The 60,948-nt window shown below is 33.9% G+C and overlaps 2 protein-coding genes across 4 annotated transcripts; both read left to right on the top strand.

Annotated features, from left to right (window-relative positions):
• The first annotated feature begins 19,301 nt into the window (after positions 1-19,301).
• On the top strand, positions 19,302-22,855 carry LOC110824459 (CURVATURE THYLAKOID protein). Of its 2 annotated transcripts, none has more exons than XM_088218113.1 (7): positions 19,302-19,420; positions 19,563-19,656; positions 20,438-20,532; positions 20,844-20,930; positions 22,132-22,194; positions 22,422-22,459; positions 22,630-22,855. In XM_088218113.1, exons 2-7 carry the CDS (start codon positions 19,569-19,571, stop codon positions 22,682-22,684), a joined length of 426 nt encoding a protein of 141 aa, XP_088074239.1. In that variant the 5' UTR covers positions 19,302-19,420; positions 19,563-19,568; the 3' UTR covers positions 22,685-22,855. The 2 variants fall into 2 exon arrangements, with proteins under 2 accessions (XP_088074239.1, XP_088074240.1); XM_088218114.1 differs by having other exon boundaries at positions 19,358-19,416.
• A 4,605-nt stretch (positions 22,856-27,460) lies between these two features.
• On the top strand, positions 27,461-60,213 carry GC5 (golgin Putative 5). Of its 2 annotated transcripts, XM_088218116.1 has the most exons (21): positions 27,461-27,675; positions 27,911-27,977; positions 28,116-28,340; positions 28,744-29,690; positions 39,860-39,931; positions 40,333-40,407; positions 42,912-43,026; positions 47,901-47,962; positions 48,069-48,116; positions 51,991-52,275; positions 52,367-52,426; positions 52,530-52,613; positions 52,740-52,805; positions 52,892-52,990; positions 53,075-53,293; positions 53,817-53,931; positions 54,024-54,250; positions 54,378-54,437; positions 58,650-58,763; positions 59,675-59,749; positions 59,849-60,213. In XM_088218116.1, the coding sequence occupies exons 3-21, from the start codon at positions 28,184-28,186 to the stop codon at positions 59,882-59,884; spliced, it is 2,916 nt and encodes a 971-aa protein (XP_088074242.1). In that variant the 5' UTR covers positions 27,461-27,675; positions 27,911-27,977; positions 28,116-28,183; the 3' UTR covers positions 59,885-60,213. The 2 variants fall into 2 exon arrangements, with proteins under 2 accessions (XP_088074242.1, XP_088074241.1); XM_088218115.1 differs by lacking the exon at positions 27,911-27,977.
• Positions 60,214-60,948: the final 735 nt, after the last annotated feature.

The raw sequence follows: 60,948 nt of genomic DNA on the forward strand, positions 1-60,948 counted from the left end.
TTAATAACCTAAAAGGTATTACTAATCATTCATACAATCCGTACTTAGTGTTAAAACCAGTTTTCCATTCATCTCCAGGTTTTATCCTAATCTGGTGGTATCCACTCTTAAGATTTATCTTTGTGAAAATAGCATATTCACTCAATTCATCAGACATATCATCTAACCTAGGGATAAGGTGTCTACACTTTATCGTAATCTTGTTAATGGCTCAGCAATCCACATACATCCTCTAAGAGCCATCGGTCTTAGGCACAAGTAACACTATAATAGGATAAGAGCTCAAACTTTCTCTTACACGTCTCTTACCTAATAACTCCTCTACTTGTTGCTGAAGTTCCTTTGTCTCCTCAAAATTACTTTGATAGGCTAAGCGGTGAGAATTAAAGCTCTAGGGATAACGTTATTCTGATTTTCGATCCCTTGTAGTGGTGGTAGACCATCCAAAATCTCTTTCGGGAACACATCTTTATATTTTTGAAAAAAAAAAGAAAACAAAACTAAGTAAAGAAGTGTCAAGGTCAAGAAAATTTAGATAGGCTCATGTCGCTCTCCATCACTTCTCTTTCCCTCACATATAAGCACTCTTTTTTTTTTCTCTCTCACTTTCTCTCCTTGGACCTTCTTTATTTTTCTTTTAGGCTTCTTTTACACTAAATGAGCTTTCTTTATTATTTTTTCAATCTCTTTTTCTCTTAGTGGGCAATTCTTTTTCTTTTCAACCTCTTTTTTTTCTTTTTTTTTTCTTTTTCTTTTTCTAAATATTCTTTAAAATATTTCTTGATTTTGATTTGATTAGCATAGACATCTTTTGGGGATAGAGGTGTCACAATGTGTTTTAAACCATCTAGACGTAAAGAGTATTAATTTTTAAACCCATTGTGATATACTTGTCTATCATATTACCATAGTCGTCCAGCAGGATATGATTGGCATGCATGGGAACAACATCACAACATACTTTATCTTAGTACTTGCCTATGGATAAGGGAATTTTGACTTACTTGTGCACCCTGACTTCTCCACACTCATTGAGTCAATATAGTCTATAAGGGTTAAAGCGTTTAGTACAAGATAACCCTAACTTATCAGATAGTAAATTACAAGCGACATTAGCACAATTGCCTTCGTTTATAGTCAGACTATATACCTTATCATTCACATGACATCTGGTGTGGAAGACATTATTTCTTTTATTGTTGTTTATCTTTTTAGATTTTGTATTTAGGGCTCTTTGGACAACCAATATCTCACCTTGCACTAGGGCTACTAAATTTTCTTCACAATCCTCTAATGATTTTATACTCTCATCATCGCTACTATGCTCACTAACAGTCTCAATCCCGTCATCATCTTGTAATAACATGATCTTTTTATTGGGGCATTGTGACACAATATGTCCAACTTTAAGGCACCTAAAACATTTAATAGAACTTGGTCTTTGGCAGTAGATGGTTTAGGGTTACCTTTAGATTCAGTAGAGTTGAGCTTGTCCCTCATTTCTTTAAATCTTTCTTTCTTCCTTTTTAGGCCATTTGGAGCTAAATAGGGTAGACTGAGAATTACTTCTAGAGGAACCTCTATTCTTCATATGTTTCTCAATCTTCATAGCAATGTGTACCATCTTAGACCACTTAGAAATCTTCCACGGCGTTAACAATCTCCCTATTTAGACCACTTAGAAATCTAGTCATGGTAGTTTCTTGACTCTCATAAACTCTAGCCCTTATCATTGCCATCTCCATCTCCTTGTGGTAATCTTCCGCTGAGAGGGATCCCTAGGTTAATTTTTGGAGCTTCTGGTGTAATTCCATGTCATAATAAGATGGGATAAACCTCTTTCTCATAATAGACTTCATCTTTCTCTAGGTGGATATAGGTTGGTCTCCATCTCTTCTCTTGAGGGCAGTCACTTGATCCCAACAAAGAAGTGGATAATCTGTGAACTTGACTGCTGCTAGTTATACTTTCTTAGCTTCATTGTATTTATGGTAGTCAAAGATCAACTTTCATTTTGTTCCCACTCGAGGTAGGTCTCTGCATCATTTTTTTTCCTTTAAAAGGTGGTATCTACATCTTGCTAGATCTGATGTCATCATCTTCCCTCTGAACTTCTCTACTATCAACTTCCTTATTATCACCATAGGAGTAGAAAAAGACAACTCTGGAATTAAAGCATCAAGGATCCGATTAATCCCTATGGATATAACCGACATGTTATACCTAATTATTCTATGCTAATAACGGTTGCGTTCTATAACTCACTTGACCCGCACACAACAGAAGAGTGAAAACCAAGGTAACTGGGAAAGAAATAAAGAACTAAAATTAAAAAAGATGCCACGAGACTTATCTCAATAAGTGATCCTAATTCGCACAACAAGTCGGTCGAAGACTCACTCACTCACTTTTACAAGCTTGGAAGCTTAAAATAAGAATACTTAAATTTTATTAATAAACTAAAAATTCGAAATCAATTACAACCTTAAATTGAAGATCTATTTATAGTGTAGGCCATGTGAATAACAAAAATAATAATCTCTTAATTAATGGTAGAAATTACATAGGAAATTAAATCTATACTAGAATAGAAAATGAGCAAAAATTAAGAAAATTACAACTAAAATATGATATATATAATTGCTCTATAAGGATACCTTTTGAATTGGGAATATTTTAATTAATTATAGTTGATTTAGGAGAAGAAATTCTACCAAGATAATTTCCTCTTTCTCAAGCGTTTTCATTTTTCTACAGGATTTGGTATTTAAGGAGTTTTCTTCTTTATTAAAGTAGCTTGCAATTTAAGAGCAATTCCTCCCTTGGTTGATCTTTAATTTTGAAGATTTTTCATATGATCAGGAAATAAAATCCCATGGAAATTTTTTTTTCATATCTTGTAGAATTTTCCCTTTTTTTGCTTATTTGCCTTTTGTACTTGGGGTGAATGGTATATGTTATTATACCCTTGGGTTAATGGTCTTGTTGTCTTCTTTCCTTGGGCTTCTTTAATGGGTCCAAACCCATCTTCCTCATTGATCCATGCTTGAAAAAAGAGTTGAAAGACTTGTTTTAATCTTTTAGCTCTCCCCTTATAATGAGCCCACTTGGCATTAAGATATCTTTTCTGCCAACTTGATCCATATCTATGCTCACATCAGATACTCTTCTTCCCTTTTGGACCTAATTTTCCATATTTGTGGGAAGATTCATGAATATAGGTGGCATAACCCCAAGGTTTTAGACAACTTAGGTTTCGTTTTCTATTAGTCCATAACTCATGGTGTGGTGGTAATTGATTTTGAGGGTACACAGTTAAGAATATATATGTCACATAATAATGTATCACCACAAAAGGTAATTGGCAAATCAGTTTGTGCCATCATAGATCTAAACATTTCAAGTAAAGTTTTATTTCTTCTTTTGCAACACCATAATATTGTGGTGTTGCTTGAATAGTTAACTGATGTTTTATTTTCATTCCATCACAAAATTTTTTAAATTTATCAAATAAATATTTTCATCCTCTATCAGTTTTTAAAGCTTTTATTCTATATTCTAATTGATTCTCAACAAAATTCTTATATTTTTGAAAGCAACTAAAAGCTTCATATTTGTGAGATACCAAATAGACATAACTGAATTGAGTATAATCATCTATAAATGTGATAAAATAAATAGCATCATGTTTCGTTCTCACATTCACTGGACCATATATGTCAAAATGAATTAATCGCAATGGAGCATTTTATCTTACGACTTTTTCAAATGGTTTTCTTATTGTTTTTCTAATTAAGTAATGCTCGCAAATAGACAATTTTAATTTTTCTATATTTCCTCATAAGCCCTCTTTGGCTAATCTATTTATTCATTGTTGACCGATGTGGCCAAGTCTAACATGCCAAATATTGACATCAATTCCAACACTATTAGAAGATGTAAATAAGGAAATAATGGAGTATTTTATCTTACGACTTTTTCAAATGGTTTTCTTATTGTTTTTCCAACTAAGTAATGCTCGCAAATAGACAATTTTAATTTTTCTATATTTCCTCATAAGCCCTCTTTGGCTAATCTATTTATTCATTGTTGACCGATGTGGCCAAGTCTAACATGCCAAATATTGACATCAATTCCAACACTATTAGAAGATGTAAATAAGGAAATAACGAATATGTAAATAAGGAAATAATAACATTATAAGTATTATAGTCAACATCTAAAGTAATAAAACCATCTAGAAAATAACTATATCTATAATAGTTTATTCCTAAATACAAACTTACACCACTATGTTTAAAGTTCAAACTAAAACTGACACAGAAATTAAATTTTGACAAATTTCTGGAGTAAACAGCACATCATGTAGGAACAATGTTCGTTCTTTATGCATCACCAACTTGCATGTACCAATACCATTTACCTCCACTTTAAAATTTTTCCTATATATATCCATCGTGCTCTATGTGGAATGCGTCGAAATTCCATGAAGACATTTCTGTTCTTTATTATATGGTTTGTGATTGCTATGTTTACAGTCTACAAAGGATGAGATTCAGTTAGAAAAATAGAACTATAAATAAAAATTGCACTTACAAATATAAACAAGTATTTTACCTTTTTAGGCTCACTACAATCGCGAGTAAAATATCCCTTATTGCGATAGTTATAACATTTCACTTTTGTTATATCTTTCTTCTTGAAAGGATGTTTTTTCCCTTATTGGTGAAACTTTCATTTCTTATTGGCTTTAGAACCTTCTTTTCCCTTTCGTTAGGATCCACTATGGAACTTAGGGTTATGTCCCCCAGTATCTTGTGAACTGGAACCGATCATATACACATGAGTACTTGACTTATTAGCCTATATTCGATCCTCTTCTAGCTCCAAGTGTCTTATGGCATCTTCAAGAGATCTAATGCCCTCATTATGGATTAGGTGTATCTTCATATGTTCCTAACTTTTGGTCAAGGAACGAATCACAATTTGGACCTTATATTGTTCATCAGTAAGAACATGACCAGCATTTTTCAGCTCACTTAATCATGTTTGACATTCCCTTAGATGTTTTTTCATTATATGATCAGGGCATTCTTATAAGTGTCAAGCTTGATAGTAAGTGATTGAAGTCTGGTCAATAACATACAACAAAAATTTTGAGCTAATGCAGACCACATGTCCTTAGCTAGGTCATACTTACTGAACTCTCTAATGATGTCATTTTCCATGTTGCTCAGAAACATAATGCAAGTGAGAAAGTTTTTTTCCCTCCAAGTCTCAAAAGCTGTATGGTCCCTCTGATGTTAGGCTGTGCTCCCTTCCTCAAGTTCATTCATGGATTCATTCAAAGCTTCCAGAGCGTCTTACTCTTCAAGCACATATTAGATTTTCATATTCCATATTTCATAATTGTCGTCATTCAATTGTCCTCCTTGTTGAGTTCAGGGACAATGTTTTTTTATACATATGTCATTTCTCTATACATATAGATATTATACACGCTACTCAATGCCTAACAACATACATATACGTCCTTAACATATATTAATTATGTTAACAATAATTTCATATTAGACAAAGAATTAAAATGACATTATGTTTCCAATCATATCTAAAATTCTAATATTTGATTATTATTAGTGTAATTAATCATGTAAGGTGCTACTTTTAGTTACTAAAACTCTTAGTTTTATGGAAATTCATACATGTCAAATAAAAGAAAAAACATGCTATCATATATAGATATATATATATATATATACATACACAAATAAATACGAATAACATTTTATTAACAAGAATAAATTACACAATTTATAAGCAGTTTAAAAAAAAAACTAACAATATAAAATAGTCATCTTATTCTAACACTATATTTAGAAAAACATTCCCTAAGCTTATTTTCAAGTTCATCTTTAAGAAAAATTTGTGCTTGTTTTATATAAAGGGACACCGATAATTTTATGATGTCGTCTTCGTGTGGACACTCTTATTGAAGCATCAATTGTCTTTCTAGCATCCCAAATAACATATTTCTCGATAAATTTGTTAATTGTGGGTTTATAGGTTTATTCTTTATCCCAACAAAGCTCGAGCAAGCCTCAATGACTAGGGATATGTAAACTTTCCTGGAGAGCATCATACTTCATCCTTTAAAAGACCTCTTTTCCATACAATTTTTTGAATCTTTATATTAACTTTAATAATATGATTCACTAAAAGTTCAACTTCAGTTTATTTGCCAATCTCCTTTATATGAGTATTTTTTAAGTCTTGTATCATACGATTAATTTTCTCTCTCTGTTGATGAGTTCTAATTGCTACAGGAGTTCTTATCATTATCATCATTGATTTTTTGTAACACATATAAAAAATAAAGAATATATTAATAAACTATCTTTATAAGTTAATTAACTATAATATTCAAATAAAGCAGCTATTATAATAAATTAATCAAGTAATAATTAATTTATTTAAATATGACACAATTAATTAACTAATAATTAATGCATCAAAAGTGACTATTATAATAAATAATTAAGTAAGAATTAATTTAGTCATGCATGATAAATTAATTAATTAATAATTAATTTATGTAACAAGACATGCTTTATTATACTGTCTAAAGGATAAAATAGTTATATTTTGTACATTGTCTTATATAAAGTGGGCATGTCGGAGTGGTGGCTATGACTAGAAATCATGTTGGCTCTGCCCGCACAGGTTTGAATCTTTCCACCCATGACAATTTTACTATGGTTTATTATTTATTGTATTTTAATTCCAATTGAGGTTTGATATCATAAGTTTATCTAGTTCAGTCGATAGAGTGCAAGGCTCTTCACCTTGTAGCTGTAGCTTTGAGCCCCATGGTGGGTTTTGGTCTTTGTGAGCCCTTGCGTTAAAAAAAAAAAAAAGAACAAAGTAGAGAAAGAGACTAAAATGTCCTCATCTTCAACCTTTGTATCGGATGAAAGAAAAAATACGTAAAATCATGACATAATCTTTTTCTCTAAATAGGATTGACTTTAAAAAATGAATAACTCTATCTTTTTGTCCAAAAACTACAAATAATATACCAAATTAAAGTTATTGATCTCTACTTTTATTTAAGACCAATATTCACATATTTATGTAATAAAACACAAAATTGTTTTACCACAAAATTAAAAACCAAATTTTACACAAAAAATTCAACAAAGTGCAGACTGGAACAAAATTAAACATGCAATTAGCTAAAATATTATGATACCAATATTAGGAATGCATAAAATTAATATATAATTCACAAACACATAATTTCTAAGATCAATATGCATAATAATACATACAATCATATTAAAAAATAATGAACTGTATAAAAATATTCACAACATAAATATCTCTAGTAGAAACTCAAGATTTTTGAAGAAACAAATCAACAAAAGCAAAATCCTCCTTGTTTTTTTTTCTTCTCTAGATTTTAGTAAGTGGCAACTTTCCTTTATTTTAATTGTGGTAACTACCCACCAAATTTCAAATTTTGAAGTGGTAACTCAAAATTGGGTCAATCCCATCATGGTTGACCCACCTGATTAAATTCAACAATTTGTTGACAAATAAAAAATCCTACATTACTTAGATGTATTTCTAGTTCATAAAAGTAGCTCATTAAACCCAAATCAATCATATCAAAATTTTTAATAATAATTTTTTTTAAAATCAGCTAACAATGAAGGACTATTCCTAGTGTAGATTAAATCATCAACTTAAAGGCAAACAGTAAGTATCTCATCAACTCATCTTGCTTTCACATACAAGGTAGGTTCACTAGCACTTCTTTAAAAACCACTGTTGTTGAAATGTCCATCAATCCTTATATATCAGGCCATTGGAGCTTGCTTAAGGTCATACAAAACCTTTCTCAATTTACACACCTTTGTCTCTTGCCCTTTTACTTCATAACTTGACAGCTACTCCACATAAACATCTTTATCTAAGAAACAATTTGATGCAGAACCTGAGATCAACAACGGAATCCAAAATTGTGCATATACATCAGCAATCAGAAACTCAAAATCCTAAGCAAACTCTTCCTACTTGACTCGTACTCAACAGAGGAAAAACCAAGGTAACTGGAAAAGAAATAAAAAACTAGGATTAAAAAAATGCCATGAGACTTACCTCGATAAGTGGTCTCAATTCCTAGTATAACAAGTCGGTCAAAGACCCACTCACTTATTCTTACAAGCTTGGAAATTTAAAATAAGAATATTTGAATTTTATTAATAAGCTAAAAATTTTGAATTGAATTACAACTCTGAACTAAAAGCTTATTTATAGTGTACGCCATGCGAATAATAAGAGAAAAAATAATCTCCTAATTAAAGGTATAAATTATTTAGGAAATTAAATCTAAACTAGAATAAAAAATTAGCAAAAATTGAGAAAATTACAAATAAAATATGATAGATATAATTTTCCTATGGAAAAAACTTTTTAAATAGGGAATATCTTAATTAATTGTGGTTGATTTAGGGAAAGAGATTCTGCCAAGATGTTTTTCTCTTTCTCAAGTATTTTTCTTTTCTGCGAGATTTGGTATTTAAGGAGTTTTTGTCTTTTTCAAGATAGCTTGCAATTTAAGAGTAATTTCCTCTATTGGTTGATCTTTAATTTTAAAGATTTTTCACATGATTAGGAAATAAAATTACACGGGAATTTTCCTTTTCTATGTTTTGCATAATTTTTTCCATTTTCTTACTTATTTCCCTTATATTTGGAGTGAATAGTATATACTATTATATCCTTTGGTTAATTAGCCATGTTGTCTTCTTTTCTTTGACTTTTTTAATGGGTCTAAACTCATCTTCCTCATTGATCCATGCTTGGATATAAAGTTAAAAGACTAGTTGTAATCTTTTAGCTCTCCCCCTTGTAGTGAGCCCACTTGGCATTAAGATATCCTTTTCACAACTTCATTTATGTCTATGCTCACATCACCATTTAAAAAGGTTGATTTGACGTCAAATTGATAAACACTCTACTTATAGTGTGCAACTATAGCTAGAATAGCTTATACGGTGTCAAATCTTGTCACCGGTGTAAATGTCTTTTCATAGTCAATACCTTTACGTTGCATGTAACCAAGAGCAACTAATCGTGCTTTATACTTTTGAATTAAACCATCAAGTTTGTACTTCAACTTGTAAATCCATTTCAATCCAACTACTTTTTTATCTTTAGGCAATTCAACAAGTCGTCATGTTTTGTTTTGTTTCAAGGCCTTCATTTCTTCATCCATAGCATCATAATATTCTTTTGAGTTTGCAACATCTTTGAAGCAGTTAGGTTTTTGAATTTGTGCAATTTGGCAACATTCAATTCTTTGATAAATCTCCTTCAAAGATCCCCACTTCCTCGAAGGTATATCACTTGAGCTTGAACTTGAAGGTGTAGTTATTGACAGGTTGGTTTTGCTATATGGATTGAAAGAGTCTAAATCATCAACATTACCATTCGTCAGAGCTATTGGAGTATTAAAAACGTCATCACCAACTTCAGTCAATTTTAAACAACCTTTTTTCTTATCCCAATTCCACTAACTTTTCTCATTAAAGACAACATCATGACTAATAATCAATTTTTTAGTGATAGGATCATAAAAACGATGCCCTTTTATTTCATCATTATAGCCCACAAATATGCATTTAACACTATTTTCATCAAACTTGTGTTTGTTTAGAAGGAATATGAACATAATAAATATAGGTAAAGACTTTGAAGTGAAGTACCTTTGGCTTCCACGTATTCTAAGCTTTAAGAGGTGTTTGATTTTGTAAGGCTAATGTAAGGTTCTGATTAAGAAGATAATTAGGTATGTGAACAGCTTCAGCACAAAAACATCTTGGAATATATGCATTTTGTCATCTCTATTAGACATTTTATTTTTTCGCTCATCCACATTATTTTGCTAGGGTGTGTAACTAGTTGTCAGTTATCTTTTAATGTCACAATCTTCATAAAAATCATTAAACTCAGCATAAACAAATTTACCTCCACGATCAATTCTAAGAATCTTCAAAGTATTCCAACTTTACTTCTTAACATAATTTTTAAACTTCTTAAAAATATGCAAGGTGACAAACTTTTCTTTCACAAAATAGACCAAAGTCATTCTGTTGTAATCATCAATAAGCACAATAAAATATAAGTTTTTATTTAGTGAACAAATTCTTATAGGCCCACATAAATCAACATAAACTAACTCAATGGGACTTGACACTCTTCTTGCCAATACTTTTGGAAGTTCATCTTGATATTGTTTTCCAAATATACAGCTTTCACATATGTTATTCACATATTAAATCAAAGGCAAACCATCCACTAAAGGTTGATTAGACAAAGATTTTAAGCTATTAAAGTTTAAATGTGTAACACCTCGAATCTTTGTACTTTAATGTATGGTTAAACTCCATTTTAAATCGAAATTTATTTCTGAAATTTTAGTTTTTAGCTTTTCTTATTTTAAGTTTTATTATATTTTAAAAGTTTTGATTTATTCAAATTTAATTTATTCTAATATTTTTCAAAAATAGAGAAAAAGGAAAAAGGAAAAAAAAAAGAGGAAAAGGGGAAATTTCCCTAAAATAAAATCCTGCAGCCTCCCACGAACAAGAGCCATGTTCGTACACTACGCACTCACTGTGTACGACTGTGTGCATACTACGCGCAACAAGGCAGCCTGTGTGCTCCCAATGCATGGCAAGGCTGCCTACACGCGCACACCGCGTTGCCAGCCACACACCGACGAGACAACGGTTGTCTTTTCTCGTCAGACATGCTTGGCCATATCGTGTGGGCCCCACTTGGCCACCCACTTTGCCACATGTTTTTGTGGATGCCCACCACTTGTCGCGTATCTGTAAGCCATATGGAATCTATTTAGACTTCCTCTTCTCCTCTTTTACACACACACTCAAATTCTTTTCTCTTTTCCATCATTTTATTCTCACCATTATAGATTATTTTTAAGGAAGAAATGAGAGAAAGTTAGAGAGAGAAAAAATCAAGAGGAAGAAAAGAAAGTTGGGGTTTTAAGAGCTTCATCAAGAGTTTCCAGACGTTCTTCTCTTTCTCTAAAGACTTAATTGACTTCGGTATTAGTAAGGGATTCTCTCAGTATTAAACATGATGATTTTAGATGTATAAACCTTGCGTTGATTGGTTATTGTTCTTTTAAAGATAAAACTATGAATGATGAGCATGATGCATGAAAAATACGGTGATTAGAAGTGCATGCAGGTTGACCCTTCACCTTACCATTTGGCATAGTGGAGAGGGTTATTCTAGGAGAGTCAACTCTAAAGAATATCTCGACAGTCAAGTTCAGATAATATGGGCTTTGTACTGAATATGTTAGTGGACCCCCACCAGGTTCCAAATATGTGATCATGAATGCAAGCCTTAAGCCGGATATGTCATTGAACCCTACCGGGTTTGAAATGTATGGTTGATATGATACTTAATAAACAAGTGATAAAAATGAAAATTTGTTTGATTGTTATCTTTGAGGGATTTTTATCTCTCTCTACTCTATGATTTGAAATGATTGGTGAATCACTCCCTATGAATGATGGTGTTCCCTCTAACGAGAGTGGATTCACGATCTGTACGTGTAGGAGCCACAGTGGCGATGCACTACTGCAGTAAGTAGATTATGTCTGAAGTGGATATGGAAATGGAATTGGTGTTCCCTCTGGTGAGAGTGGATTGCGATGGTATATACAGCCACAGTGGCGACGTACAACCGTAGTCCTTAATTTATACTGATATGGAATGGAAATTATTTTGTCATTCATAGTGGTAGTCGGGGATCGTTCTACCCTCAGTAGATATATGTTTTGAATGGCTTCGCGTGAAGGTCAGTAAAAGACTTCAATAAAACATGATCATAATACTTACAAGGTATTCTAGGATAATTTATTATGATCGTTATTTTGTTTATTCTGATATTATAGAATTCTCCATTTGATGTTTTGTTATCTTTGATGTGACTTAATACACCTACCTATGAAATTTATTATTTGTCTTCTCTACTTGGTCTGAAATTTGTTCACTGAATTTTCTTAAGAAAGACAATAAGGTTTTCTAAATACTTAAATACGTTCATCGTGCAACAGTCCTCTGAGGTAAGAGATTTATATAGAAATATTATTAAAGTTAATTATCTTTAAATACTATTTCCCTTACTGAGTTTACATAAAACTCACCCCTAATTCATGCCCTCCCCCAGATGACGTGGAAGTTGATGAGTTATTCCCTGGATTGCCTCGGAGGCTTGTTTGGATCCATTCATAGATCCTTAATAAATTTCTACCATATAATTCGAGTATAATAGATAAATTCGCACTAGGATATAGTTATTTTGTAAGAACTTTATTTTGTATTTTGATATCTAGAATTGTCAATCTATAGCCTCTAATGTAAATATTAACCCTAGACTATTTTGTAAGGGATTTCTATCTTCCACTGAAATGAAAATTTGTTATTAACATTCGTAAATACTTGGTAATTTGCTCCCTTTTACTTTTTAAGTATCTAAGATATTACAAAATGCCCATACCTATGGTGCCATAACCAACCATTATCATCTAAAGAGACTACAAGTGTTTGATCTTTGCACTCCAAAGATAGAAGAAACATTGTTATCAACCATATGCATCTTGAACAACATGTTCTTCATAATTTTATTAGAAAAAACAACACATGGCATATCCTCAAAAACAAGTGCATACCCTTCTCTTATAAATTTCCCCATATCCATATCAGGTACATAAATAACATCTTTAATGCAACTAAAATGATTAAAATTTACCTTGACAGTCCCTTTTCCATATGTTTTATAAACCATACTATCTCTCATCTTTACCCGCTTTTTGATTGTCATATATAAGCTTATGAAAACGTTCAAATCTACTATTAAATAATTACTGTAGTCGTTTTCCATATACCAAATATTTTATAGGTATATATTTCCAATAACATAAGCCATAAACAAGCTTTCAGTCTCATTTTTTTTTTCTTCTCTTATGTCAATTTTGTTTGTTCAACTTTGAGTCGAAAAAATCTTGCAATATGACCAATCTTCTTACAACGAAAACATTATGGCTTCTAATTTTGAGCTTCATCATTGTTCCTGATATCTTAGTTGTGATTATAGTTTCTATATCCACCACCTCAACTGCCTTTACCTATATTAGTAAATGGCCTGTATAGCTTCCATGACCTTACTTGTTACTTGACTCATTATGATTTATTTTAGAAAAATGCATCTTCGTGTGAAATGCATTTTCAGCACCACACTCTTCACGTCTGTTCAGCCTGTCTTCATGAGATTACAATGAGCTAAACAATTCATGAGTTGTTAGTTGACTCAAGTCTTTATATTCTTCTATAGTAGCCACTACGTAATCATATTAGTTTGGAAGACTTCACAACATTTTCTTAACAACCTTTTGTTTTGATAGTTGCTCACCATGTTTACATATCTATTTAATAACCTCTAATATTTTACAAAAATAGGCCTCCATAGTCACACTGTCACTTATGGAGAACTCTTCAAATTATCTCCTAAGTTTTTGCAATTTGACAGATTAAACTTTAGCAGTCCTTCTATAGGTCATTTGTAGTGCATTACATGTGTCTCATGACTTAGTTGCAATTGCTATTCGTGAAAACATGTTTTCATCGACAACTTGTTGAATAAAAAAGAGAGCTTTAATATACTTCTTCTTGGATTCTTTTAGAACTTTTGCTGAAACACCTATTTTATTGTAGTCATTCTTAAGCAGCTCCCACAAATCCTGAGAAATAAAGAGATTCTTCATTTTTCTGCTCCATACCTCATAATCATTTTCTTTAAATAATGGTAGTGAGGGAAGAGTTGAACGCATACCCATGAAGTTGTTTATCATCTCCTGTATAATCTTGTTCTCATACCAAATGTTAATTTTAAACTAGTTATGAATTAAAAAGGAACTTCTCTGCTTGACTGCAAAATAAAGAGAGGCAGAGCAATAAATCAGAAAATTCACTCAAGGCTTTTATTAAATAAGTTATAGGTAGAAAATAAAAATGCTAGAGAACTGATACTTTTTTATTATTCCCAGCCAATAAATTTATACATTGTTAAGAGCAGTTATGGAAGTAGTCAAGAAGAGTTATCCCATATCCCTTATTTCCTGCCATAATGTGTTATCCCACTACTCCATTATCCCATTTTCTTTTAGTTTCTTAGAAGTATGAATTGATTAGTTGAAATTTTGTATTTAAAGTGCAGCAAGTTTAATGAATGGGGAAGTCGAATTAGCATTTTAAATTTGTGGTTTCCTTTGCACCCATAGTAGAAAACTTTAATTATATTTTCCATATTGCTCTGACTGGGACCTATCAATTGACATCAGAGCAGATTCACCATAGAACATAATAGAGAGAGGATTGAAATTTTGGAAGACGGGTATGGCAAACAAACTCCACTAGATCAAAGAGACCCTCAAGTGGTTGACGAAAACTTTGGTGCTGAATCGAGAAGGCTCCAGCAGTAGTACAACAAGTTGAACTAGCCAAGAGCAATCAAACAAAGATGAGAAGGGAGGGAAAAAGAAGGATGAGATCTTAGAAATGGAAAGGAGCAACCTCACTAAAGAACTTGAGCAGCCCATTTTGGGTAGCTCATACGACTCTTCTGGCAACAACAAAAAAGTTAAGAGGAACAAACGTTGATGCTCAACTTGAAATTAAGGAAAAATTAACTATTAGGAATGTAGTATAACTAGAACTAGCTTATTGAGAATTAGTAAGACTTATCTTTGCGTCAATGATCAACCTAACATATTGAAATAAATATTATTTCTTTGACTAGAAACTTATTCATAATTGATTCTTATTTTCTTATTTTACTGAATCATTTTTTGTCAATCTCATTTAATTAATTTTTATTTGCTATTCAATTTCAACTCAAAGCGGACCCCTCCTCCCCCCATTTCACTTTTATTTAATTGATGGTCGTAAAAGAATATTAGGACTTAATTCCATATGGATTCAACCCTATTCACCATTGTTACAATTTATTGTTTGAATAGGAATTTATTTTTAGTAGATTCAACACTCATCATGCAAATAGAATTAAAAGTGATCAGAGACTTAATCGCCAACTGAGTTCCCCTATAAATAGAAAAAGTACATGAAGCTAAATTTGATAATCGAAAATGCCTCCATTACAGAAGGTTGCCTGTGAGATGCATGAACAGAACATCTAACTGAAAAGATGAGGAGTTGAATAATGGGAGCTTCATTTTAGACCCATGCGCTCGTTACTTGCCAAAGGGAGATATATATGCTTGCCATATACCATATCATTTGGAATATAGCTTGCATATTTCCCAATTTTTAAATGGGTTTATCTCTAATAGAAATGAAGATGGAGTTCTGAGACCATACTTGACTTGTATTGTTCCTTATGAATTTTCTCTTCTTATATATATAAATATATATATTGCATTAATACAAAAATTATCAACCCAAAAAGGTTATGTTCAAATTGCAACGAGCGATTTAGACTAATCATCGGTGTTGTAAGCCCCAAATGCTTCTACTAGGAGGCAACGAAGACGAAGAAGAATAAGAATCTAAACCCAAGAAGCCTGGAAAAAAAAGTTACATGGAAAAATACCAAAAATTGCATGAACATCGAGGACAAGATTCTTAAAAAGGGGAAGGCAATGTTAAAAGCAGTTGTGGAAGTAGTCAACAAGAGTTATTCCATATCCCTTATTTCTCATCATCATCTATTATCCCACTACTCCATTATCTCATTTTCTTTTAATTACTTAGAAGTAGGAATTGATCAGTTAAAGTTTTATATTTAAAGGGTAGCAAGTTTAACAAATGGGGAAGTCGAATTAGCATTTTACATATGTGGTCTCTTTTGCACCCAATGTAATACCCGGACCTGAAATTTGGCTCGGGATTAATTTTAACATTCTAAAATATATAAAAAATCTATTTTTGAAATTAATAAATTTTAATTTAATGTGAAATTATGAAAAAATAGGTTATGGATTAAATTAAAAATAATTTTGGAAAAAAATTGTGAAAATTTGTGTTCGAATGGTGTTTTTGAAAGAAAAATCAGAAACTGGGAGTCATAATACAAATAAGAAAATTTTGGCCACGTAGGACCACCAAGCCAGTAGTTTTGATGAATCGGAGCGCACCGTGTGACAAGGCACGCTGACTTGGTGCCACGTGGGAGGCTGTGCTGGCGATCCGCGTGTCCTGTGATCGGACGACCCAAAAGTGATCCCGTGCATGTGGATGGTCCGGATCCGTTTCTCCCTTATGTACGATCGGACGGTCGAGATCAAACGCGATGAACGATCCAAGTTAACGCAAGATGGGTCTAAATATTTCGCACCACACTGAATCCAAACTTTAATCTCCAGCCATCGGAGAAGGGAGCCGATCGCCGATCGCCTCCATACCGAAGCCACCTATGACTGCCAAAAAAGGTAAAAATTCTCTTACTCGCTTAGAATTCGATTCCGAGCACCCTTGTAGATATATTAGAGCAAAACAAATGGTGGGTGAGCCGAAAACTACGGGCAAAGCCTAGCAGAGCTGCCGCAGGCAAAACCCGCAACCTCCTCCAATCAGCCCCTTTTTGTTTTTTGTTTTGTGTAATTTTTTCACTTGTGTTCACCGTTCTATTTTTTACAAGTTGACCGAAAAAAAAATTTCAGCTGCAAAGGTGAGTCGGCAAAGTCGCTACACCTAGAAAACTCCACCACCAATAGGTTTTCATTTTCTGATATTTTCGGTCCAATTGAGGCCCCTAACGTATTTTTTCGTATGGATATGTATAAAGACAGCCAAAACTGGCCGAAAACGGCCAAGCTGAGTCAAACTGCCGCTGCGGGCGGTGGTGTCATCGCCGGAGCACGGCGGTGGTGTCATCGCCGGAGCACGGCGGTGCCGCCGTGCTAGAATCCTAAAATTGGCCGTAAAGGATTTTTAACATCAATTTTATATTTTTGGGATATTTTTAGGTATGTGAATCGTGTTTTAATCTCCACAGAAAAATTCAAAAAATTCGAGGACCACTAGTAGGCACAGTAGAAAGTTCGATGTTGACACCGATTCAGGTAAGAATCTCTCACCTTATTCCCTGTTATAGAATTGAAGCTTAATAATCAATAATATGGTATTTTATGAAATTTAGAAAACTTTAAGAATAATTACAGGTCATTAATGGAGGCGGAACTGGTTGATTATTTAATTTTACAGTTTTAATATATGATAATATATTAGAATGATTAAATAATTTAGTTGTGCTTCTTTGATGCATATATCGTTTATCTTGCATGATTTATGATTAATTTGTAAAATTTGAAATTAATATGCAAATGAAAAATTATTTGGTTATGTGAACTAATGAATGATTGTCTTACTAGATATCTTGGGAGATGGTGGACGGATCAGATATATAAGAAACCATGCTATGAACGTTATCTCATACCGGACGAGGTATCAAGGGATGGTATTTTTGACGCCTCAAACCTAACAATGTATAGGGACGACCCAATTCACCCTCATATAGGATGGGGTATCGAGTGATGTTATTTTTGGCACCCATATCGGATGGAGTATGGGAACGGCTAGTTAGTTGATAAGTTTAGATATTAGGTTTACGTGTAATGGGATACCCCTATAGACCCTCAGGGATACTAGTAAGCAAAATAAAAAAGGAAAAGTTGTTACTCTTACTCATTTAAATATAGGATCATAATGTTATTTGAGTCATTGTCTCTACAAGTCGATTTTGAAAATCTCGCAACAGTAAGTATGCAATAAATGGTTTTTCTTATGATAAATAAATTTACTTAAATTAAGAAGTCCATTGGTTGTTTTTATAATTTTTATTAACCTTCAGTTCCTGTATCGGTGAGTAGTGTGATATTTTTATAAGGTTAGTACAGCTCACTCCCTCCCTTATTAACTATTTCAAATCAAGAAGACTAACATTCAGATCTTGATCAGAAGGAGAGCTGTGAGTGTCCCCCCGGATCCTATCAAGAGCTACCGGAGGCTAACCTCCCTATAACATTTATTTACTATTTTCATATATTATTACATTTTTTGTTTTATGAACTGCTGTGAAAGGAATATTTTTGTAATCCTACTAGGGATGATAATTTATGTGTAAAGAATGTAAACTCTAACATTATTATATGCTTCTGCATTTAAATTATGATTTTATTTTATCAAAGATTCCTGATCTTTACACCCAAAGTAGAGAACTTTAATTCAAATATTATTAAAAATATTTATTATATTAAATATCACATTAGAGAATACGTAATATTTAACATGAAAAGTTAACTATTAAAATGTTAATACGTATCTAAGCTAATGACACGTGGCATGATCATTACACGTGTTAGTGGTTACTGATTAAAAAAAAATTAATTTGAATATTTTTTAAAAATACATTAACTAATTTAATATAAAATCAAAATAAATGCTAAATCGTACGAAACAATAGTATAAAGATGAAAAAATATATTTAAGCCAAATAAGTTGTACATATGGAAATAATAAACAATTGCATAACAATTAACTATTGTATTTAAGAAATGTTAAATATTTTAAATTTTAATGATTCTAATAATTTTCTTTATTTTTCAAAACAGATATTAATTTCAATCATCATTATCTAATTTTGAATCAAAATTAACTTTTATGTGTATTAATAGTAAACTGCCAATACGTTTTCTTTAATATATATTAAATTAATAAATAATAAAATATAAAATTAATAAATGCACTTATTAAACATATAATCCACTCTTATAGCAGAATTTTTTATTTGAGATCTGTGTAGACTTCTGCTTTTTCGTAATAAAAACAGAAGTCAAAGTCTGATAGCAAAGGCGACTGAGTGATGTAAAATATGGTGTTTTTTATTCATTTTTGCCTTTACTTTATCTTGATAATATTTGGATAACTTATGGTTGCAATAAATAATGTACTTTTTGTCTTACCCCTCCACATAATAGTCAAATTTTATTTATTTTCATTAATTTTTTAATTAAAACAATTTTTTTTTTTTTTTCTAAAAAAGCGTCTATTTACTACTTGAAAGTTGGGTCGTTTCCAAATCAAAGAAAATCATAAACATTTTATTGCTTACAAAAAAGAAGAAAAGACAAAAAAAAAAAAAAAAAGGTTCCCAAAAATGTATATTTTTGTGGTGCTATTAAAAACATTGTTTTTGTGGCGCTTAAATCCTGAAGCTTCATATTTTTTCATACTCCCTAGAAATAAAACAACTTTAAGCTTCTCTTTTTTATCTACCGGTGTGTCAGCAAAAAGATCGTAGGTAACACCCCGTCCTCTTTGTTCAAATCAAAATATTTTCTTTACTAAATTCTTTGATATAATTGACCCCTAAGTTACGAACCCACTTCCCAAACTTCGATTTTTTCCTTTGCATATATTTTATATATCGATTTTGATTCCAGGTAGATATGGCTTCTATTACTGCAAGCTTGCCTCCACCATTATTGATGCCTGGAAGAAAAACCCTTCAAAAGGTCGCGCCTTCACCGATTAGAGGTAAGCTTGGCCCTCTCCATTGCACTTTATTGGTAATTTGACTCTACTTATTAACTTGAGTAGCCCTTTCCTGATTGATCCTGTTTTACCTTTTGTCGTTGCAGGGTAATTTTTTCTTTTCTTACACCAACTTGATGTGATGCGTTTGTATATATGTTCATTGAAACTGCGTTGGGAGATACTTAGGTGAACTTTTTTAGTAGGATAGAGATTTTGGTTCTGCTACTTGAGGCCATAGCAGAAAGGATACATCTCTAAGAGTGTTTCAATTAGAAGCAATGGACGCAAAATTTTGAATTTCAGACACTATTTCTGTTATCCATCTTTTACTTGAATGTCCGATGAAGATTTCAAAATCAATGGAAGTTTTGCACGAGTTGTTTGATGAAAAATGTTAAGTTTGATAGGAAGTCTTGATAGTTACCTTGGTTTGGCTGGGAAAAAGAAAGAGACTGATGTAAAATATTTGTGAAAGTAAAATATTTGTGCCCCTGTGCTCTTTGAAATTTTACTGACTGTGGATCTGAAACTTCTACTTTTCAAAAGTGTATAAGGGGTTGATGACTATGTATTGGTTTCTAAAAGCAATAACGGTCTTATAATGAGTAATGAATTAAATCAATTAAGCATAATTCTTTGGTGAACCATGTAGCAAAATATTCGTAAAACTTTGTAGTAGTAATGCACTTTGAGTCCTTTTGGTCCGTCTTTGTGTTGCATTTGACACTGTATTTAGTTTACTTCTCAGCTCATTGGTTTATGATTTTTCTCACACTTGCAGGAAAACAAAGATTCACTGCCCTTGTTGTGAAGGCTAGTGGAGAAAGTTCTGAGTCTCCAACCTCCCTTAATATTGTGAAATCTGTTCAGAATGTAGTAAGTTCCTGTTCCTTCTCTCTCTTCATTTGTCTTTTCCATTCTTTCCCTTGTAGCTCTCCATTTCTTACACTGTTGATATCTTCTTTGTTTTATGGACTATTACGGCAAGCAAGGATGCTCGTTGAAGTTCATTTAATGCTTTGATACTGATCTAGTTTTGACTAGCAGGAAGCTACACACTTTTTGGTCTCATATTCTGCTGTTTGTTTATCTTCTTTGCATTAAGCACCCATTTCTTATAGACGAATTTTCTTCTTATTAATCTATGGAATCCTGTTTCTAATCGAGCTTTACTTTCTTCATAACAGTGGAGTGACCCTGAAGATCGTCTGGGTCTCATTGGCTTAGGTTTTGCAGCTATAGCGGCGTTTTGGGCATCAGCAAACCTAATTACAGTAATATGAATTTTAATTCATCTCTTTTGATTGAAAGGATTGCAGGCTTTATTGGCATCCATCTTTATCCATGCTCATTTAGAGAAATATGCTTCGAATGTTTTCTTCTCAAATGTCCAAACAATAACCTGACATCTCTTCCACTTCGTTTTTTCCTCAATTTCATCTCCAACAATTCTATAAATCCCAAAGCTTCTTTGTCCATCAATGCACTCATTCGGAGTTCATTTTCTGTTGAAACATGGTGATATTCTTTTAGGTTGTTCATCATTTGGTTTGTTAGGTAAGTTATCATTTTCAAATCAATTGTTGGTTGAATTTTGAAAAATGTTTTGTTATTTTGCGTTGTTGGTGCTGATGGTAATCAGAAATTTTGAGACTTGGATATGGGATTGGTGTATTATTTTCATCTAAATCTTTTCCACTCTGTTTGGGACAAATGAATCTCCGCAGAAAGTATGTAGTTCTTCTGCTCATCCACATTTTACCTTATATTAAATGTCGATTTACGAATCAAATCCCTATTCTTTTGGAATTAATTTGCTTCAATATATGGAAAAATTTTATTAATCAATGAACGTGGATGCTAATAAGTTTTGTGTTTCCATGTAAAAATTGATTTCCTCCTGAGTTAATTTTCAATCTCTCTCCAAGTTGTTCAACACCCCATCAAAGACAGGTGTAAACACCTTATTTAGATCCATGGACAATTTCCTTATGTAACTCTTTGCACTTCTAAGCCTTTATGGTTTAACAAATTAGAAGGCTTCTAGTTTTTCTTCACAGTCCATCTATTCACCTGACCAAAAAGAAAAAAGAGAAGTAAAAGCATGCTATCCTTTGTTCAAGTGAACAGAATAAAGAGGAGGAAGTATTTTATTTCTTCTTGTATGAAGGATAGTTTTGTTATTTTTTAATAAATGAGAATCTACAAGTCGATCAACAAGTTTGAAAAATGTGATTACTACCTTATTCCTTCACCTAGTTTAAAAAGTTTAATTTTTCATGTCCACTTTGGCGTAATTTCCATTCAATTCTTACCTTAATCCTTCATCTAATCTTTGGATTAATCATGAATTCAGAGTGAAAATAGGGATTGAAAATCCATGCCTGAGGTGGATTACCTTGTAATTTATTGGCTTTAAGCATAAATGTGATTCTTATTACTTCACTTTTCCCGTTCTTGTTATTATCTAAATAGGCCATTGACAAGATACCGCTCATTCCAAATGCAATGGAATTCATTGGCATACTGTTCTCTTCGGTAAGCAATGTGAAAAATTCCTTTATTTGCGACCATTCTGGTGCTGTTTAATTTTCTTTTTCCTTTTTGAGCTTCATTTACAGCTTGAAATTGTTTGCTTTTTTCCCTTCCTTTATCTACTTGGTATCCTAATGACATTATTTGCCTCCAATATTTACACAAATATATATCCACGCTTCCATTTCTCCCATTCAAATGCTAACCCAGAGTTCTGCTGCTAATTTCAGTGGTTTATATATCGCTATCTCCTGTTCAGACCTGACCGGTAAGTAAAATTTCAGTGACATTTTTGAGTTAATTTCTAGTGAAACTAATGATGGTTAGTTCCGTAACATTTAATGTAGCAGAGCTTATCCATATTTACATGTACCAAAGTAGCAGATAATCTGTAAGTTCTAACCTGAAACAACCATATATTTTCTTCTACTATTGCAGGGAAGAACTCATCCAGATAATTAAGAACTCCTTATCGAGTGTATTTGGTCAGTGAAGTGCGAGTAAATGGCAGCCGGAATTTGAGGGTGTATTTTGGGAACACTGAAGTTCAATTTTCTCCCTATTGGGGGACATAGATGACTAAACATGACCCTCATTGGCTTATGAGGTCTCAACCTTTTGTAATGGCAAAAAGTATTAATGCTAAGTTCAGTTTATGCTTTAATTTTATGGATATATATCCAAGTATAGTGCAAATAGTATAGAAATTTCAAAGTTGACATTATTTCAGTTTTAAGTCAATTTTATGTTGAACTTAAATTATATATTTTTATTATTTTTTTAAAGATAGGGACAACAAAATTTTTGTACAAAATTAAAGTCGAGTGAAATTAGTTCAATATGTATTTACATAAAAATTATTATTAATTTTTATATATCAAATAATTAAAATATGAATAATTTAATGAGAATGGAATATGATGGACAGAAATGAAATATAAAAAATGTTCTATGAACATCTTTTGTTTAGTAGAAATTATAACAAAGTTTTCTTAATGATTAAATACGTTAGTCTGTTCCGCTTTGAAACGAAAAATTTGAATATAGGGGGTTTAATCAATCATGATTTAGGTATTTTTTCTCTATTTAACTCATTTATTTTTTTGGGTTAGCATGCAAGACATTATATTTATGTATGTACAGTTTAAAATCATCAGAATCATAGTTGGTGAATTGAAATATAAATTGTGTAATGAATATATAATTTATAAGGGCAATTGCGTTTGAGTGATTTGTGAAGGATAAACATAAGATTCTAAAGTCATACGCATTGAGCGATCTATGAAGGAAATATGTAACACTTTAAATCAATTTGCATAGAGTAGGCCATTAAAAAAAAATACCACATAACTATAAATTCATTTACATTGAGTTATTTGTAAATGAAACTAAAAATCATTTACATTGAGTGATCTACAAATGAAATACGTAACATTTTAAATCAATTTGTATAAAGTAGGTTTTCTTATATTAAGATGAAAAGATCAATCTCTGTAACATTTTATTTTTTTGGAACTACATAATGTATTCATGATTTAGTGTTTATAAATTAAGATTTGTGGGTGAGTAAATAGTGATATATAAAAGAAGAGTATATTCTATCAATATAATATTACAATTTTGATAATTGACGTGAGAAAAAATAGAAAATAATATGAAAATATAAGTTCAAATAACAAATATAATGTATAAAAGGTTGTGTAGGGGTGTCGTAGAAGACATGTTTTGACAAAGATGTCAAATTGGGGACGGAATAAATATTAATGTAAAAGTAAATACTAGAAAAAAAAAAGAATAAATATTAATAATTTAAATAATAATTTATTCAACAATATAACGTACAAATTCACTTAGTACAACTCGATAATTTGATCATACAATATTTATAAAATTCACTTGAATTTAGAAAAATTTATCCAAATAAAATATAAAATCAAAATTAATATAGAATATAATAGTATGGTGGTTTATACACTTTTAAAAATAGGAAAAACTAAAATTTATTTATAAAAAAATACACATTATAACTCTGTTCTAATACTTTGAAATACTATTTTAAGTAGCTCGCGTGTGTAAATAAATCTAACGTAAGCACAAAGTTGCAACATAGATCCATTGCATTCACATAATTGTGTGAAGTTATGTGTGCGCTCGTATGTGCCATTAATACGTGTTGTGTACATGAAATTTTGTGTGCACTCTCATGTGTGCTTCTTACTCGGGCTTATGGTGTTTGTCCCTCTATGCACTTAAAAGTGCCAATATTGTAACACCCAAGTATTTTAATTTTTTTTCTTATTATTTTTATTTTTATTTTTTTTTTTGTATTTGAATTTTTTAGATTTTTATTTAATTTAATTTATTTTAATGAAAATAAAAATAATAATAATGATAAAATTGGATAAAAATATTATTTGGATTTAATTAAAATTGATTTTGGGAAAAATATGTGAAAATTTGGATTTAGGGGGTGTTTTTGAAAAGAAAATCAGAAACTGGGGGTCAAAACGCAATTTAGAAAAGTTGTGTCACTTCAGCAGCCACGTCAGCGGCCCGGTCAGCAGCCTCGACCAACCAGGACATGCTGCGTGGCAAAAAAACGCTGACACGGGACGGGCCACGTGGGCGATCCGTGTGCGCGCGATCGGACAGTCCAAATTCACGCGTACGGACGACCTAGATTCACGCGCACGGACGGTCCAGATTCACGCGTACGAACGACCCAGATTCAATCAGGCACGGACGGCCCAGATTACATCGTGATGGACGGCCCAGATTTAATCTCAATTAAATTGCGATCGGACGGTTCAGATTTAATCTTGATGGACGGTTGAGATTAAAAGACAAATGGTATAAATAACCCCACCCACACCTTACCACAAAACCCTAGCCGCTAGTGCCTCGCCGGAGAAGAAGAACCAGACGCCGGAGGAGCCGGCCGCCGCCACCCGTTGTCGCACAGGAGAGGTTTTCGACCGCCAATCGAGGTAAATTTTCTCCTCCTGGCTCGTTTTTCGATGCTGAGTCTGCCTATGACCAAACCGGAGCCAAACCACATGCCAAACGGCCGAAAAACTCAGCCGAAGTCCGGCGCCGCCGCCGCGACCGCCCTCTGTTTTTGCCTCTAATGAGGCCCTTCCCGGCCTCCGTTCGATGCAAATTTTATACCACCATGATCACCGTTCTTTTCTCTACAGGTTGATCGGAGCCAAACATCAAAACGCGACTCAAGCCGGAGGAGCTGCCGCACCCGAGAGCACTGCCGCCGGTAAGTTTCGATTATTCGTGATTTTTTGGCCCATCGAGGGTCCTAGGGTTGTTTTATCGCAGGGATCGATGCAAGTTTAGCCGAATTCGGCCGAAAACGGCCAATCTAAGGCGGATCGCGGCCGCAGGCGGCGGAGCCGCCATGCCGAAATTCTGATATTGGCCGAAAGGGGCCCTAGGTCTGATTTGGAATTTTTTTGGGACACGTGCAGGTACCGGTAGTGCGTTTAAGTTTTTTTAGAAAAAATTCAGGAAAATTAGGGACTGCCTGTAGGCGCACTGTAGAGTCGAATTCAGACCCCGAAATAAGTAAGGACCCCTCATCCTATTTTCTATCACGGTATTAAAGCTTAATAAATAATTATACGGTATTTTAAGACTTTATAGATGTATAATTGATTGAGGTTGTCAATGGAGCCCGAGTCTGATATAGTGTTGGTCTGTTATTGTTTGATTTAATTTTCACTATTAAATGCAACATGATGTTTGATGTAATTATGTTATGGTCTCGTATGCATGAATCATGGTTTCTTTTATTATGGTTTGTATTATGGTGAACCCGATACTGTGTTGTCTTGTTTGGTGTCAATTACTGGTTTACATGTTGTGTATGATTGGATGATTGAGATTAAGAAAAAAGGCAAAAAGGTTATGTGAATTGATAAGTGGAAAATGTGGACAGTTTGACTAAATATCTTAGGAGATTGTGGACGGACCGGATCCGTAGGGAACCCCTACCGGGAACGTGGTCTCTCATATTGGACGGGGTTAGAGACTTTATGTGTTTTGGCGCCCATACCGAACGGAGTATGGGGACAGCTCGTTCCACCCTCATATCGGACGGGGTATTGAGGTTCATGGTTTTGGCACCCATATCGGATGGGGTATGAGGACGGCCCTGGAATCAGGTTGTAATACTAATGGTTCACGGGTAGCGGGGACCCCCTATGGATCCCCATGGATACTAGTAGGCTGGTAAAAGAGGAAAAATATGTTGTTTAATGATTGAAATGCAAATGCATGTTAAGTGTTATGCTGTAGTTTATATGATTTTCATGATGATGATAATGTTATTGCTTTCATATGTTGTTTTCATGGATCTCACCGAGGTAAGTGGACAGTAAATGTTTTTATGTTAATAAACGAGTTTGTTATAAATTATGCTCCATTGGTCATTTTTGTTTTCTACCCACCTTTACTTCCGTGGCGGTGAGATAATGTGATGTCTTTACTGGGCTAGTGTACTTCATTCCTTATTTAACCATTTCATATCAAGAAGACGTTGTTCCCGAGCCCGTTCCGCATGAAGACGGCGAAGGGGACGCCTAAAGACTTCATAGTTATATTTATAGTTCTTATTTCGAATATCTCTTTTAGTCAATTTGTTCTTTCATGTTTTGAGTACGTTTTGGTTATTGTGTAAGGGATGTTAATCAAAATTTTTATTACGCTTCCGCATTTGAGATTTTTAATACATACATTTCATTTAAATTTCCGGGGCCGTTACAAATATAGTCATTGTGAGCCTTGACATATAGTTTCCAACATTCTAATCTTTATTCTTTTTGTTGTTTGAATGGATATTTTTAGACTTATTTTATATATTTTATAATATGAATTTTTTTTGTAAGATATTAATACATTAAACATATGATATATAGCCTTTTTTGCGTGGGAAAAGGAAATGATAAGTACATGAATTTTGTGAAGATAAAGGAACACAATGTTAAATGAGATTGTTTATAGAGTGCTAATGTAACTATGATCATAAATTGAAACAATGATTCATAAGATGTTCATAATAAAAACATATTAGAATAAATTTTGTAGGACATGAATTAAGGAAAGTTAAAAAGTACATAGATTTTGAAATTGTATTTAACCCATAATAAATTAAAATTAAAGAAAAACTGAAACTTTATAATAAAATAAATTAATAAATAAATAATTGTATATAAGATAATAAAAATACATACAATAAAAATGAGAAATTGTCAAAACGATCCCAAAATTTTCATTGCGGAGACGACGACGTATCATTGCGTCTTCAAGTTTCACACGGCAAAAATCAGATCGACTCTCGTTCCGTCTCATCATTTTGTTCTAATTTTCTTATTCGATCATATTTCCCTGGATTTCTGTCGCTTTTCTAACATCAAACAGCTAAATAAAGCGAAGTCATGTTTTGAATCTCAAATCCCAGCGCATTTTGCAAAGGTTTTATTAATCTTTCTTTATCTGGAAATCTCTTTTTGATGTTTCGCATTATTGATTTCACTGTCCTTAGTTTAGGTGTCGTTTCAGTCGAATTAAGATCTGAAACAAGGGAGCAACAGTGGAATTCATCTTGATTTCCTCGTTTTATTTATTTAATTCCTCTTTTCTTAGCAACCAGAAAGATTTTCTATTTTTAACGTCTCAGTTAATAATCATGTTGGTTATATACATGTAGGTATAGCTTCGATCTTGCCATATCTCATTTATTGTTTCTGCCTTGGTACCAAAGTGTGTACTGCTGTGTGAGTACTTAATTTTGGATTTGTATAGGAATCTGTAATCGAGCTTCGCTACTATGCACTTTTGATTGTGCGGATTTCGTGGTCGATTTTTCATATTGGACTTCGTTTTTGAACATTGTAAAATTTTCGTGAATGCAGCATTCTCAATGTGTTTGAATCCGTGGATTTGAGATTTGGATCCGGTGGGGTTGGTCCCCAGATAATAGATGGCTTGGTTTAGCGGGAAAGTTTCTTTAGGAGGCTTCCCTGATCTGGCTGGGGCAGTGAATAAGCTCCAGGAGAGCGTGAAGAATATAGAGAAGAATTTTGATAGTGCTCTCGGGTTTGAAGAGAAGTCCAATAATGAGGGTTCTAGCAGTGAAGGTACTTTACATGTTTCTTAGCTCTCCTTATATCTGGTTAAAAGTAGGTGATGGTAAAGGGGAATTAATGGTTAATTATCTGCTCTGTGTAAAAGCTGCTGTTCATATCGATCTTATAAGTTTCGTTATCAGTTTTTCATGTTGATGATTAAATCTATTATCAATCTTTAGGGCATTCTTTTGAATGCTATGTTGCACCATAAATAACCATGCACAGTTTATAGGGAAAATAGAGGAGTGTTGTTAATCATTTTATAGCTTTGTGCATTCATATGGCATGAGAGTGCCGTACGTGTTGCATAATTATCTTGTTTGCCTGTCTATAAGTATGTCAATTATTATCATTGAATGTATAAAATGCTAATTTTGTACTTGCGATGTCTATGATGCTTTCTGCCTAACAGCTTCAGGTTTATGGTCTTCTGCAACTGAGAGGAAAACACTTTTTGATCCTGTTATGGCCTTTATGGGGCATAGGAATGAAGAAAATGCTGTATTATCATCTGTATTATCACCAGAAAGAACTGGGTCTTTGGAGCATCCATCTATGGTTGAGGGAGCAGGAGGTGAAATCGACAGTTTGGCACCTAAACAAATAACTTCCGAGGATGAAGAGCAAGTTCCCAAAGTACGAGAAGCTGATGAACCAGAGCTCGCAGAAGTAGCCATTAACATGGTTACAAATCCAGATAAAGCTGAGTTCGCCCCTGATAATGTTGACTTACCAGGTTCACAAACAATGTCAACTGAGCCTCCTGAATTTGCTGCTCATGATGTTAGGCTCTCAGATTCCATTGACAATCAAGAGAAAGATACCTTAGAAGTGGCTCCATGTAAGGATCCGGAGTTGGTGGAGGCCAAGCCAGAATCTGTTGAGGCAGAACAAGTTGGAGCTCTTGTCTTTATGCCAGAACAGGTGCATATTGTTGTTGATGCACCTGAGGATGTCGACAAACATGCGGCAACAGATAAAGAAGTAGTAGGAGAAAATTCTCCAGTTAGAGCCGAAGTGTCAAGTGATAGCTCTCATGGAGAGAGAAATGAGTCTTCTGGTTCTCTTTCTATTGGTATTGAGGAGGCTGGGCATGCTCATGATATTTCTTTGCGAAATGCACTTCCTTTAAATGAGGCCTCAGAGATCATTCCGAAGTCTGTTCCTGAAACTGATGAAACAATTGAAGCAGTTGAAGTAGATCCTCAAACAAATGATAGCGAAACAGACGAAGGCCAACATGTAAGCTCAGCAACTAATATACCTGATTCTCTAGGCCCCAAACTTGAGCTGGAGAAGGCAAAGAAGGAGATGAAAATGATGGAAACTGCATTGCAAGGTGCTGCAAGGCAGGCACAGGTACTTAATTTGCATCTTTACATGGTAGATGGTAGTTTGGTAGTTGATTAATCATTTTGGTTTTTTTGCTAATAACGTATCCATATTCTGGTTTCCTTAGTTTACTTTCTTGACTAAATTTTGTCTTGCAACATATATGCATATAAATAGGATCAAAGTTCTTTACATTGTAGAGAATAAGCCTTTTTCGACTCTTATTGGTGATTTTCTTTTTGTTTCTTCATTTTCTTGGCCCTTTGACTTTTTTTTTTCGTTTTCCGTAAGGTGTAAGGTCCTTATTAGAACCTTGTTAGTAGTTATCTTTAGCGTTAGCTCTTTCCTTTTTGTCCCATGTGGACACTGCTTTTTTTCTTTTGTTTGTTTTTTTTTCTATTCTTCCTTCTCTCATTGGTTGATGTTATCATGAAAGGTAAATCATGTTCCATTTGTCAATAGTCACTGTGGAGGAGGACATGGGGATGATCATTCACAAAAATCACGGGTGCTTTAGCTACAAATAAGAATATAAACTAGACTTGGTTGATTTCAGATTTCAAAAGTTGCTTCTATTTTGAGCTTAAAGGTTGTCCAAGGTCAAGGAAAGCCTAGATCTACTTTCTCTAGGCTTTAACTATTGAGAAATGATAGTGGGCTTTGACTAAAAAGACGAAATTTAGTTGGAGAGAAAAAGGGTAGCTGATATGTTCCTCTAGTCTTGTTGGTGGTTTGTAGTCAGAGAAAAATCTTCGGTTCTGACAGTTGCTTTTTGTTCCTCCTTATTCCTTTTTGGCGGAGTTTTCTTCTAACTTGTAGATGACTTGTGATCATCTTTTTACTGGCAGCGGTAGCTGTTTTTCTTCTTGTGATGATTTCCAATTATGAAGATTTTGATATTAAGGAACTTATTTCTCATAGAACCAGCCTCTATGGCCCCAGGTTGGACATCCTTCTGTTGCTAGGTTTGGAGGTTAGAGGAGAAGCAATCTTATTGTTGGTTGTTGTGAATAAAAACTTTGATTTCTAGGTGGGTGCTACTGGCAGTAAGTTGAGGTTGGTTGTGTTGAATAACTGGAGGGGGGAAGGGCAGAAATGAGGTGTCAGGTATTGTAGAATGAGGACATTGCTTTTTGGTGGTCTTGAGTGGGCCTTAAAATGTTAGCTGTTTGCTTAGGGTTTAACTTTGAAGGGTTTGAGGAGCAAGCTACTAGTTTAATTTGGGGAAGTTAGGAAAGGCAGAAAAAACAGGAGGTAAATCCAGAAGGTCCCAAGTACTTCAGTTCTACTAACTAGATAAGGGGCAGGAATAGGTTAGGTGCCAAGTGTGGGTCGGATAATTTCCCATACTAAGATAGATAATTTCTTAGAATCTTTATTTCAAAAAAATCTTGAGGGGTTTGAATGACATTAAAAAACAAGTAGGTCTTGAGTGGTCTTAGGAGATCGCATGGGATGGGTTTGTGGAGGAAGATTTAGATGGATTGGTTAGTTTTTAGGAGTGCATTCAATGGAAGCTCGACAGAGGTAACAAAATCAGATTTTGGCAGGATGATTGGTTAGATTGGGGGGGGGGGGGAAACTCATGAGGCGGTTCCCGAGGATATTTGCCATTGTATAATCAAAGAACATGGTGATTGGGGATGCATATAGGGATATTAATGGTATCAGAGAATGGATGGTGAATGTTTCTAGAAACTTGAATGATTGGGAAATTTGTGAGTATGTGTTGATAAAGATTTCATGCTAAATATAATACTATATTAGTTAGAGTTCTAACAGTATAATTATATCCTATAATTAGAGTTAAACTAAAATAAGGATAACTACTTTATATATATGTTTTAAATGTAAATACAAAAAATAAGACATAAGATTAGAAATTTATTTTTTTCAAAAACTTCATAGTATCAGAGCCAAAGGAAGACTATTTTAAAATTTTGAAAAAACTCTAAAATAAACAAAATAGATCAAAGTTGGTACTCAACTACCAAAGAAACCAAACTCAACATCACTCAGACAGAGTCATTTCTCAACCCCCGCAAGAACAGCCACAGTTTCCGTGCGCGTCCGCCACACGCACCGTCGGCTTCATTCCATTCGGCCTGAAAAACGGTGGAATACTGTCAGAAAAGCCCAATTGAGACAAATCTGGTTCCTCTCCGCATAAAATCTGACTCGATCGCGATTATCCGACCTTTTTTTCACACGGCTGTGCGCGTTCGGAAGATCTGCCGTTCTGCACCGTCCACCGCTTCGATCCGGCCGATTCGCATTTGGAGATGGGTTGACTGATCCTCTGCACACCACGCTGCTTTGGTCGCGCCCTGAGTCGCGCTGCATTGATTGGACAGAGCCCCTCCCTTGCGTTAGTCTGCTTTTCCGCGCACAGGACATCTGGTGTGGCCATTCCGTGGCCAGACTGCTCCGACCTGGTCCGCCCGCGCTTGAGCAGAACTGTTCGCGTCCAAGCCGGAGCCGAGCCAGATCTGGTTCCAATTTTTTGTCTTTTTTCCGATTTTTAGATCCCTTTTTGGCTCGTTGGTGTAGATAGAAGGTCCGTTTTTCATTATTGGGTATTTTTCCTTCTTATTTTTAGCATTCTAAGATGACAAAAGCAAAAAAGGTGGGTGTTACTAACTTTGAGAACCCTTCATTACAAATCAGTTCTGTAAAACTTGATGAAACTAATTATCTTGTTTGGTCAAGATTTTATTTATTATTCATCAAATGTAGAAGATTGCAGGTTACATTACTGGTGAGGTGAAGAAACTAGATGTTGATAGTTTAGAATATAATAGATGAGATTCTGAGAGCTCATTGGTAATGTTATGACTCATAAATTTCATGCAACCCCATATTGGTAGAACATATTTGTTATTTTACACTGCCGAAAAAATATGGAATGCAACATCTTTTACATATTCACAGATAGATAATGATGCTCAGATTTATGAACTTCGGAATAAAGTTCATATGACACAAAGTAAGGATAAATGACTATTTTTCAATATTTTTTTGAATTGAATGGATTATGGCAGGAGTTAAATTGCTATCAAGATTTTCAAGCAGAATGTTCTGCAGATGTAATCAAATTTCAGAAATTGATTAGAAAATAACGAATTTATAATTTTTTATCTGGTCTGAATATCGAATATGATCAAATATGGGTTCAAGTACTTGGTAAGAATCCATTTTCTTCATTAGAACAAACTCATGCTTATGTTCAGTAAAAAGAAAATAGAAGAAATGCATACTTCACATTGCACTAGTTGAGATGGCTAGTGGCTCAGTCTGATCAATTTAGAAATATATGGAAGTGTGACTATTGTGGCAAGATAAGACATACTAGAGAAACTTGTTGGAAATTGCATGGAAGACCAATTAGGGGTCGGGGAGGAAGAAGAGGTGGAACCACAAGAGCTCAAATAAATTTTGTTTAAGTTAAGGAAACAACTGGTTCAGCATCCGTTGGAGCCTTTTCCACAAAAGAAATTCAAAATCTGAAGCGTCTTCTGAGTCAACTTAACTCTCCATCAACTGTTGACACATCAAATATGGTAAAAATCAGGTATTGCTCATCCTATTTCCATTCCTGATAATTGGATTATAGATTCTGTAGCTAACAGACACTTGACATACTCTTCCAAAGAATTCTTAATCTATTTTTCTTGTACTGAAGGAGATAATGTCCATATACCATATGGGTCATACACCCCATGTCGGGAACATGTTCCATTAATTGTACCCCTACTACTACACTGTCTTCAGTTTTACATGTGTTTAGTTTTTCTGATAATCTTTTATCTATTAGTGTCATAATTAGAAATTTCAACTGTAAAATTGAATTTTTTCCTGATCATTGCATCTTTTAGGATTTTCAAACCGGGAAGAGGATTGACACTGGTAGACTGCAATATGGCTTATATGTCTTGGATAGACATGTGAATTTAGTTGGAAATCAAACAACTATTGGGAATAAATAAGTCAATATGGAGATATTACAATGGCACCGACGATTGAGACATCCTTCCTTTTTTGTTTTAGAAAACTTATATTCTAAATTATTTAAAAGAATTTCTATGAAGTGTTTATTTTGCGATGCATGCGAATTTGCTAAACATAAGAGGAACTCTTATCATTTAAGTAATAATAGAAGTATTGATTTTTTTATGACTATTCACTCTGATGTGTGGGGACCTACTCAGAATACCTCTCTTTCTTATCATAGATGGTTTACTATTTTTATTGACTGTTGTACTAGATTAACGTGGATTTATCTGTTAAAAGCAAAAAGTAATGTATTTTCATTCTTTTAATCTTCCCACAAAATGATATGTACACAGTTTGGTGTTAAAGTTAAGATTTTGCGAATTGACAATGGTATAAAATATATGGATAGTGAGTTTCGTGCCTACCTGGAGTCAAACGGGATAATTCATCAGATAAGTTGTGCCTACACTAGTGAACAAAATGAGATTTTTGAAAAAAAAAACAGACACATGCTGGAGGTAGCTCGGTCACTAATGTTCACCATGAATCTATTAAAAAGTTATTGGGGAAATGCAGTTCTCTCAGCTGTCTATCTTATTAATAGAATGCCTTTGCCGGTTCTGAATTTTAAAAGTTTTATGGAGGTTTTGTAAGAAAAAAATTTCTAGATTGTTCACCTAAAAGTGTTTGAATGTGTGTGCTTTGTTCATGCTATAAATGTGGGTAAGTTAGAATCTAGAACTTTTAAGTGTGTATTTATTGGATAATTTTCAACCCAAAAAGATTACACGTGTTATCATCCACCATTTAGAAAATTCTTTGTAACTATGGATATTACCTTTAGGGAGAAGGAGTTTTACTTCAATTCAAACCTAACACCTCTTCAGGGGAAGAGTGAGAAGGAAGAAGTGATACTTAATTGGGTAACAATTGAGAGTCATATCCAGAAGGAAAATTTTATTGCAGAAAGTCTTAATCAAGAAGATAATATTGGACGTCTAAATAAACTAGACTTCAAAAGGTATTCAAGAAGAGAGAAGTTTGAAAAAGCCATCATGCAGTTTGTTCTAGGTCAAGAATCTTCTCTGATTCCAGAAGATACTAGTGAGTTATCTTTTTTTTGTGATTTATCAAATAAACCTATTGTTATTAGAAAGGGAACGAGAACTTGCACTAAGTACCCTATATGAAACTTTCTTTCCTATGACTTTCTATCTCCCTCCTGTAGAGTTTTGATCTTATATGTTTCCTCTGTGTCTATTTCACAGGATTGGAGAGAAACTTTAAAAGATCCCAAGTGGAAGAAAGACATGATTGAAGAAATGAGAGCATTGACAAAGAATGAAATATAGGAACTTGTTTCACCCTCCATAGAAAAAGAAGATAGTTGGTTGCAAATGGGAGTTCACCGTAAAACACAAAGCAGACGGATTGATTGAAAGGTACAAAGTTAGATTGATGGCTAAAAGATTTACTCAGACCTATGGGATTGACTATCAGGAGACATTTGCACATGTTGCGAAGATGAATACAATTATGATACTTTTATCTTGCGCAGCTAATTTTGATTGGGATTTACAGTAGTTTGATGTAAAAAATTTATTCTTCTATGGAGACTTAGAGGAAGAGGTGTACATGAAAATTCCATTTGCATTTGAAGATGAGAGGACGCAAGAAAAAGTTTATCAATTAAAAAATGTCTTATACGGATTAAAACAGTCTCAAAGAGTATGGTTTGAACGGTTTAGAAGATTTATGATCTCTTTTGGATATCAACAAAGTAATGCGGATCATACCTTATTTATCAAACATCGTGAGGGTAAGATTACTCTTCTCATTATTTATGTGGATGATATTGTGGTGACTGGAGATGACACAAAGGAGATGACTCGGTTGAAGGAACTTCTTGCTCAAGAGTTTCAAATAAAAGATTTAGGAAAATTGTAATAATTCTTGGGGATTGAAGTTATCAGATCCAGTAAAGAGATTTCATTTCTCAAAAGAAGTATATCCTAAACTTAATAGAAGAGATTGGTATGATGGGTTGCAAGCCGACAACATCACTTATTGAGAGCAACCACAAATTGTAAGCTGGTAGTGATATATCAGTTGATTCGGAAAAATATCATAGACTAGTTGGAAGACTTATTTATCTCTCACATATCAGACCTAATATAGCATATGTAGTTAGTCTTGTGAGGCAGTACGTGCATGATTCTCGTGAGACTCCTTTACATGCTGTATTCTGCATATTACGATATCTGAAGTCTGCACTACGAAAAGGTCTGCTCTTTTATAAATATGGTCACCTTAAAATAGAAGTATTTACAGATACTGATTGGATTGGGTCCCTATACGATAAAAGATTAACTACAAATTACTGCACACTTGTAAGAGACAACTTAGTCACATGGAAAAGTAAGAAATAAAGTGTGGTCGCTCGCTCCAGTACGGAGACAAAATATAGAGTAATAACCCAAGAAGTATGTGAATTAATATGGTTGCAAAAGCTAATGAGAGAGTTAAATCTGCTTAAAGACGAGAAACTATCTCTGTTTTATGATAATAAAGCAGCAATTAACATTGTTCATAATCTAGTTCAACATGATAGAACAATATACATTGAGATTGATCGACACTTCATAAAAAAGAAGGTGGTTGGTGACCCTCTATGCTTATATCATGTATTTTCTGACGACTAGGTGGCTGACATTTTCATTAAAGGGTTATACAACAAATCTTTTCAAAACCTGATTTGCAAGTTGAGCATGTGTGATATCTTTGCGCCAACTTGAGGGGGAGTGTAGATAAGGATTTCATACTAAGGAGAATATTATATTAGTTAGAATTCTAATAGTATAATTATAGCCTATAATTAGAGTTCAACTAGAATAAGAATAACCACTCTTTATATATCTTTTAAATGTAAACACAGAAAATAAGAAATAAAATTAGAAGTTTATTTTCTCCAAAAACTTCAGTATGAAGCTTTACTGGAGTTACTTGCCTTACAACAGGTCAACACTAACAAGGATCAAGTCATTTGGAGTTTGAAACAGAATGGGGACTTCACTTTTGTGAGTGATGTCCCTGGAAGGGTTCACAATTTCGCGGTTCATTAGATGGAAATTGAAGGCGCTCCTAGAATCGCCTTTTTTGCATAAGAGGCTAGTCGGGAGTGCATTTTTTACTATTGATAAGTTGATGACTAAAGGTCAAATTATGGTTAACAGGTGTTATTTATGCAAGAAAGCTACGGAATCTTGTAATTATATCTTTTTATGGTGTCCTATACCTTATGAATTGTGGATCATGATATATGGTTTTTTGGGTGTTAATTGGGTGATGGTGGGTTATGTTAAAGATGAGATTTGAGCGTGGGAAGGGGATATGTAAGGGAAGAGCGTTTGTAAAGTTGATTCCATTGACTATTTTTTGAGTTTTATGGAAGGAAATGAATTGTAGAGATTTTGAGAGTAAAGAGGTTGAAACATAGGATTAGAGATAGATGTAATCATCATTTTATGTCTATCTTGTTGAGTCATAACATTATTGGGGATGTTATTGATAATCTAACAAAATTGTAAATATTGTGATGGGTGGTACCTCCTTGGTACCTTGTTTATATATACTTCATATTTTTTATTTTATAAAAAAAATAGGTCTTGAGTGGTGTTTGTCGATTGGAACTTAGATGTAGTTTTCTTTTTAAAATCCAAGGTGGAAGAGTTGTATAAAAGATTGGTCCATCGTGTTTGTAAGGCTAGGGATGTGGTGCAAAGAGAAATACTAGTGGTACGAGCTTCGATGGAATTGTTGTTTTGTGGAAAGCGAAGAAGTTCAATGTTGTAGATTAGTGTAGGAATGACATTACAACTTGTATTTTGAAGTGTAGGCATTTGGTTGGTGCCCGGTGTTACTCGGAGTTAATGAAAAGGGGCAATCCAGGGAAAAGGAGACTTTGTTAATTGATTTTGTGGCGATTCATAATAGATGGGACATCCTTCCAATGATTGTGGGAAATTTCAACATGGTTATTTTCGCCCACGAGCATTTAGGGTAGGCTCCCTCTTGAGTTTGTTATGATGAATTCAGGGATACTTTGGATAGGCTCAACCTTCCACCTCCATTTGTTTGGCAGGAGATGGATTGAGTCGAACTCTAGGGAGAGCTAAACTTTTTAGAATTAATGGCTTTCTTGTTTTTGCTTGCTTTGACTTCTAGGTTCTAGGTATGATGTAGGAATTGTTGCCATGTAAAATTATTTCTCTCTTTGTTTGGAGTGTGGTGAGATAAAATGAGAGCTTTGTCTATTTATATTTGAAAACAAGTGGCTTGAGGTTCTTGGTTTTCTGGATTGTGTCAAAGAGTGGTGGGAGGATGCACAGGTGGGAGGGTTTGCCATTTTCGTAGCTGCTAATGAGCTGATGGATGTTAAATCGAAGATCAAATGATGAAAAACATCTAAGTTTAGGAATGTGGAGGCAAGGAGGGATGACCTTTTCCTGTTTTGAAGCAGTTTGATAGATTGGAAGGGGAAATACCAGTACTTGCTGCAGAGAAGGATTGTCAGGGTATTCAGACTGGCTCATTTTATAAGCACAGGTGGGCTTGACATTTAGATCTATTGTTTATTTTAACAAAGTTCTTCTTGGGAAGTGATTTTGGAGATTCATGCATGATAAAATAGCCTGTCATTAAAGGTGATGAAGACCAAATTTGGGTTGAAGGTGAGGGGATGAAGGTCTAGGAAGTCTATCGCTCATCATGGTTTGGGTTTTTGGAAGAAGATTAACTCTGAGTCGAAAGAATTTCATGGGTGTTTAGATGGAGAGTCTGTTCTAGGCAAGGGGTTAGGTTTTGGCTCACTTATTAGAGTGAAGGAGAGCCTCTTCACCAATGTTTGTCTTTGCTGTTCCTCTTTGGCTAGAGGAAAGTAGGCCAAAGTAGTTGGAACTCTCTCTTATTTAGTCGATGATGTAGTGAAAAACCTTAATTACTGGAAAGTGGATGAATAGGTTAGTCTTATTCAGCATCTCACTCATTGTCACTATCATTCTGAGGGTATTGATCATCTTATCTGGAAGCTGGACCATATTGGTACTAACTCAATAAAATAATGCTATAGACATCTACTCAATCTTGCTCCTAAACATTGCAGTTTTTCATAGCAGTTTATTTGGAAGCTTAATGCCTCTTTCAAAGTCAATTTCCTTGCTTGGAAAGTGGTGAAGGGGAGAATCCTCATTATGGACCTCAGGAAGAGGAGAAGAAGTGGTAAATTGATGTTACTCATGCAAGAGGGCGGCTGAAACCTCGAATCATCTCCTGTTGTTGGTGTATGACTTAAGCTTCCTTACGGTGATTTAGGCTGGGTGGCATTGGTAGATAATGAATCTAGGCTCGACCTGATGCATCCAAGGTGATAAGGGAGGGAAGAAGGTTCTATCTCCTATATCTCTTACCTTCTTGGTTATTTGTAGGAGAGGAATGGAAGGGCTGTTGATGACATTGTATTTGCCTTTTAGACAAGTGAGAGATTTATGGTTTCAGACCCTTTATATTTTGTTAAAGGCTCATGCTCTTATTTTCATTGAGGATTTTGGACCTAATTACTATTTTTACTGATTTGGAAGCTTTCTGTATTTTGCTTGCACCCCTTGGTGTGCTGTTAATGTACTTCTCTTTTTCTTTTTAAAAAAGTATCAAAATTACACCCTTTATTCGTGAAATTGTAAGCGGAACGTTTGAAGATAGAATAGAAGGTTCATCAACTAAATCATCTCAGTTTTTCCCTCTACTTTTCCTCCCAATTTGGAGGAACGAAGAAAATGAAACTTTAAGGAGGGAGATGCATACTATCCGTTCCTTCGGTTTACAATTTTATTTGTAGTGGCAAGCATGCCTAGTTTCTGTTCCTTTTGTGTTCCTTTCATATTGCTCTATTAATTCAAATAGTGTAAATTTAAGGGCATAGAAGGACAGCATTACTGCCATCTCCTAGAGGAGTGTTTGTTTACCTTTTATTTTAACTTTTAAATTTAAGTAACTCCAATCCATGACCAGCATCTTATATCTGCTAGATTGTCTTGACTTTGTTGTTTAGGACTTTATGATTCTTTTTGCTGTTCATGTCATATTGCCCATGCTTTTTGATCTTTATGGTTCTTGAAGCTCCAATTATTATGCTATCTTCTTGTCAGGCAAAAGCTGATGAGATAGCAAAATTGATGAATGAGAATGAGCAGCTAAAAGTTGCAATTGAGGGTTTAAAGGTATGTAATACCAAAACATACATTGCCATGATTACTTATGGTGGATAAATTATTATTTTTTTGAGATAATTATGGGGATAAATTATTCTCTCTTTCTAATAGTATGTCTTCTTTTATTACGAAAAAAGATGCTTCATAATTTATTATAATAATTCTAAATCGTGAAGTCATCACTCTGTTGTTTTTGCAGGCAGTTCATTGTTGCCCTTTGTTATTTATGATGTTTGTAAAAATGCATAAATATTTCATAGTGTAATTTACAGATTATATAATCAAGTTTATTAGATGTTATTCGTTCTATGTTACAGTGATCCTCCTTCCTTCCCTAACCGCTAGTTTCTACATGCTTTTTTTCGAGAGACTCTTGTTCATACATGCTAATAGCTGTAAATCCTAAACAGAGAAAATCCAATGAGGTTGAAATTGAGGCCTTGCGAGAGGAATATCATCAAAGAGTTGCAACTCTTGAGAGAAAGGTATACCTTTTTTGTTCTTCCTTCTCGTTCATATTTTCTTGTATATTTATTTGCTTACTTGGATGTCAATTAGATAAAAACCTTATGGTGTACTGAAATCCATTGTAATTCTTAAGTATTTAAATGATTATTTGTTTTACAGTTTTAACCAGATTGAATTTAGTTATTATATTATTATCTTCGCAAACATATCATTCTTCTATGATTCTTTGTCATTTATGTTTTTCAAGGTTTGAGACTTTTACTCTTTCACATTCTTTCTTAGGTTCATTACCAAAGCTTGAGCCACAAAAGAGCTGTGTTAGCCGCATAGAAGTATGATTTCCACTGAGTGGTGGTGGAATTTTTTGTAGACAATTTAAGTATAGATCGTTGTGTTTGAAGTGGTAGAGCGACTTTACTCCCACGATCTACTGAGATTTAGTTCTTTGCTTCAATTTGTCCCTTATGTTTGTACTTTGTTGGCACCCCCATGGGGCCTTGTGAATTCGTTTTCTTCTCCTTTAAGAAAGAAAAACACATTTACCCAAGTTTTCATGTGATGCATGTTATGGAATATTTGTTGTCTTGATGGATGTGCCATATTTGTCCATTTGCTTTTCAAGAGGCAATTGATACTCTTTTGCTATATCCTATTTTTCTCGTCTTAGTGCATTCTATAGGCTCACTTGGAAAATGAATAAAGTGATGCATGGACCATAAATAAATTGTTCAATTAGTTAGAGTTTAGGGTTATATTTGGTTTGCAGAATTGTGGTTTAGTTTTTCACAGTCCTGTTATGTAGGAGTCTCGTTAATGTTATTTTAGTGGGGAGCTGGTTTACTTTTATAATTAGGGGTCTTTTGGGATTATCTATTTTAATTTCCTGTTCTTAATAGGACTAGAATTTGTAGGGCTTATAAATAACATTGCAAAGTGGTATATGGTAGAAGGTGATCCAGGCAACGCTTAGCATGAATGAGACAGGGTGGAGGCTTAAACCTTTTAGGGGCCGGTACAATACAGGCATGTGCAGGAGGATTAGCACTTCTTGGGAGGATATTGGAGATTGCATTAGTCTCAAGGTGGGATGATGTTTGAGAGTTAGATTCCGGGATGATGTGTGGTAAGGTAATTCCTCTTTGATGCTACAAATTTTTCTAGATATTCTGTCCTTGGCTAGAAGAAAAGAGGCCATTATGTGTAATTGCTACTCGGTTAGTGCAAAGTAGGTCATTTTGGGTGTTAATCTTTTAAGAAACCTGGATGACTATGAAGAGGGGAACATGAGGTTGCTTGTGTTTCTTGTTCACGCAGATTGATGCCACAAGGAGGATGAAATGGTTTGGAACCTTAATTCTAAGGCTTACTGGTCGGTAAAGTCCCTTTATCACCACATTGTTGAATCTTATTTGATTCTCTATTATTTCTTGGAAGTAGATTTTGATGAAGAAAGCCCCAGCTTATGTTGCCTTTTTTACGTGGAAGGCTGCAAAGGGAAGAATCCTTCTAGATAACCACATCAAAAGGGGGAAGATTCTTGAATTGGTGTATTTTGTGGTAAAGAGCAGCTGAATCCCCAAATAATATTCTGTTGGTGTGCTCTTTCACATACATCCATGGTGTATGGTTTGACTTATTCAAAGTACAATAGCCACTTGGCTGTTGATACTCAGGTTGATTGCTTTTCTAAGAAGCCTAAGAAAGTGGTGAACTTGTGCTTGATATGAAGAAGGAAAGTCTTGATAAGTGCATTCCTGTACAGGTTTTCTTATCAAGTAATTAGGAAAATGTCAATCTTGGGGGTTGTCACTCATCTTCTGCTAGTACTGGAGATATTTGATTGCAAACTCTTTCTTCTTTTTGTGGTTGAAATTGTGCTTAACGGAAATCTTGAGAAGCGAATTCCTGTCCAAGTTCTCTTATCAAGTGATTGGGAAAACCTCATATTGAGGGTTATCACTCATCTTTTCCTAGGATTAGATATATTTGGTTACAAACTCATTTTCCCTCATCTGAGGCAGTTAAGGGACCTTTTGATATTATGGTTAAGGGTCATTATCTCCATTTGAGGATGACTAAGGGGATGCTGGTATTTTGGTTAACTTTTAACTGCATTATTTTCTATCTGTAGAGTTGGGCCTTGTTTACAATACACATTTTTCTTTTCTTCTTATGAAAAATAAGTAATAAGTAGACGGGTGTGAACGATGGCCCTACAGAGGTTGAATTATGAAGTAGGGAAGTTGGTTTCAGTTGGTATTAGTGCCTTTAAAAGAGCTTCCTAAAAGAATGTGAATTTACAATTTGTGGAATTTCTTTTTTGTTGTATAGGGAGATTGAACTCCTATTCACTGGCTTATTAAGGAGCATTTGTGCCCCTTGAGCCATTGGACTCTGACAAAGTAGATTGTCTTTGGTTATTATGAATGGGCATTTGTTTTCCCCCCTTTCCCCTTTTTGGCTCTACATCATTTGATCCATTGCCAGTAAAGTTTTAATTACTTAGTACATATGATTACAGGTCTATGCTCTTACTAAGGAAAGAGATACGCTCCGGAGAGAGCAGAGTAAAAAAAGTGATGCTGCTGCCCTATTGAAAGAAAAAGATGAAATAATTAATCAAGTTATGGCTGAAGGTGAAGTTTTGAGGACTTGTCCATTGATCTATTATATCGTGTCTTATTAAAACTTACGTCAACTTTTAACTTTTGAGCTAATGACTTCATATCATCTCAGGAAAATGGTAAGGGTATCCTCTCAGCTTCGTGTTTCCATTTTTTCTTGAAAAGAAAAATGCATTACTCATATATGTTGGCTCAATTTCCTTGTTTGGCTTTGGTATTCTCTGGTTGCTTATATTGCAACGTCAGGCCTTTAGTGCCTGCTCTGTTGTTACCATTGGACATTAAGTAACTCATGGAAAACTATGACGTGATGATATTTTACTAGTCAGCCTAAATGATGCGATGTTGCTCAGTTGGACATTAAATAACTTCTAGAGTTCTTATGGACAACTATGGTCTTCTGCAACCAGAAAATTGAGAAACTCTCAATGTATTTTATTGAATAACTGAATTTTATCTCAAAAGTGGGAATTATGAGATACTATTGTGCTTATTCTTCCAAAATAAGATTAAACTAAGAGATATGGATACTAGTAGGACAGGAAATAATACTACTAATTCAAATAAAATACCTAAATACTAATAAAAATTATACCTCCTAAAGTTACTAAAACTATGATAATAGCTTCTTAACTAGTATAATAGTTTTACATCTAATAGAAATATGATTAATCTATTTAAGCAATCTATAGCTAGATTATTGTAGGTCATATGAGCTATTATTCAGTTTAAGAAGGATGAAGTTACTTTTTCTTTTATTAATAAAAATGGGTAGACATCCAATTTATCACCTAGATTGTTGTAGGTCTGCGAAATTTTGTTTTCATTGCTGATCATGTGTGATAAAAAAGAAAGAACATATAGCATTATCTTTTTTTTTTAAAATAAATCAGTCAGTTGATGGATTGAGTTGGAAGTTCGTTATACGGGTATACATTTGGTGCCCTGGCTATGAGGGGAGGATGACTCCCTCCCTAGCCTTTGGTGGCTAAAGTACTCTTTAGTTTTTGAAAAGTTGGAAGTTTGAGTCACGTGTTTGGACTATGAGGGAAGGATGGGAGAGTGAATTCAGAGTTATGCAGACTCCTCCAATTATTTGGGTCAGATGATACTATAATGACCTTAACCTTGCAGAATGTGTTAATTCAAGTGTTCAAGAAGATGAAACCTGCTGGGATTGTTCTAAATCCAGAATTTTGTTGTCAGGAATCTAGGGCTTTATTCATATATGATTTTAGGATAACCAAAACACAAAAAAAAAATAGTTTTTAGAAAACACTAAGATGAACGTTTTAGAATTTTCTAATTCCAATCATTTTTCCCATTGTTCTCTTTATTTTTAACTAATTTGTATAATTATGGAGGAAATGCATATAAATTTTGGAAGATGACAACTAGAAAATTTTTTCATGTACGAAATGATGCTTAGACCTCAATTTGATACATGAAGACATTGTCTAATTTTCAGTTTCTAGATTTCTTATGTGTTTATAAATATAGTTATTCATGAAACATACATGATACGGTGTGGTTGGAAGGTAATGAGTAAAAATTCTAAAAAAATATATAAAAAAGTAAGAATAAGAGAAAATAACATTTCTAACAAAAAATATTTTTCATCATTCGGGCTTCATCCTCATTCTCTAACATAGTTCTCTAAATATTTTTTTCTTGTGAAATAAAAAATGTGGTATGATTCACTAATTTACAAGCACCAAGGGGGTGCCAACACATATGCTAAAAAGTATTTATATGTCAATCAGTATATCAATTAGGTCTCCAAAATTCTCCATTGTATAATGACGAAGATTCATAACCAAAAAGGCAGGGTCTAGACCCATCTATTTCTAACTTTATCAAAATCATCTACCACTCCGTCAAAAAATCTCATGTTTTTCTATTTTCACACCACCCAAAAAATAGTAAGGGGAATGAGATTCACATGTTTCTTTCCTCCACTAATACCTCTCTAGGTTTAAATGTCTTCCCTTACCGAACTAGTCATCACCCAATTGATCCTCATTTATTTGTAAGTCATGGTGCATAACTTATATACAAGCAGGCGCCAAAGAAGGATGTGATTCCAATATTCTGCCTCCCTCTTGCATAGAAAACAACTGTTCACCAAAATCTTTTTCCCTCCTTTTAAGTCTAGCATCCTGCCAAAAGTTAATTCTATCCCTAGTGCCAACCCTCCACTTGAAGCAATTCTGGAATTTAATTTTTCCCTTGTAAATTTTTTCATACATCCCCTTCCAATGCAGTCTAGTCAATATTCTGGAGTACCACCCTCTATCCACATTACTGAACTTTGTCACTATCACCCTCCATCATAGGATACCGTTTTCTTTCATGAATCTCCATAGTTACTTACCTTGTAAGGTTAGATTCATAACCACTAAAGATCAATCCCAAACCTCCCTGAGATACTAACTTTTTTTTTTTATCTCATCTTCCGCCACCAAGTGATATTTTTTTCATATCCTCAAGAGTTGTCTCAACAAAATCTACACCGAATTGATTCCAGCGTCTTGGCAATACTCACTGAGATTGTCAAAAGGAACATGTAATAAATGAGAAGGTTAACCAACATACTTTTAATGAGTGTGAGTCTTCCCCCTCTTGAAGGAGGTTTCTCTTCCATCCTGCAAACATCCTCTTAGATCTGGCCACCACAGGTCCCCACACCCTCTCATCTTTATATTTGGCCCCAAAAGGTTACCCTAAGTACTTAATCGGCAACTCCACACTTCTACACCCCATGACTCTTGCCAAATGTAGGAGTATTTCTTCCATCATCCATTCTCACCAACTCAGACTTGGTTAAGTTGATATTGAGATCAGAAACCACTTAGAAACTTAGTAAAATACATCTTAAAGTTAAGCATTGCCCTCTCATTTGGTTCACAAAACATTAAAGTGTACTTAGCATAAAGTAAGTGGGTTACCTCCTTCATATGCTCACCCTCATCCTCCTTTATACCTTAAGACAGCTCCAATTCTCTGGCTCTTACCAAAATTTTCTTCAAGACTTTCATGACAATAATAAAAAATAACAGAGATAATGGATCACTTTGTTTAAGACATTTGGAGACTTTGAAAAAAAAAGATGGACCCCATTCACATGATCACAAAAACAATTGTAGTGATACAAGAGTTAATCTACCTAAACAATTTGTCCGCGGGATCCAATCTCCTCCAGCATTGGAAGTCCCAATTTACATGATTATAGACTTTCTTCATATACCACTTGCATAGGACACCTTCTCTATTCCTGAAGAACACCTTCTCTATTCTTGAATAATAGTTAATCCACGACCTTATTACTCATAATAACCGCATCCAAAATTTGTTTTCCTTCCATAAAAGCATGTGGGCACTCGTCCAATGCTTTATCCGTCACCTTAGCTATTTTTGTAGTTAAAACTTTCGCAATGAGCTTATAGATGCTCTTAACTAAGCTGATAGGTTTGAAACTCTTAATAATTGCTTTATTTCAAAAAAAGGTTTGAAGTGTTTAATATTTGTTGCCCCCTCCACCTTAAAAATGAGTACCAAAGAAGAGGAATTTAAGGATTTGAGAGAGAATTCAAATCCACGTAATTCCTTAAAAATCTCAAGAATATCCTCCTTTATTACATGCCAAAATTTTGTAGCAAACCCATGTTGAAACCACTGGGACTTGGGGCTTTATTCCTTCTATAGTGCATGAGTTGCTCAAGGATCCCCTCCTCAGTGAACTCTCTTTCAAGTGATTCTTGACCCAGCTCATTCAAAGACATGAAGTTGAAACCATCCAACTTGGGCCTCCAACTAAACTCCCTGCAATAGAATCTATAGAAGAATTCTAGGACCCCTTGCCTCAACTACTCATTACTCTTCACTATCTAGTCGTCTATCTCGATCTCCTCCACATAGTTAATCCTCCTATGATGATTTGCCTTGTATGGGAGACTTTTGTATTTCTACCTCCTCCTTTATCCACCTATCTCTCGAATTTTATCTCTGCGATATTTTAACATTGTTCAGGACATTGTTCTCTAAATAATTTTTTCCTGTTTAACCACTTTACACATTTTTATAAACGAGTATAAATTAAGTTAGAAAATGAAAATTTCAAAATATTTTGTCTACGAAATGAAGTCTAGATGCATTTCCAGCTCCTGTATTACAGAGTTTGTGCAAATCATTAAGTCAAATAAGTTGAGCTTTTGGAGGTTGGAGTACTCTAGAGTCACAAGGTACTTTACAGATATAAGGAAAAGGATATGTCGAGGATTCTTCAGAAAGAAAGAAAATAGGAGAGGAAAGAGAAAATAAGAGAGAATTTGTAGCAAGTTAAAGTGATGTAGAACGAGAAGCGGTTAAACCAATTTGTCAGATAGTTTAAAATGAGGAAATTTAGGTGAAAATAGAAGCATAAAGATAGGGTAGAGGAAATTGAGGATCAATGTGAACAAATATTGGGAGAAATAGAATGAATAAAATAGATTAGATTAAAGAAAAAAATAAATAAGAAGGAAAGAAACCCTAGCAAAGGAAGTCTTAATTCATTTTAATCTATTCTTCTTTTTTTTTAAATATTCTTTCTCATGTCATCACATTAGTGATGAGATCAAATTAAGGGTGATATTTCAAGAATTTTCAGCAATCCTATTAGAAAAACTTTGAAATTATTAGTAAGATAAATGATGTTCTTAGACCATTAGGAAGATGTTATATCATTGTCGTTAAGATCAAAGCATATTTTGTAATTTTCCCTCTTTATTTCAATTGAACCTTTCTAATCACATATAAAGGAAATTGGTTATCGATGGATTTAGCAGAGCAATTAGGCCATTTTGGCAATGATTTCGATGCCTAAACATATTTATATCTAATTTCAGGTGAAGAGCTTTCGAAGAAGCAAGCTGCTCAAGAATCTCAAATTCGGAAGTTAAGGGCTCAGGTAAACCAGCATGCTTACTCGTTTTATTGCCTGTTAGCCAATCCTATTGCTTCTGCCTTTCCCAATTACTACTCTTATTTTTCCCCGCTCCTACCATGTCAACTAGATCAGAGAGCTGGAAGAAGAAAAGAAAGGCTTGATTACGAAGCTTCAGGTAATTGAATTCTCTAAATGTTTTCGTAGGTTGTATCCAAGATTATTTAATTTACGTAATAATAATGTATTATAACCTTTGGTATTTCCTAGATTGCATTGGAAATGATTTAATTTAATTAATATTAATGCATCATCACTGTTGGTATTTCCTGGTTACATGAATCAACATATAGATGGATGCATACATCTTAATATATATTTAGGTGCATGTAAGATTAGAAGGTGATTTACTCATTTCCAGAAAAAAAAAAGCATTACAAGGTGATTTACATGTATGTACGATGGACAGATCATGTAAATGTCATACACATGCATTATTGGTTGTCATATTCATACTAATGTATTTGATTATCAGCCTCACCTCTGTATCTATGGCTAATTAACAATGAAACACTGTGGAGAAAAACAACTTAAGGAATTTAAAAACACTAATTTTGGACGTATAGTGTTGAGAGTGAAAAGAGCTTTAGTTCCTTTTAGTATTGGTAAACTGTAAGAGAACAAGATGAAACCAAGCTGGAAATAGAATTACTAAATCCCTTCCATGGTGGGACGCTCCAACTATCTTCAAGAAGTGACATCGTGCCTCTTAGCTGGTTTGGATATTGTTTTCATTCTGGTTTTTAACAAATTTAAGATGTCTACTCTTACAGTTGCTCTTGTTTCTCGTGGCTTGGTGGCTCTAGAATTTATTCACTCATGGTCAAAACGTTGATGCTTGGCACGAAAGTTTTGAAGCAAACTATTTTGTTTGTAATCCTTGCCCAGGAATCAAAAGGTCCTGGTGCAATGATAACAAAATTAATGAAGCTACTGCCTCTATATAGAAATAGAATAATGACGGGTATCTTTGTCATCACACGGGTGCAAAATCCTTGGCTGTAAATTTTGAAAGGAAGTTAAGGCTAGATTAATTGATTTAGAAATTAAATTTAAATACAAAAGACTATGGCCAACAATTGGGATACCAGTACTTTGATATTTATGCTTCAATTGCAAAGATTCCTTCTAGTAGACTCATAATTTCTCTGGTAACATTGCCTAATCTCTTCATCCATCAAGTGGAGTTTCATACACTTTTCATAATGGTGATATTGATAAAGAAATATATATGCAATGGGCAGAAGGTTTATTTCTGCAGTAAATTATTGCAAGTTCTGCAAACTCATCAAATTGCATTATGTTTTGAAGCAATCACCGAAGCACTTCAGAAATTCAGAAATATCTTACTATATGATGGATGTGAGGCACATGATGTTGACGCTTGTGATTATATGGCTGAGGATAGGATTATTCTCCTAATAAGTCTATAAGACCATTTTCGTTGTGTGTGTGATGAGACACACTTGATAGACTTGTCTAAGTGTTGGAGTTAGTCAGTTCATAACGAGATTTGACATGTCCATAGTGCACATAGTAATTTGTAGATTATGACTAGGTTCTTACTAGCTGTAAAAGCACAAAATAAAGGAAGAATCTGTTTGTGCTACTCTGGGTTTTCAAAATGAATTAAAGTTCAAATGATTTCCACTTAAGACGAGTTGTGGTTTTTAAGTTCAAGCTTATCCTCTTAGTTTGTTTTTGACTCTTAAGCAATTTTGTGTTTGCACTATGTAAAGGTTCTAATCCAGAAATACCTCTATTTATGCATATTTCTTCTTAAAAATTTATGCACATTTCTTCCTAGATGCCCAATAAACTTATGTGCTTTCTAGTTTGAGTAACAATAATGCATCAACTTTTAGTGTTTTGTAGATACATGAACAACATATATGCTTTTATACCTGTTAACATCAGTTAGGCACCGGTATCATTAAAAGTAAAAAACATACATGTATATATTATAAAAAGGTCACATACATCTGTCATTAATTCTTTGTATATATATCATGGAAAGGTCACATACATTCATCATTAATTGTCATTCTCATCTTCACGTTTTTGATTACCAACCTGATGTAGGACAAAAAGAGTTTAAAGATAAAACTTAGAGAAATTCAATTAAGAACAAAAATTTGGAGATATCGGATTTCAATAATCAAAGCAATATCTCAATATTTGAATAGTTATTATGAATAGTCTACCTAATAACTAAACTAGAGTACCTTATTTATGACACCAAATAGATCTAAAAAGTAGGAAATCTACAAAGTTTAGTAAATAAGAAAATAAATTAAATAAAAAGAACTAGGGGAATAGGAAATCTAGGAAATAGGAAAGTAAATGTTCCTATTTTTTTTTATTGTAAAACTTTCCAAAACTTAGAAAAGGAAATTAAATCTTCCTATTCCTTTTAGTTAACTTTCCAAGACGTTTATGTTCCTTTATTAAATTTGCTTTATATTTCTCATTATTGGAATATGTCCATTTTAGGAGCTTCCTGTTCCGCATTAAAACCTCACTATATAAAAGGGGAAAATTTAGCAGTGAAATTATATGAAAAACACAGTTACTTAAGAACTTTAAACAACCTGTAAATTGAGGCATCAAGCATTGAGATTGAGAAGCACTTAGTTCTTACCGGTTAGTGCAAAACTGTTAGGAAATGAGATAAAACCAAGCTGAGTGCCGAGATAGAGTTTCTAAATTCCATGTGGGAGACTTCGGCTATCTTCAAGAAACAATATTGTGTCTCTTAGCCAGTCTCAATGTAATTTTCATTCTAATTTTCTAACAGACTCTGATTTTGCTTTATATTGATAGAAGTTTGTTCTTCTTTGAAACTATAAGTTGCTTATTATATGATACTTCATTATAGAAAAATGGTAATATTTCTCGTTCCTTGTTCTACTTTTGGTTTCTGTTGGCTGATAACTTTCTGCATATGATAATGGTAGTTATATATAAAAATTACATTGGTGGCATAAATGATCAGTTCCATGCATCTTTTGACGTAGGATGAGTTAATGATAATCTGCCTATTTGGGATTTGGGTTAAACATAGATATTGCACTTAAAATTTCACCAATATCACATGTAAAAAATTTGGTTTCTGTTGGCTGATAAGTAGCTGTATATGATAGTAGTAGTTACATACAGGAAGTACATTGTTGGCATAAATGATCCTCTCCATGTCGCTTTTGACATAGGATGAGTTAATGATAATCTGCCTATTTGGGAATTTGTGTTAAACAGAGATATTAACTTAGGAATCCTTCATATATCACATAAGAGTTTGGATTTCGGGCTTAACGGGTTCTTGAGTGGAAAAGTAACTAGACATCACACCTATGTTTCTTCAGCATCATACACAAGTGAGGTTTGATCTCATACATAATCTGGAATATACATCATACAATTGTAAAGCATATCACCTGTCGATTCTCTCAGTCGTTGTTGTTCTCTTAAAAAACATGAGTATCTGTGGACTAAATTTAATCCTAATCCAATTATACATTTTATTTAAAAAAAAACTTATGAACTCTGATAAAAAAATTAAAATGATTTAAACAAAAAGTAAATCCCGATACTACTAGAATAAAAATTGCTATAAATAAAAACATTAAATCAAAGTCTTAAGATAATTTGTGATGTCAGCTTTAGTTTGATGTTCTTTGTCAATTGGATTAACATTTTGGCAAAACATTTCAGATAATTTATTATTGTTATTTTGTTTTTTAGTAGCTTTTGGGTAATTGATATCAAGATCAACAGAGTTCTGGACGAGAAACTTCTTTTTTTCTTTTCCTTCTTGATCTTTGTACAGTTTCTTGATTGCTGCATGTATTCTAGCAGTCTTTTGAGCTGCTTAAACGAGCTCTTTCTTACATCTGCTAGAAGTGTATTGTTTACAGTTCTTGTTTTTCTGGTTGATTATGGTCCAGATCCTCTGTTTTATTATTACTTTTTTGACCTTGCTTTGTCAATTCCAGGTGGAAGAGAACAAGGTAGAGAGTATCAAGAAGGATAAGGCGGCTACAGAGAAGTTGCTGCAAGAAACCGTAGAAAAGCACCAAGCAGAACTTTCAGCTCAGAAAGAATACTATGCAAATGCCTTGGCTGCAGCCAAGGAGGCTGAAGCATTAGCTGAGGCACGTGCTAACAGTGAAGCCCGAACTGAACTAGAAAGTCGCCTGAGAGAAGCCGAGGAACGTGAAGCTATGCTAGTTCAGGCACTTGAGGAATTAAGGCAAACTCTAAGTAGAAAGGAGCAGCTGGTACTTGCTTATTCATGTCCATTACTTGTTTGAGTCGGCTGACCTTCAATCACTATGATTTTCTTACTTAGGTTGATTTTTCATTTTGTAGGCAGTTTTTAGAGAAGATATGCTTCACCGGGACATTGAAGATCTTCAGAAACGGTATCAAGTATGTTACAGTCCTGGTGACTCTTCTACCATGAAATATCTGTTCTCCTTATTTTTCTTTGTAAAATAGTTTTCAAATATCTTGTTTCGTGTTACTTATATAGGCAAGTGAACGTCGATGTGAAGAATTGGTTACCCAGGTTCCAGAATCTACAAGGCCTCTCCTGCGGCAAATTGAAGCTATGCAGGTAAAGTCTTTATAGTTGGCTTATTTAAAATTGTTTTTAGGATTTATGCATTTTCTTATGGTCTTTCGATCTATTTTTTTTCCCTGGATTCATGGTTTTTCTGTCATTGCTGAACTGGCAATACAGGAAACAACAGCCAGAAGGGCAGAAGCTTGGGCAGCTGTAGAGAGATCTCTTAATACTCGACTTCAGGTATTAATAACATTTCTCTTTTTTATGATAAATATACTGAAAATTTTTATATAACTACCATTTTAGCATATTGTAATTGAATGCAGGAAGCTGAGGCCAAAGCTGCAGCTGCTGAAGAAAGAGAGCGATCTGTGAATGAACGTCTGTCTCAAACATTATCTAGGATTAATGTTCTTGAAGCTCAGGTATTTCTGCTATATTTATATTCTTCTCTCAGCAGCATAATCTGATTTATCATAATATTAGCTTACATCATACCTGTGCTTCAGATTTCTTGTCTTAGAGCAGAGCAGACACAGCTAAGTAGGTCCCTTGAGAAGGAGAGACAGAGAGCAGCTGAAAATAGGCAGGACTACCTGGCAGCAAAAGAGGAGGCCGATACTCAAGAAGGTCGTGTGAACCAACTTGAAGAGGAAATTAGAGAATTGTGGCGGAAACATAAGCAAGAGTTACAGGACGCACTAGTGCACCGGGAACTCCTTCAGCAGGTCATACACTCCTTTCCCATTTAACTTGAAGTAATACTTTCCTGTATGTTGCCTAAGTATCAAAGTTGTAAAGTCCTTTTTTCTTTTCCTTTCATTTTAGTCTCCTTTCTGTGCATTTCTGCTTCTAGCAAGTTTATCATAGCTAGCTATAATATTATTTGATAATTTCAGTTGCAGATCTGCCTAGGATTTTTTAAACAGAGGCTGTATATTTTTGTGGTTCACATAAACAACACTCCAAATACATTTTCCATAAAACAGTTCTCTTACACTGTTGTTTTGCTGCATCCTTGTCTTGTTGTACCTGCTTTGACACAGTTGCACAATATCAAACTTGAACCCCTTAATTTGAAATTACTTGATGCTTGTCAATTTAGTTAACTTGTAGATTCCTTCATGAACTAGGAGGAAAACTCATAGAGTAGCATATTACATCAATTTAGGATTAACAAACTTTCTATACCATTGGAACTTGTATGCGACGTTGTATTTGACTTCAGAATTAAGCTCATTATTTTGACAGGATTTAGAAAAGGAAAAGGCTGCTCGGATAGATCTGGAAAAGACAGCCCGTGCCCATTCTACTGCTATATCAGAAAGGACATCCATATCCAGGCAAAGTTCTGCTTTCGAGAATGGTCTGTTGCTTGATGATATTACTTCATGTCCATCAATTTTTTTTTTCCTTTTTCCAATTCTTATCCTTTAGAAAGTTTATAATTTCTTTCAGGAAACATGCACTTGCCCCGAAAAGTCTCTAGTGCAACCAGCATTGGCAGCATGGAGGAGAGCTATTTTCTTCAAGCATCTTTAGAGTCATCTGACGGTTTATCGGACAGGAGAGCCACTGGTGAGGCAACCATGAATCCGTACTACATGAAGAGTATGACACCTAGTGCCTTCGAAGCTGCACTTCGCCAGAAAGAGGGAGAACTAGCATCCTATATGTCTCGTTTGGTATAAGTTATATAATTTAATAGTTGCATATTCTATTTATTATGGGTATTCAATGCTTCTAGGATTTATGCAAAATTTCATGATTGCATGTCATCGGATGACTCTTGCTGTTTTCTGCTTTTGTCAGGCATCGATGGAATCAATCCGTGATTCTCTTGCTGAGGAGCTAGTCAAAATGACTGCACAGGTTTGGATATGTTTTAATTAGTCTGAATGCTCTAATGGTAATTTAGCAGAGTGGACTTAGTTTTAGGAAAGACAAAAGAAAAAAAAGAAAAAGAATCTACAATCATAAGAATTGGCAATTCATAATAAAAAAAATTCAAGAAGCACATCAACCCCAGATTAGAGAGTTGTCTCCCCAATCACAGGTCTGTATGAAAGTCAATGACAGGTATCTGTATGTTTCATTCAGTAAATAGTCTAAATCATAATAGTTAATCACTACATGGTTTTCTAAATATTATTTTGTCTAGGATACTAATTAGGGAAGTAACTGACGTAGTATTGGATAGCATCATGGCATAACACTTAACAATGTTGCAGTATAAGATCAATACAAAGGAAGAAACATTGTAATGTTCTTTGTTTGGTGGCCAGGAACAGCATAAGTAATTAGTCATATAACATATTTATTTATTTATTTTTTAAAATTAGACCACTTACAGACTGTGTAAGAGTCTGAGGGCAGCACCTTGTCCTGGTGCTTCTCTATGGTCTGGAGACATGTTCAGGTAATGGGAACTCAAGACTAAGTGGTTTGAGTATGAGACCTTGAGTGGCGTGAGTATGGTAGAAGGTTCCTGGGAAGGAAGTAATATCTCCACTTATGAAGGTAGTTTTATTATAATGCAAACTTCTTTGACCAAGGTAAAATACTTATGTCTAACCTACACATTCCATATGTAAAGGATACAGAACGAGGACTATATTCAATAAGCACGATTCTCATCCTCACTTCCGATTAATTACAAGCAATGTCATATAGTTTATTTAGATGCTTAACAACAGGAGACAACTTAAATTGGAACATTTCTAGTATTAAAAAATACTTATAGAATAATAATATTATTTAATTTATTTAGCTTATGTAGGTTGAGTTTAAGTATTTTTAGAAATTAAGAACTTTTGATTTCATTTTTATTACTGTAATATTTTTCGTAATGGTTGTAATTAGTGTCTATATAAAAGTCATTATCTATGAACAGTAGTAGAGAATAAAGAGCGATGAATTGAAAATTATTTAGTTAGGTTTTTATTCCTGGTTTATTTCTTTGTGGTTGTTTTGTTAGTTCTTATTTTGTCTAGCCTACCTGTTTTGTCCGCTTCTTTTTGTATTTCTTCACCTTGATCCCCAACTTTCTAAACATTTCTTCTTTTCTTTTGTTTTTTAACCTTTATTCCTCTGATGTTTAAATCATTCATGGACAAGTCAGTTCTAGACCCTACCTTTCCTATATTAATCGGTATTGAAGTCTATATTTTTTCTCCACATTTTTTGTTAACTTAAACTCATTATTAGGAAAAGAACCAAAGAAGAAGAAACCTTTTTTTTCCCAAAAAGGAAAACATATTCAGAAAAGAGATTTGCACAATCAAACAAGACCAATTTCTATTGTCAGTTGTTACCCTGGCCACCACCTCCAGATGGTTTGCGCCTTTAATGTAGTCAAATTTAAATATCTTTGACTGGGCTCCTTGCCAAGTTTCAGCCCAGATTCAGAAAATGCAACGTTGCTGAAAGCTATACCACACATCTCTTGGTAGATATTTGCCTTCCAGGTCACTGCAGAGAACACCAGTTGCCAATCTTGAACTGCCATCATTGCGAGAATGTTCCACCAGAAGCCCGACCTTCACTGATTACCAGCAAATACAGCATGGACCTGATGCACACCTGATGTACGAGTGAAACTGTTCTCTTACCAGTCCACTCAGATTTGGGCATATCGATTATTCTAGACCAGTTTAGGCCCTTCCTGACCAGTTTTCACTGGTTCAAGTTCCTTGTTCTTGTGATTTTCTTTAGGTTAGTTTGGTCATATCTGTGTTCTATTCTCCCTTTTAGAGAAAATAAGATATGGAAGGTAATATCTTTGAGATGGACTCCATATTCTTTTTGATAGAAAAAATATTATTAGATGGAGAAAGAAGAATCCAACAATTGGAGGATAAGATATCCTAACAAAAGAAAAAATTGACAAAGAGAAGTCTTTAAAATGCCTATGTGCCTTGGGCAAAGAGATACCTGATGGTTCTTCTTATTCTCTCAAGCCAATTCACCCACACCCTAGCAAATAAATCTCCACCCTAGAGAGCCTTTATCTCTTTCTTCCTACAAGAAGGAAAAAATACCCTCAAGTAGAGCAAGTGAACCCCAAGAGACACTGAAAATATAAACAATTGGCACCAAAATGATGTAGGATAAGTTAGGGTTTGTTGCCTACTTAGGGACTTAGGAAGAAAAGCCTAGACATCATGGTTAGGGTTTTTTAAACTATAGCATCCTACTTATCACAGTTACTATATCTTCCAATCGATCCCTAGAAGACCATAGATCATGCACCATAAGCTATAAGTTGTAGGACACCATAATAAGAGGTGGTTACATACTCAAATAGTTAGATTAATGTGAGTTTTTTCGTGGTTGAAGTATTGTTGTGTTAAGAATAGAATATTGTCATGAACAAACTGTCCTAACAGTTTTTATTCTCTCTTGTGATCATGATATATAGTAAGTGGATATAAATAAGAAAAAGAAAGGAAAGGACAACAAAAAAGAAGAATTGGGGGAAGTTGGTGGAGTAGGATCCTAAAGAGAGTTGAGAGGAAAAAGACACGAAATGAGAGATGGAAAATTTTATTTTTTAACAAATAGTCTTTTTAAATTTAGATTACTTACTAGAAAAGTGGAAGAGGGTAGGTGTCCAAGTGAAGAATAAGATTCCGTCAAACAACATTTTCTTGATACTTAAATTTATTGATTATCCTGTTCCAAAAAATGTCGATTATCTTCTTTAAAAACTTAAAATACATTGAGTTATTTAGGAATCTTTAACCTGACTATCGAATCCTAGATCTATTCTCATAGAAAAATAACGAGAACTAACACAGCAGAATGTATTACTAAACTACTACTTGTGATCCAAATAATGAATTAGTTCCAGCTGTGTTATAAATAGTCATGTAGGAAGACACAGAAATAGAAGATCAATTCTGAAAACATGTAATTCACACAGTTAATACAAATCAGAAAACCTACTATAATGCACACGTAGAGACCAAAGAGCTTAATTTATAATTTCTCTGTCATGCATGCATAACAGAGAGACTGATAATAAAGTAGGGTTGAGTGTATAATTGTAGGTAGGTAAATAGTAAAGGGATAGATAATTGGTGGGAAAACTAATAAAGAATTTTTTCTTTTGGTGCTGTTTTGATTTTACTTGATTATGAGGAGAAAAAGACTAGGGAAAAGGCCTAATACTAATTAATCGAATAACCTAATCAACCTAAAATAGCAAGTTTCTAAGGTAGAAGACTTGTAGTGGAAGCACAAAGAAACTCGTACTCTTCACTGTAAAGTGCTCAAACAGATTTAAAGAAAATGCAAATTTGCCAAGAGGAAGACCTCAAAAATAGGAGCACATTAAATAACTTCGTGGATTATTAAAAAATATAAATGTATAAAACAACATAAACTTGTTTTTGCTAAATAGTGTGAGCTTAATGAACGGGTTTCGGAATTGCTAATTTTATTCTGATTGAGCTTGGTTAGAACCATAGGCTTGAAGAATTGAGTTGGGCCTTTAGGATTCCTGATCCCAGCCTTATCTGAGCAATGAAAATTTCTACCCCAGACCATTCCGACTTCCTAAGTTTCGAGACTTTGTGGGTTTGCAGACCATGTTGACATCTTATAACTTCTCATGATTTGCATGGCTGCATCAGATTTCTGTGACTGCTTTGGTTCAGAATTGCTCCTGGGCCTTAGGACTGTGCGAGATTCATGGAAAGTGAATAGATTTTGGGGCTACACCAGACTCTTGTGATTTCTCCTGGGTTGTGGAAGTAGCTTAGCTCTGGAAATAGAATTGGGTATTTTTGAGTAATATTGGTTTAAAGTATAATTCCTGCATAAAATTTTACCTAAGACGAAATTTTTGCTAGGTTAGAACAAAAACAACTTGTCCAGTAGCACATTATACTGAATGTTATGATGTTGACTCGTATTCTAGCAGGGTAATAGAGGAATATAAACAAATGACAAACTCTGACCTATAAACATGTTAAAGATATAGTAACTCTATATTTGTAATACGGTAGAAAAATTATGCTAGATAGCCCTGCATCAATTCGACTTCTAATCATCTTCAGGTTCTTCTCTTATTGGCTGCAGTGTGAAAAGTTACGGGCTGAGGCTACGATGCTGCCAAGCATCCGAGCAGAGCTTGAAGCACTCAGGAGGAGGCATTCTGCTGCTCTTGAGCTGATGGGTGAACGTGATGAGGAGGTACATATATTTTTATACTTTGGCTTCTCTCTCTTGAGACAAAAATTTCAGCCAGCTGTTGGGAGAGCACATGGGTTATGGTATATGTAAGATAAGCCATGTAATAAAAATATCATCTCATTGAATATGGAAACAAATTGCTATTGATATCTTGGATGACTAATTAGATTTTATATAGTGGTCAAGATTCTTGTTATAATACCGTGATGAGTTCACTTACTGCACTTAAAGTGTTGGCTGGTGATCAGTGCCTGCTAAAAATCTTTATCCATTTCTCCTATGCTTTTGTGAAAATATCAAACTGTTATTGGAATCTTGTACCACAACATAAGGCTTTATCAACCCTAGCAATCTCCTTTGCTTTTGCTTTTATTCTTTTTCTTTTTTTTAAATACTTTCCATATGATTAATAGCAATAGTGGTATGCTTTATTTTTTCATTTTTGTTTTACCAGAAGTTGTGCCTCTTTTACTTCTGACTTTGTAAAGATTTTAAATGGTTATTGGCCTCTTTTACCTTTACTTCTGACTAACATCAATAATTTTACAACCATAATTATGGTGAATGTTAATATTTTTGCTAGAAGATGTATATGCAGTTTGCAGGTTAAGTATTTCTAAAACAGTAAAACATTGCATGTGCTCAATATAAAGAAGTTAGACTTGTAAAAAAAAGGCATGGAAGAAAGGAAGTCAGGGCTTAATACCACAATGACCTTCCCACTGCAATTATTATGAACATAACTAGGACAAAGGAAGTAAAGCTTGAGTGATATGGTTGTGAGATTGAAGCTGCATTTAGTTCTAAAAATTTCCTTTTTTATTGACTGAATTCAATGTGAAAATTAGAACATACTGTATTAATGTTAGTATCTATAATGTCCTGACCTTTGGAAGTGGTTGCATGTCTAGCTGGAGGAACTCCGTGCCGATATTGTAGACTTGAAAGAAATGTACAGGGAGCAAGTAAACTTACTGGTGAACAAGGTACTCCTTTCACCCGTGTTACTTACATTGTGCTCGCATGGCTTCCATTTGGTTTACTATATTATTATTTTTTAAGATTCTCTCTTTATGCACTTACAGATACAAATCATGAGTTCATCAACGGACAACTCCTGACTGGACATTGCTAAAGAATATTCCAGTCAGATGTAACATTCTTGGTATAGTTTATATGATATTCGGTTAAATGCATTGGCATTTCAAAGAAATTTTCCTCTAATCATTTTGAGGTTTGTGTCCTGTCATCTACTTATTGTTTGAGTTTTTTGTTCTGTGCACGTCTTTGGCAGCTGAATTCAGACCTAGGCCAACTTTTGTGTATTGTAAGATAAGGAAATTGGTTGTATAGGATAAACTAGTGTCATAACTTAGTATTTCTCGTTGAAAGATTTCTAATTTTTGATTCTTATAATTCACGTAATAAAAAAGATTATTTGTTTACTTCATTTTTTACCCTGTGGTGCAATTATTGTTCCTCAAAAACAAACTATAAGAACTTAGCTTCTTGTGGTATGCATCCATCTATACAGCAACCTTTGCTTTCTGGCTCCTAAATTATTAACCTATGATAGAAATTAATGATTAGCACACTAAGTACTCCTACTATCATATTTGGTTGGCTGAATCATAATTTTATTGAAACTGTGGTTTTAGTTAGAATTGTAGCCTCTTCATAATAACATTCAAGTATCTAGTATAATATTGAAACAAATGTTACAAACATGTCATCTAGTATGGTCATATTGGACGAGAACAACATTCAAGTATGTAGGATAAGCCAATATTAATTGACATAACACTTATTGAGTGAAATAAATTCACTTTTTAGAGGTGTCTATGGTAACTTAAATTTTTGTAAAATAGAGTTATACAGTCTAAATATTTAAAATTCTTATGAATTATTTATCTGAGTCTAAATAAGTTGTAGAATTACAAAATTATAAAATGCCCCTGAAAGAAATTACCTGAAAAGGAAAAATGCACTGTGAATTCTTATTTTGAGCAATTTGTTTTGGGAGATGTCAGTTTGTGAAGTGTATTTGAAAGTGTTCGCTGTCAACATAAATGAGTATTTGAATGTGTAAGAAGAGTTGAATTTTTTATATTAGAAATTTCTTCTTTTTGTTTTTATATCAACAATTAGATGTTGTGTTGTGGTGTTCTGTAATATATTTTATCTC

The sequence above is a fragment of the Carica papaya genome, chromosome 4 (assembly GCF_054855325.1).
Source record: "Carica papaya isolate Zhongbai chromosome 4, ASM5485532v1, whole genome shotgun sequence".
In the NCBI taxonomy this organism is placed as follows: Eukaryota; Viridiplantae; Streptophyta; class Magnoliopsida; order Brassicales; family Caricaceae; genus Carica; species Carica papaya.

What these genes read in the sequence shown, in the direction of transcription:
- LOC110824459 (XM_088218113.1), top strand. Translation starts at nt 19,569, where the DNA reads ATGGCTTCTATTACTGCAAGCTTGCCTCCACCATTATTGATGCCTGGA. An exon ending in CGCGCCTTCACCGATTAGAG is followed by an intron (nt 19,657 to 20,437) that starts GTAAGCTTGGCC and finishes TCACACTTGCAG; the next exon opens with GAAAACAAAGATTCACTGCC. An exon ending in TTGGCATACTGTTCTCTTCG is followed by an intron (nt 22,195 to 22,421) that starts GTAAGCAATGTG and finishes TGCTAATTTCAG; the next exon opens with TGGTTTATATATCGCTATCT.
- GC5 (XM_088218116.1), top strand. Translation starts at nt 28,184, where the DNA reads ATGGCTTGGTTTAGCGGGAAAGTTTCTTTAGGAGGCTTCCCTGATCTG. An exon ending in TTGCAATTGAGGGTTTAAAG is followed by an intron (nt 39,932 to 40,332) that starts GTATGTAATACC and finishes AATCCTAAACAG; the next exon opens with AGAAAATCCAATGAGGTTGA. An exon ending in GCTTGATTACGAAGCTTCAG is followed by an intron (nt 48,117 to 51,990) that starts GTAATTGAATTC and finishes TGTCAATTCCAG; the next exon opens with GTGGAAGAGAACAAGGTAGA.